General features: G+C 50.5%; 5 protein-coding genes across 5 annotated transcripts; 1 reads left to right on the top strand and 4 right to left on the bottom strand.

The window, feature by feature from the left end:
* Positions 1-1,116: 1,116 nt before the first annotated feature.
* Positions 1,117-6,431, bottom strand: LOC102912230 (HLA class II histocompatibility antigen, DO beta chain). Its single transcript, XM_006997039.4, has 6 exons — positions 6,259-6,431; positions 3,950-4,219; positions 2,952-3,233; positions 1,930-2,040; positions 1,668-1,696; positions 1,117-1,495 (listed from the first exon to the last, which is right to left on the bottom strand). Exons 1-6 carry the CDS (start codon positions 6,347-6,349, stop codon positions 1,460-1,462), a joined length of 819 nt encoding a protein of 272 aa, XP_006997101.1. The 5' UTR covers positions 6,350-6,431; the 3' UTR covers positions 1,117-1,459.
* A 10,165-nt stretch (positions 6,432-16,596) lies between these two features.
* Positions 16,597-29,188, bottom strand: Tap2 (transporter 2, ATP binding cassette subfamily B member). The gene is made up of 12 exons (XM_006997040.4): positions 28,781-29,188; positions 27,627-28,127; positions 27,427-27,541; positions 25,309-25,439; positions 24,878-25,083; positions 21,510-21,707; positions 21,216-21,344; positions 19,386-19,574; positions 19,124-19,297; positions 18,834-18,993; positions 17,748-17,884; positions 16,597-17,009 (listed from the first exon to the last, which is right to left on the bottom strand). Exons 2-12 carry the CDS (start codon positions 28,117-28,119, stop codon positions 16,830-16,832), a joined length of 2,112 nt encoding a protein of 703 aa, XP_006997102.1. The 5' UTR covers positions 28,120-28,127; positions 28,781-29,188; the 3' UTR covers positions 16,597-16,829.
* Positions 29,189-30,520: 1,332 nt separating this feature from the next.
* Psmb8 (proteasome 20S subunit beta 8) lies at positions 30,521-33,318 on the bottom strand. Its single transcript, XM_006997041.4, has 6 exons — positions 33,120-33,318; positions 32,242-32,389; positions 32,004-32,115; positions 31,469-31,598; positions 31,036-31,240; positions 30,521-30,820 (listed from the first exon to the last, which is right to left on the bottom strand). The coding sequence occupies exons 1-6, from the start codon at positions 33,261-33,263 to the stop codon at positions 30,732-30,734; spliced, it is 828 nt and encodes a 275-aa protein (XP_006997103.1). The 5' UTR covers positions 33,264-33,318; the 3' UTR covers positions 30,521-30,731.
* A 1,124-nt stretch (positions 33,319-34,442) lies between these two features.
* Positions 34,443-45,774, bottom strand: Tap1 (transporter 1, ATP binding cassette subfamily B member). The gene is made up of 11 exons (XM_006997042.4): positions 44,861-45,774; positions 44,172-44,286; positions 43,898-44,028; positions 42,666-42,871; positions 41,957-42,154; positions 40,196-40,324; positions 39,531-39,719; positions 38,619-38,792; positions 38,195-38,357; positions 37,539-37,675; positions 34,443-35,121 (listed from the first exon to the last, which is right to left on the bottom strand). Exons 1-11 carry the CDS (start codon positions 45,384-45,386, stop codon positions 34,912-34,914), a joined length of 2,178 nt encoding a protein of 725 aa, XP_006997104.1. The 5' UTR covers positions 45,387-45,774; the 3' UTR covers positions 34,443-34,911.
* Positions 45,775-45,869: 95 nt separating this feature from the next.
* On the top strand, positions 45,870-51,057 carry Psmb9 (proteasome 20S subunit beta 9). Its single transcript, XM_006997043.4, has 6 exons — positions 45,870-46,029; positions 47,637-47,704; positions 48,730-48,861; positions 49,350-49,479; positions 49,853-49,994; positions 50,734-51,057. The coding sequence occupies exons 1-6, from the start codon at positions 45,970-45,972 to the stop codon at positions 50,859-50,861; spliced, it is 660 nt and encodes a 219-aa protein (XP_006997105.1). The 5' UTR covers positions 45,870-45,969; the 3' UTR covers positions 50,862-51,057.
* The last annotated feature ends 17,326 nt before the right edge of the window (positions 51,058-68,383 follow it).

A 68,383-nucleotide genomic window follows, 5' to 3' on the forward strand; every position in this document is an offset into this window, starting at 1 on the left:
ATGAAATCTCAAACAATGAAAAATACTTTTTTTTTCGAGACAGGGTTTCTCTGTGTAGCTTTGCGCCTTTCCTGGAACTCACTTGGTAGCCCAGGCTGGCCTCGAACTCACAAAGATCCCGAGTGCTCTGCCTCCCGAGTGCTGGGATTAAAGGCGTGCGCCACCACTGCCTGGCCGAAAAATACTTTCTTTTAAAACAAAATGGTGGTTTATTGAAGGGAGTGTACTGTTCCACTCACAACTCAAGCAGTTTTTACAGCTGCCTTCCCATCTGCATACAACAGAAACACTTCCAATTTTGTCAAATTGTTAAAAAGACTGTTACTTGGTGTCAAGACTTAGTAAAGCCAGTGAATTTCATTGTGCCACTAAGGTCACTATCAAGTGAAACTAGGTCTTTGCTTTAGAAGCTCACAGCAGTGAACACATCAGCGGCTCTGGTGCAGGCTGCAGTCACTGCAGACACCCACAGTCTTACCGTCATAGACTTTGAACTTCTAGCACAAGTAACAGTGAGTAGAGCCAACAATACACAATAAATAAATGAGGAAAGAATCCTAGAATTGGACTGTCACAATGTAGCAATCCCTGATAAATTAGCAGACCTGGGCAAGTAGCATCAATGGTTATTGTAACATCATGAAAAGATAAATGAGATATAAAATGTGACTCCAGATAAAGACATGGCCTCCTATAGATGCCCAAAGAATCAAACCAGAGTCTGATCCCTGCCTCTGCATCAGGTGATAACTTACAGAAAACATAAAGGGCAAAAGAATGTGTTAGATGGGGCCATGTGTGTGCAGGCAACAAAATCCATGCATGAAAAACTCTTCACCTTAAGTGGCTCAGGCTTCTCACAAATTTAATCCTAACAGAAAAAAAAGTATGAAATAAAACAGCTGGAAGTCTAAGAGACAAGAAAGACAATGGAGTGTGGTACTCAGAGATGTACAGTTGGCTGAAGAGACTGTTAAATAACCACATGTGTATAGTGTGTGCCTGTGGGTGTTTACTGGCCAAGGCTCATGGTGACTTCTGCAGAGACTGCCAATGTCTGTGTCTTGCTGAGTTGGTGATTACAAGGGTTTTGCCTTAAATAAGTTATACATTCACTATGGTTATCTGTGACTATTTTATTTTACAATACAAGGGATTTTTAAAGTGACTGGAAGACTGGAAACTATGGCTGGAAGACAGAAAGACTGGGGTTCCCCACTCACAGGGTTAGGGTCAGACCACAGAGAACAAAACAACGTGGGGCTGGGATGAATTGGGTCCTAAGGGAATTTCTGGGCACCGTTCTGGAAATGGGGACTACTGAAGTAGAGACAGGAGGGAGAAGGAACCATAGGAGAAGATACATGACCACATCGCACAACTCTAGAGCACTGTTCTTTACCCACCCCAGGGCCCCGGACTTCTGACACTTCTTCAGTCTCTGTGGGAGAAGCTTCCATTAGGATCTTACTGGGGATGAGGTGGCTCTTGAGACCTGAAGAAACAAAGAGAGAGTCTCAGAAGGCTTCCCACCCTCCAGTTCCAGAGACTCGGGAGACAACCACCCAGCCAGAGGCACCTCTGCCTCCTTCACTTCATGATGCTCGCTCTGGCCAAAGAACTAGGCAATGATCTGCCAGCCAAAGACAAGGAATGGGAGCGCTTACCTCATCACCTGACCGGGTCTCCACAGATGCTGGAAAGAGAGAATGGGATCCCCAGTCAGATCAAATGACACTTTCCTGGGGGGAGCATGGCCTGCAATGGCAGCACACTCCTCTCTGCTTACTCCTGGACTCCCCTGGCTTTAGAACATCACCATGATGCCTCAGCACAGCCAGGTTCTTCACTCACATCTTTACAGTAAAGGAAGCTGGAGGTGGAGAAGCCGCAGGGCAGATGGGAAGGTTCTCCTCAGAGGTGCATTACCTTTCCGAGCCTTGAGGTGGATAACAACCCCCACCAGGAAGACAATCAGCCCAAGCAGGAACGCTGCGCCTCCACTCAGTATCTTTTTCCACGAATATTCAGACCGAGCCACTGTGGGAAACAAGATTTAAAGTCAATGTAATGTTCATCAATGCTCCCAATACCAGAAAAAACTTCTTTTGTTGTTGTTTTGTTTTGTATTTTGAGACAGGGTTTCTCTATGTAACCCTTGCTGTCCTGGTACTCACTCTGTAGACCAGGCTGGCCTCAAACTCAGAGATCCTCCTGCCTCTGCCTCGTGAGTTCTGGGATTAAGGTGTGTGCCACCACTGCTCAGCTGGACACAACTTCTTAAAACCCCACCCAAGGCCTATACTGTACGCCATCCCAGTACTGCTCAGGGAAGAGCTGTCTAGAGATGGAGTTGCCTCCCATCTGTCACTGATTGTGTGTGTGTGTGTGTGTGTGTGTGTGTGTGTGTGTGTGTGTGTGTGTGTGCGTGCGCGCGCGCGCACGCGCGCGCGCTGTGAAAGGACAGAGGTCGACTTCAGGTGTCAGTCCCCAGGTGCCATCCACCTGTTGTCGCTGTGGTTTGTTCTGCATGGGGTCCCTCACTGGCCTGGAACTCACTAAGCAGGCTAGGCTGAGAAGCCCATGAGCTCCAGCGTCTGCCTGTCTGCACTTCCCTGGCCCTGGGACTAGAAGCAGGCACCAGAGCTCCTGGGGATCAACCTCAGGTCCTCACCTTGTGTGACAAGTACTTTACCAACTGAGCCACTTCTTCAGCCCCGTCCCTGACTTACAGCCCATGACAGTGTCCCTAAAGACTACAGTGCTAAAGGACTCTAGGTCCCAGGGTTAGCAGCCCTCCTTGTCTCTCAGACATCTGAGGATGGATGTCTGCCCTGTTCTCTCCCACCCTGACCCTAAAATTCTCAGATCAGGAGAACTTGTCTTGTAATCAAGATGAACACAGAAGTTGCACAAGCCCCAGACATACAAAAACACTAAATAAAGCTCACCCCACTCCACAGAAATGGGGCTCTGGAGGCTGGGGTGCTCCACAAGGCAGCTGTAAATGTCACCAAGCTCTGGGGTCATTTCCAGCATCACTGTCATCTGAAAGGTCCAGTCTCCGTTCCTCACAAGGCCAGTGGAGATGACCCCAGACCTCTCCTCCTGTCCATTCCGAAACCACCCAACATTTATGTCCCCGGGGTAGAAGCCTGTCACAGAACAGAGCAGCAGGTTGTGTTGCCGCAGCAGCGGGGGCCTCTCTGGATACACTGTCACCTCGGGCGGCACTAACAAGAGAGAGAGAAGAAAGATCACACAAGGGCAGGAGCTTCTGTGGGGACTGTGACACCCTTGATCCACTACCCACACCAGCGGAAGCTGGAAGTGTGGGACACCCACAACCCCCAGACTGAGAAGCATGTGTGGATGCCCACAAGGAGAATTTAGACCGCTAGGTGCCCCCGTAGTCACCCATTGTATTAAAGAGTCACCAGTCCTCCGAGTCCCTGAGAACTCTGGGGTTGTAGAATTAAAGACCACAATGTCCTATGCTGTGAGGACCATAATTCACAGCTGAGGACAGAGCAAAGTCACAGCCCCCCTTGCCTGTGACCCTCTTACCCTGGAGAACAGATTTCCTGTCACAAGAAAGCTGGCAAGATGGCTCAGCAAGTTAGGGTGCCAGCCACCATGCCTGAGGACCTGAGTTCAATCCCTGTGACCACAGGATGGGGAGAGAGCCAATTGCCTCAAGGTGTCCCGACCTCCATGCGTGCACTGTGGCTTGCATGGAACACACACACAAATACATATATAGTGTTCAACTTCAGGTGTCATTCCCCAGATGCCATCCACCTGTTGTCGCTGTGGTTGTTTCTGCATGGGGTCCCTCACTGGCCTGGAACTACTAAGTAGGCTGTTCAATTTATATATATAACATTTACGTGCCTCTCACAGGCCAGGTTCTCATGGAGAACCCCCACTAGGCCCCACCTCCACTCACCGTTTCTCCCCACGGTGAAGGGGGCCCCCAGCCTGTAGTTCTGCCTGCAGACCATGTTCACAGAGGCTCTGCTCCGCTCCAGGAGGTCCCAGCGTTTGTTCCACTGCTCAGCATCAGGCTCCCCCAGCTCAGTCAGCGCCACAAACATCCCCAGGTCACTGTCGAAGTGTAAGTACTCCTCCAGGTTGAAGATGAACCTGACCACGAAGCGCACCTTCTCTGTCCCGTTGGTGAAGTAACAGTCTGCCTTTGCCTGAATCACAAAGTCCTCTGGAAACCACAGAAGGATTAGGAGCCAGCTGCAGCTCCGGGAGAGCCTGTGTCTGGTGCATCAATGCAGCTCCGGGAAAGCCTGTGTCTGGTGCACCAGTGCAGCTCTGGGAAAGCCTGTGTCTGGTGCACCAGTGCAGCTCTGAGAAAGCCTGTGCCTGGTGCACCAGTGCAGCTCCGAGAAAGCCTGTGCCTGGTGCACCAGTGCAGCTCTGAGAAAGCCTGTGTCTGGTGCACCAGTGCAGCTCCGGGAGAGCCTGTGTCTGGTGCACCAGTGCAGCTCTGGGAAAGCCTGTGTCTGGTGCACCAGTGCAGCTCCGGGAAAGCCTGTGTCTGGTGCACCAGTGCAGCTCCGGGAAAGCCTGTGCCCATTACATCAATGCAGGTCCGGGAAAGCCTTGCCTGGTACACCGCACAGAGGGTGCGGATTTGAGAGGAGGCCTTTTGACCACAACATGATGGAAACACAAATGTCAGCAATGCTCAATGGCATTTACTAAAAATGTGAAATCTACAGGGAAAACAATTTTCAGGAGTCAGTCCTCTCCTGTCCAACATGTGGGTCCTGGGGATTGAACTCAGGCTGTCAGGTTTGGCAGCACTGAGCCATCTCGCTGCACATTTTATGTTTCTGAACACTACACTCATGTTGAAGACACACTTGGAATTGTATCCATGGAGAAGAGGGGAGAGAAAGGAGGAGGACAGGAAGAGGAAGGAGGAGGGACAGGAAGAGGAAGGAGGAGGGACAGGAAGAGGAAGAGTCCTTTTAATGATGGCGTGCTGTGACTCAGTTCTGCACGCTTGAGAATGATAGAGCAGGCAGGTCACAGGAGAGCCCCGTGAAACAACTCTAAGCTGTGACTTGAAGGATGATGGCTGTTGTGTCCGAGCTGTGGGTCTGCTCACTCCTGAGCTCAGCAGTCTCCTCCAGGAATGCCCAGCCTCCGCTAAGAATGCCCAGGCCCCTCTGTCTCCTTCACTGAGTTCAGATGACATGCCATCCTCCAGCCCCTCAGCATTTCTCCCTTCTCCATTCCCTCTTACAAGCTAAAGAAGAAAAAATATGTGGATTTTTTATCGTTTAAAAATCTATGCTGAGGCTGGGAGGTGGTAGCGCACGCCTTTAATCCCAGAACTTGGGAGACAGAGGCAAGTTGGTCTCTCTGAGTTTGAGGCCAGCCTGGTCTACAGAGCGAGATCCAGGACAGCCTCTTCTACACAGAGAAACCCTGTCTCAGAAACACATAAACAAGCAAAAAACAAAAACAAAAAACAAAAACAAAAACAAAAAAAACCTCTATGCTGATTTTTTTTATTTATCAAATGGACATGATGAACTCAGAGCATTTTGTTGTTGTTGTTCTCAGAGAGAAATGATGCTCCCTCCCCAAGGCTGTTTCTCTTCTGTATTTGACAAGAACCTGACACTAAAGGGGAATCTTTTCTTAGCATATCACATCCTGTTTTCTGCTCATAACCCCACGTTTTCATGGTCTAACAATGCTCGTGTTTGCATAGCCCATCTCCCCGGCTTAAAAATAAATTGCACACAGTAACCTAAGGCCAAAAATAATCAACATGTTCAACTTGTCTGACTTCTCTTACACCTCAAAACTGCTCGGTGTGATACCGACCACTTAACATGGGGTTTAACAGGTGACAGGAGAGGTTATCTTCAATTCACTAGATAAACAGAAAGTCATAACAGGAGTTATAACGTAACTCTTACTTAGGAGGCTCAGCTGCTCTCCGACTCAGGCTTTCACAGTTCTAGTGTCTGACATTGATGCCTAAGGAACCCGACAAGGAAAAATGTCTCCTTCTTCTTCCTACCTCCCCTGGCGTCTGGGTACAGGAAGTCCTTTCCAGGTAGCTCACTGTGGATGGTGAGGAGGCCATGAGGGCTTCCTGGTCAGTGGGAAGGTGCTGCTCTTTAAGTCAGAGCCACTCTGTTCCAAGACTTTGATCTGGGGGGGAGAGAAACCCCCACACCAATTCCAGCAAACACACCCAGAAACAAATTGCTCTGTTCTTACCTGGGGAGTCTCTGCCTTCAGACATGAAGGAATCCGGCCTCACGAGGTTCACTAGGAGAACCACTACCCAGGGGACCCTCCCAGCACCCATTCTGGAGGGCACACGAGACAGTAAAGAGGTTGATGAGCCTTTTTAGAATGGAGCTGTCTTCCACACAACTGAAAGAAAAAAAAAAGTTCACAAAGAATAGATAACTCTCCAGCTGCCCTGAGATTGGGACCATCTTCAGACTGTTAACCAATCAAGACTGAAGACTTCTGCATCATTTGTTGCTAGGCAGAACACTTTGATACAGTTGCATTATGATTAGCCAAGAACTGGTTGCCTGGAGGGTCAGTATTAGTGGTTTAAGTCAGGAGGGGAAAGTCTGCGGAGTATGAGATTGTTTATTGTGCATCCTTCTGGCCTCATTTAGAGGGGTCCCTGAAATATTCTGACCCAGGGGTCTCCCTTCCTGCAGGGTGGCTGATGTTGGCAGCAGAGGGTGCTGAACAAGGAAGATGTAGACGGCTTCATGGACGTGGTGTAAAGGGAGTCAGTGGCGGGCTCATCACAAAGCAGAAAACAGATTGTACCGTGTCTTTTATGCCAAGCAAGGAGAGGAGGGAGGAGGAGACTGAGACAGAAGGACAGACAGGGAGACAGAATTCTCAAAAGAATAAAACCGTGCAAATATAAGGACAGAATATACGGAAGCATTGGGGGGCCAGGTCAGAAAAATGACAGGATAGGATTTTATAGAACACAGTGGCCGGCAGAACTACTGGTCCATGGGTGCAGTGACAACCTGGGCTACAGAGTGAGCCCCGGTCTCAAAATAATAATAATAATAATAATAATAATAATAATAATAATAATATAACAACAATGATGAAGATGACTGACAAAAATTGATATGGTTATACACTGTGCTGAAAACCGCATGGGGAAAGACGTGTGAATTAATCCACCTCTGCTGCCTCAGTCAGCGTTCTGTTGCTGTGATGGACACCACGGCCAAAGTTACTTGCAGAGCAAAGGGCTTATTTCACCCCACAGCTTACAGTCCATCACTGAGGGAAGTAGGGGCAGGAACGCAGGGAGGAGCCTGGAGGCAGGAGCTGATGCAGAGGCCATGGAGGAACACTGTGTACTGGCTTGCTCCTTATGGCTTACTCAGCCTGCTTTCTTATAGAACCCAGGACCACCAGCTCAGGGATGGCCCCACCCATAGTGGCCTGGCCTTTCCACATCAATCATCAAGTTAAAAAAAAATGTCCTACAGATTTGCCTAGGTCAATCTGATGGGGGCATTTTCTCAATTGAGGTTCCCTCTTCCTAGATGACCCTAGCTGTTTCAAGTTGACAGACATGCTTGGAATGCATGCTTGAGCATGTGCATGCACGCACACGCGCGCGCGCACGAAAGAAAAAGAAAGAAAGAAAGAAAGAAAGAAAGAAAGAAAGAAAGAAAGAAAGAAAGAAAGAAAGAAAGAAAGAAAGAAAGAGAGAGAGAAAGAAAGGAAGACTGGCCAGTATATCCAACAAAGTAATTTAATGGTGTGTCTATTATGCAAGGAATTTTATCCTATTGACATGTTTGTATACATGCATTTAGCACCTAAACAAGGCCTTGTGGACAATGGCAAAAGATTTGTAATAACATCATCCAGCCACCCACTTGTTCTGTATGTCCAGAGGGTGATCTACAATAGCTGAGCTTCTCATTTCAAAATGGAAGAGTTTATTAAATAAATAGCAAGCAAAATAAATCGAATAAATATCCAGTGGAAAAGAGAAATGGCAGATAATAGCAAAACGCCACCCATCGGGTGCTCAGAACACCCAGCAGAGAGGACCGGCATCACCAACTGAGAACAAGCAAAGGGACACACAGAACGGATTCCCAAGAGAAATCAGCTGGGGAAGCACACTGAGGCAGCCCGCTGTGTTCCTGTGGGTGGGGAAAGTCTTGCTGAGCATCCCTTGAGAGAGTTAACATCAGAGAGCAGCGGACATCATCAATCGGAAGTTTACAATCGCCCACCAGAAACTGAGGAAGCTGAGCCAGTCAGCTAGAAGTTGGATCAAGAAAGCCCAGAGTGGAGGGTCCATCCTTTCCCTGTGAGAGCGTCGGATTTCCCAGCCCCACCACAAGCAATCATTTTATTATGTGATAAAAAATAAAAACAGATATGGCTCACCTTCCAGCTGTTCTCAAGGACGCTGTGTCTCTAATGCCCTTAGCTATTTGCTATTTTCTTTCTTCCCTGTGGCAGTTAGGAGGCCAGTCTGACCCAGGGTGGAAATTTTGGAGGGGAAGGGGAAGGGGCCTCCTCGCTCCCAGAGTCCACTTCCAGAGAGGTTAAGCAGCCTGTGAGAATTCACCAACTTAACGTGCGCTGCACCACTGACAGGCGCGTCCGTGAACTAGGGTCTCACACAGCCATTTACTTTCAGAGTAAAAAAGACATTTCAGAAAAGCAGAAGCAGAAATATGTCCACGTACATCACAGCCTTCTGTTGCTGAGATAAACTCCATGGCCAAAAGCAACTCAAGGAGGGAAATGTTATTTGGCTTACAAATCTCCATTACATTTCCATTGCTGCGGGAAGTCAGGGCAGGAACTCAAGGCAGGAACTGAAGCAGAGGCCAGGGAGGAACACTGCTTGTTGGCTTGCTCTGCCCGATTCCTTACATAACCAGGAACCCCCTGCCCAGGGGTAGCACCGCCCACAGTGAGCTGGGCCTCCCACATCAGTCATCAATCAAGAAAATGTGCCACGGGCTTGCTCAAGGCCAGTCTGGTGGGGACATTTTCTCAGTTGAGGTTCCCTCTTCCCAGACGACCCTAGCTGTGTCAAATCAACAAAAACTAACCGAGACAACATACTCGCTTAAATGTAGGTTAAATCTGTCCAGAATGACAAGCCTGAAGCTAAGAACTGGATCTTCTGGCCAGTCGGGTAGTGATGGAGTGAAACGCTCCTCCTTGTCTTTTGAATTTACAACATTAAAACATTGCATGTTTGTGCATTAAAAAAAAAAAAAAGAAGAAGAATAGTGAGACAATTGTTGTTTACAAGTCTTTGAAGACTTATTCCCAAGTCAAAGTCCACCTTGTCCAAGAGTGAGACCCAGTGACAGTTTCTAAACTTATGTTCTTATGTTCAGGGTTCAGATAGTCACACCTGCCACATGAGGTTATCCTGAGAATAAAGTAAGACTATGTATGTCCTCCGTGGGTGCAGTCATAGCATTCAGGAAGCACCCAGGAAAGAGTAAGTTCCTAAGAGTCCCCAAAATGACCTAGTTTTTTCTAGGGCCACCAGATGGCGTCAGACTCACACCAGTCCTGGCCCCTGGCTCACCAGAATAAGGAAGGTCTCCATCCCCCAAACCCTAGCTACTTTATGTTCCCTCCTGGGGATCCATGAAAGCTGTGTGACCTCCAGGAGGTCATCCCACTGGGCAAGGCACTGAGGACTTGAGGCTGGATGCTGTCCCCACAGAGAACAGGACAGACTGGGGAGCTGCCTCGATGTCTCAAAGAAACTGCAAAGCTTTCCTAAGAGTGTCCCCTCTCTGTTTATATTTTCCTTTTGAAAGACTAAACCTTACCTACCTGTCATCCTGTGCCCACCCCCAAAAAAATCAACTCAGAACGGATCAAAGGCTTTGGTGTAAGAGCTGGAAACACAGTTACAAGAGACACTGCAAGAGCCAGGTGTGAGCGGCAGCTGGAAAGGCTCCAGGAGCCTGGGGGAAGTGAGAAGTGAAAAGTGGGATTACATCAGATTGAAAAGCTTCTGAGGAGCAAAAAGAAAAAAAAAAAAAAAACAGGAGAGACAGACAGAACAGAAGAGACAGACAGAATGGGAGAGAACACTTGGCCGGCTGTCTGCCTGACAGGAGACCAATATCCAGAACACGCAACAATGTCGGAACTTCAGACACTAAAAAGCAAATAACCCAACCAGCAAATGATACTTTTCAGATGAACATTTGTTTGTGGTGCTGCCAATCAGTTCCTGGGCCTTCCATGTGCCAGGCTGCTGCTACCCACAACCGCAACCCTGAAAATACACTGTTCAAATGAAAAAGTGCATGAAGCCAATGAACACGTGGGAAAAGCTCATGAAGGAGGGGGGTGAAGGGGTTAACAGAACGCATGGATGTGAAATGGGAAGAGGAAAGGAAAGGATGCTATAAACCTGGATGGAGGAAAGAGAGAGGCCAGTCAACCAAAACTAAGCGTGTTTGAATACGCCACAAGGAAGCCCATGCTTTCAGGGGCTGACTTCAGAGTTTTTGTTTAAGTTCAAAAATGTTAGCCCTTGTGGAAATAACGAACAAAACTGCATTGAGGGCAATCAAGATGGCTCAGGGGTAAAGGCGCTTGCTGCGGTTCTGATGACCTGAGTTCAATCTGCAGGACCCACATGGTGGAAAGACAGAACCAACTCCACAAAACGGTCCTCCGGCCTCCACACACATGCTGTGGTGGGAGCGAACAACCACACACAAATAACAATTAGTAAATAAAATACAGTTTTTTAAAAAGTGTAGCTACACTGAGTCTATCTCACCTCAGTCCAACTACCAAGAAAAAAAAAAGAGGAGGGGCTGGAGAGATGCTCAGCTGTTAACAGCACTTACTGCCCTTACAGAGGACCAGGATTCGGTTTCCAACACCCACGTGGCAGCTCACAGCCATCTGTTACTCCACTTCCGGGGGATCTGATGCCCTCTTCTGGCCTCCATTGGAACCAGACACACATGTGGTACACAGACATACACAAAAATCAAAAAGCTACAGTTTTTTTTTAAGGAAGAAAAAGAAAAATGCAGCCCTTGGGAGGCAGAGGTAGGGGTGACGGGTCACTGTGAGTTCAAGGCCCAGCTACATGGTGAGACCCTGTCTCAAAAAACCAAAAAGAGAACAGGAAAGGAGGTGTTTGTGGCAATGGATTCATATACACTGCTGGGGAACGTGACTTAGTCCAGCCACTGTAAGAATCGGCACAGAGGCTCCTCAAAAGACCAAATTAAAACCACCATACAGCCCAGCTGTACCATGCCTAAGTATACACCTGAAGGAATCAGAGTCAGCATAAAACAGACACCGCACACCCCCACTCAGTGCAACACAACAGGTTGTGAAACAACCTACATTACTATAGGTAGGTTGTGGAACAGCCTGCAAACATATAGGTATGTTATGAAAGAGCCTATATGCCAATAGGTAGTGGAACAGCCTACAAGCTTATCAACTAACAAAGAGAGAGGATGGGGTATACCTACACAACTGAGCTTTAGTCATCCATAAAGAAGAATAAAATCATGGCAGGGGCTGGAAAACGGATAGACCTGGAGATACCACACAGAGAAAAAAAGACTAACATCCTGTATTTTTTCTGTGAGATTTAAAGCAGACATGGAAAAAAGGGGGGCACTCTCAGCGATGTGAATGGGAAAAGGAGGATAAGAGGAGTGTCAAAGGCTAAATGTGATCAAATATGTTATATACATGTATGAAAATGTCATAAGGAGGGCTGGCAAGATGGCTCAGTGGGTAAAGACACTTGCTGCCAAGTCTGGTGACCTGAGATGAATCCCTGGGACCCACATAATGAGAGGAGAGAACCAACCAACTGAAGCAAGTTGTTATTTGTCCTACACACACGGTCATATGCACACACACGAATGTAATAAAAATATTTAAGTTGTGGAATATTCCTTTACACTGTGTGAATATATGTCAGTGTGACTGGCTTAATAAAGAAGCTGACTAGTCAATAGGACAGAGTAAGGTTAGGGGGAGAGCCAAACAGAGAATGCTAGGAAGAAGAAGGGTGGAGTCAGAGGGTCACCAGCCAGACACAGAGGGAGCAGGAGATGAATGTGTCATGCTAATAAAGGTGGCAGAGCATAAATAAGAAATATGGGTTAGTTTAAATGTAAGAGCTACTTAGTAACAAGCCTGAGCTATTGGCCAAGCATTTATAATTAATAATAAGACTCCCTGCATTTGGGAGTGGGCTGGTGGGACAGGAAAACTCAGTCTACAAAAAGCCACAATGAAACCCACCTATGTTGAAATTAGTAACAGTAACTTTTTAGAATAAAACTGGATAAGTGAGAAAGAAACTGAAGGCAACTGGGGGAAGTATGGGGCAGGGAAAGCATGAGGCATGGGTGAAGAAAACTCTAAGTGAACCAGAGTCACTGATACTTGTGATTGGTAGACAGGCCATGCTCGAGGGGTTTGGCCTCTGTGTTTGGGGACTACCTTCTGTATCCCCTGTGTCTGGCTCTCCTGGGACTCCCCTCACCCCCATGTCTGCCCCAGCTGTATAAACAGATGGGCTGAGTGATGCCCGGCCTGTTTCTATATCTATGAAGACTTGACCACTATGCTGTTTTTTTCTTATTCTATTTTAGTGTGTGTGACAGAGAGAGAGAGAGAGAGAGAGAGAGAGAGAGAGAGAGAGAGAGAGAGAGAGAGAGAGCGCTTTTGGCTCAGCTTGTATACAGGAAGGTCAGAGGACAAATTGTGGGAGTCGGTTTTCTTCCATTAAGTGGGCCCAGGGGATTGCGCTCACGTCATCTGGCTTTGCAGAAAACGTTATTACTCAGTCCTGCCACGTTTTTAATGTTTATTTGTTTTATGTACGTGGGCCTGCATGTCTGTCTGTGCACCGTATGAGTGCAGTGCCTACTTAGGCCAGAAGAGGGCATAAGCTCCCCTGGCACTGAAATTACAGGTGACTGTGAGCTGCCATGTGGGTGTGAGGAGTTGAACCTAGATCCTCTGGAAGAGCAGCCAGAGCCCTTAACCACTGAGCCACCTCTCCAGCCCCTGCTGCAGTATTTTTAAGATGCTCTTCCAGGTTTCAAGAATGACAAATGTTGGTGTGGTTGTAGCAAAAAAAAAAAAAAAAAAAATACCAACGACTCCTCACAGAGCATTTTCCGTGAGAGTTTCAGCTTCCCTCAGATCACTAGATGGAGAATTCTTTTCCCCTTATAAGAAAGGGATTTTTGTGGGAAAGGGAAGGGCTCTGGGCAAGGCGTCTCTCACCCCGCTTGGGAGGCGGGTAGGTCTCAGGCTGTTGTTCACTCTCACCCCACTGCTGTGTACAGGCGCGCTGCCAGGCTGGGAGGCAACCAACGGCTGTGCTGGCAGGCTCCGGCTAGCAATGGAAAGTACCTGCTGCTTCCAGGAACGCCTAAGTTTCTGTTTCCTAGAACAGGAGTGTGCCAATCCCGGCACTCCCGGTGCTGGTGAGTGAGACAACATCTAATTCTCAGTGGTGGATCAGCGGCAGGAGTTCATCTCCAACAGACTTGCTATTCATGGTCCGTGAACCTGGGCTCTGCGCCAGATCAAATACACACAGCCCAGTGAGACCCGTGGCTTTCCCTGGAGCTCCTGCCTAGAGGACAGGTGGGCTGGAGAGCTTAAAGGAGGTGAGAACCGGCCACCTGGAAAGGAAATCTCCCAACTGAGCCAGGGAAGCTTTTCCTGGAAACCCCCAGGCAACTTCGGAAGGGCTTGTGGGAAACCAGGAGGGTGGTCAGGGAGCTTGCTGTGTCCTGAGCTGATGGGACCAAAAAGGGAAGTTGGGGCCCCCGTGTGTTGGGCAAAGGCTCTAGGCCCAGAAGCAGGTCATAGAAGTGTCCCCCAGAATGAAAACCTGCCTTCCTGAACAGCGGGGAGGGAAACCCGACAGACACCTCTCTGGAGACGGAATGATCGACGGCTGTGAACGATACCTGTCTTGAGGGGAGAGCATACACTGGGTTTGGATCCAAAGAGCCAGTGGCTTCACTTGGTCTGACTTGGGTTAGAGATCCTGGAGAGGGGATATGATGTAACTGTTCAGAATTCAGACTCTAGGTGTGTGCAACACCAACTCCAACAGCGTGTGACCCGGTGGGGTGGTTGGTTTTAAATGTCCGCTTGCAGCCTGGAGAGGGGCTCAGGGGTTTAAAAACTCATTGCTCTTGCAGAGCACCTGCGTTGGGTTCCCACCCAGCACCCACACGTTGGCTCACAGCCACCTTTACCTCCAAATCAGGGGATCCAATGCCCTTTCTGACCTCCATAGGCACCAGGCACACATGAACACATACAAGCATTGATGGCAGAAATTCATACACAGACAATAAATAAATAAATCTTTTTTTAAAAAAACTATTTTTAATGCCAACTTGACACAACCTAGAATTACCTGCTTTAAATGAGAAACATCACCCATAGACCCAATCTTTGAATGCTTGGTCCCCAGTCAATGATGCTGTCAGGGAAGCAATGCAGCCCTGCTGGAGGAAGTGTGTGGCTGAGGGCGGGAGGCCAGAGTTGCCTCACTTCCGGTCTGCCCTCTGCTTCCTCAGTGGGCAGAGCTGAGATCCCTTGGTTTGCTCCTCTGATGCCTGGTGCCACACCTCCCCCACCATCACAGACGCTGCCTCTGGAGCCACAAGCCGGATTAACTCTCCCTCCTGTAAGTTGCTTCTGGTCATAGTGTTTTGTCACAGCAACAGAAAAGTAGCTGAGACACCCAGGAAGAGAGTCTCAGCAAGGAATTATTCAGATCCAGTTGCCCCATGGGCATGTCTGTTGGGGACAGTCTTGATTGCTGGTGTAGGAGGGCCCAGCCCACCGAGGACAGCACCATTCCCTGGGCAGGTGGCCCTGGTTGATTGAGAAAGCTGGCTGAGAAATAAACCTGCCTGGCCCCTGTCGAGCAGTGGCCGCTCTGGTTCCCGCTGCTCTTCTCTGGCTGTGAAGCGGGTTCCTTGGACAGAGGCCGTGCGGTGTGAAAGAAAGAGCAAGCCTGCCTGCCCCGACAATCCTTGACTCCCTCGCTGGTCAACTGTGACCTGGAGTTGTGAGCCAATAAGCCCTTTCCCCCACAGCTTTTGGTCAGGGTGTTTGTCACAGCAACCAAAATGAAACTAGGCACCTTGGGAAAGTCCTCTATCCTCCTTGAGCCTCAGTTTCCCCACCAATAAGATGGAAATGATAAAGAAACTGGAAGTAGTAATACACAAATCTTATACAGCTCAGAATAAGGATTAAAGATAACACATGGTATTGGGATAATCTTTTTGTACACTGTAGAGGTGTGTCTCTGTTTTACCTCACCAGCCTAAGGCACCTTCTGGTTGGGTTAATAAAGAGCTGAATGGCCAATAGCTAGGCAGGAGAGGATAGGCAGGACTTCTGGCCAGATAGGAATTCTGGGAGAGAATCTGGTGGGAGATTTGCCAGCCAGACTCAGAGGAAAGCAGATTTACAGTACTAAGGTAACAAGAGGTAACAAGCTACGTGGCAAAACACAGATTAATATAAACAGGTTAATTTAAGTTTTAATAACTGTTTGGGTAAAAGCCTAAACTAAGACCAAATTTTCATAATTAATAAGAAGTCTCCATGTTGTTATTCGGGAGCTGGCAGTCCAAAGAAAGACCTGCTACAGCATGGGAACCACCTTGCACAGCCCCTGCTCACACTCAAACTCTACAAGTGCAGCTCTTGCCCACACACTTATGCTACTAACACTGTTAACTCAAGAGCTGTGCCTTGCCCAGGCATCCTCTAGTTTTCCCCAAAATATCAGGTACAGGGCCAGGCATGATGGCGCACACCTTTAATCCCAGCCCTTGAGATGCAGAAGCAGGTAGATCTCTGAATTTGAGGTCAGCCTGGTCTACATAGTGCGTTCCAGGATGGCCAGGGCTACATAGAAACCCTATCAAAAACAGAAGGAAAAGAATTATCCCGGTGGGAATAAGGAAGGAGACAGAAAGGCAGCCTTATGAATGTTCATGAGGAGTTGGGCTGTTTGCGTATCAAAGAACAGACACACACTGAAAAGACAGCTAGCAAAAGGCTAACGATGGTTATATCCTGAGGTAAATCACAGGATGGACAGACTTTGCACTTTGTGAGACATCTCTATGAATGAGTACTTATTCATAGGTACATATCATACTAGTTATTTTTCTTGTCTGTGCAACAAAACGCCTGACAAAAGCAGCTTGAGGCGGTCTACACATTTAAGGGTACAGTCCGTCACGTCAGGGGGGCAGGAGTGGCAGGCCACAGGTTACATGGCGCCCGCCGTCAGGAAGCAGAGAGAGATGACGCTGTGCTCAGCTCATTTTCCCCTTCCATGCAGTCTGGGCCCCCAGCCCATGGGATGGCTCCGCCCACAGTTAGGGCGGGTCTTCCAACCTCAATTAACCTAATCTATAACTCCCTCACAGACACGCCCAGACGTTTGTCCGTGAATCTAGATGCGGCTAAAATGTCAATCAATATTAACCATAATATATACTAAGGAAAAACATTTTATACATATTTATTATATTCAGCAAAAAATAATGTTTCTAGAACCACAAAAAATGCTCACTCCACCCCGTGACCACCCCAACCCCCAACTCTCACCCACTCAAGCCCACCAAAACATACAAAGTTCAAAATGGTCCCAGACTTTATCCTGCCTCCAGCCTCCAGCACAGTCCCTGTGGGTCGGACTCTGGCCTCAGTTCTGAGAAGCGCTCAGTGTCTGGAAGCCTTCACTCCTCCAGCTGCTGCTGTACCAGGTGAGCATAGACATCCTGGTCCTCCCTAAGCTGGTCATGCTCCACCAGCCGCCCCTGCTTGAGCACCAGGACCTGGTCGGCGTTCTGAACTGTGTGCAGCCTGTGGGCAATCACCAGCACCGTCCTGTCCCCCTGCGATCTCCAGGCCTGCAGCTACAGAGGACAGAGGACCCGCCTCAGAAAGGCAAGAATGGGACCCCACAGCTGGGCCACCCCTGTGACTGGGATAAGGAAGGCATGACTGTGCAGGAGCTGCAGAGGGCAGGCGACAGGGTCTGCCCTCCCTGGCTGTACTGACGCCACTGGGAAAGGCAGCGATGGAGGACCAGACACCCCACACCATTCTCCATGCCATCCTGGAGACAGATCTTCATTGCCAACTCAACTTAAGAAAGCCCAGGGCCTGGGCAAGGCACACCTTTGGGCGTGTCTGTGAGGACTGACTCTAGCATCCAGAGAGGACTACTGAGGAGAAAGATCCACCCTGAAAGTGGGTGACACCATCCCATGCCCTGGGTCCTGGGCCACACGAAAAAGAGGGAACGAGGGAGCCAGCTGGGTGCCAGCATTCACACTCTCTGGTTCTCAGTCCCGCAAGATGTAAAGAGTCCAAACGACACCCCCCCAGCTACACCGACCCTGCCGTGATGGCTTGTGTGGTTTCTCAACCCCTGAGCCAAAATAACCTGTCATCTACATTCCTTTTCTCGGGTATTTGGTCCAGCAACAGAAAAGTAACCATTGCAATTCACGAGATTCACAGCCCTGCAAGGTGCAGACATTCTCCCCACCAATGGGACGTCCTGCCACCCCCACCCAGCTCCACACCACCTGACTCCAAACATATCCCTTAATCACACTGTCCCCTGCCTTCCCCATGCTGGTACTCACAGCCTGCTCGCACTGGGCGTCCAGGGCACTGGTAGCCTCGTCCAGGATGAGGACCCGTGGGTTCCGCACAAGGGCCCGGGCGATGGCCAGACGTTGTTTCTGTCCCACAGCTAACTGCCCCCCTCTCTCCCCTATTTCTGAAGAAATCAGAGACATTCCCCTCATGAGGCACAGCAGGTCAGAAAACACCCCTCCCCACTAAGAGCAGGTTCTCTCTCTGGTCCGCTTCTGTTAGCCAATCAGGAGGTAGCAAAGCAGGGCGGGAGGGGAGCGTGCGGGGGAGGGGGGGGCTGCAGAAGAATGAGAAGTGGGAACAGAGGGAGGAGCAACCGGGATACAAACATCACCCCAAAGTAAGTTCCATTATCTGGGGGGTGTGTATATGCATGCGCATGAGCCTCTGTGTGTGTGTGTGTGTGTGTGTGTGTGTGTGTGTGTGTGTATGTGTGTGTGTGCCTGTGTGTGCATGTGAGCCTGTGTATGTGTGTGCATGTGAGCCTGTGTATGTGTGTGTGCATGTGAGCCTGTGTACGTGTGTGTGCATGTGAGCCTGTGTGTTTATGTGTGTGCATGTGAGCCTGTGTGTGTGTGTGTATGTGTGTGTGTGCATGTGAGCCTGTGTGTGTGTGTGTGCATGAGCCTGTGTGTGTGTGTGCATGTGAGCCTGTGTGTGTGTGTGCATGTGAGCCTGTGTATGTGTGTGTGTGCATGTGAGCCTGTGTGTGTGTGTGTGCATGTGAGCCTGTGTGCCTGTGTGTATGTGTGTGCGCGCCTATGCTTGAGCATGAGCCTCTGTGTGGGGTGTGGGGGGGGGGGTGTATGTATGTGGGCTGTTCCTCAGGCAGTGTCTATCTTTTGGAACCAAAGTCTCTCACTGGCTTAGAATGAGACCCCAAGGAACCTCTGAATCCCCAGAACTGGCATTAGTCCCAGTCTGGCTTTCTCCCCCTCACCACCACCATAAATGGATCCCAGAGATCAAACTCAAGTCCTCCCGCTTGCAACCAAGCACTTTATCCAATGGGCTCTCACCCCAGCCCCATTTCCTCCTCCCCCTGCCAGGGTGGGCTCGGGACCTGTAGGTACCTGTGTGTATTCCGTTAGTCATTTCCCCTATGAAGTCGTCTGCACAGGCCGCCCGGGCAGCCGCCATCACTTCAGCATCCTCACAGTCCCTCAGGCCATAGGCAATGTTGTCCTTGACAGAACCGGAGAACAGCACCGGCTCCTGTCCCACCAGAACCACCTAGCCAGAGGGGACAGACAGACGGACGGTTTCCTCGGGATGGACCCAGCCTTTCTTCCCAGGGACTTCCTCATCCACCCTCCACGCTTGATCTTCTCTCCTGCCCCTCCCTCTCTGGTGCCCCTCCCACCTGGCGGTGCAGGTAGTGGTGGTCATACTGGACCAGGGGCTGGCCGTCCAGCAGCAGCTGGCCCCCGGTGGGCTGGTACAGATTCTGCAGCAGGGCAGCCACGGTGCTCTTCCCGGACCCATTGGGTCCCACCAATGCTGTCACCTTCCCAGGATGCAGTGTGAACGTCAGGCCCTGGAAAAGCAGGCAAGAGTTAAGGGCAGCTTCCTAGAGAAGAGATGCACAGGCTGCGGTGCCTGACCACGGGATCTCCCGCAGGCACCTGGAGCACCGGCTTCTCGGGGCGACTGGGGTACGAAAAGGAGACGTCTTGGAATTCCACGTGGCCCTCCAGCCTGGGAGGGGCCAAGGTCCCAGGCTGGGGCAGATTTGGCTTTCGGTCCATGTAGCAGAAAACCTTCTCAGCGGCACGCACATTGCTCAGCATATCCCCATACATGTACACCAAGTTCTGGAAAACAAGAACGGACAGGTCAGCTAATCAAACCCCACCAGAAACCAGGTCCCCAACTCAGCTCCTCACATACTCTGACCACAGCATGACCTCGGCCAGCCTCTCCCCTTTCTTACCCCCCAAAAAGAGCCTCTACCTTTTAATGTGGGGGGGGGCATTGGAGAAGTTGGGAATGGAGGGTGGCTTTGTCTTTGCTCCTTTGAAAGTTTTGGCTACATAGCCCAGGCTGGCCTCAAATGTGACATCTTCCCTCAGGGTTGCAAGTACCACAGGATTACAGACATGTTGCTCCCTTGCCCAGAATAATTTTGGTAGAATTTTAAAGTTGCATTATAAGTCAGTGTTTTCAGTTTGTAACGGAAAAGCTCTGAAGTCCCCAGAGCGGGCAAGCCCCACAGCTTTCGCTCAATGCTCTGCACTCTCTGCCTAGTACCACCTCCCTTGAGACAGGGAACCCTTTCAAAAGGGGTCGTTGTGGCCAACTCACCTTTGAAATTATCAGAGTGCCTGGCACAGCTCTCCACACATAAAGGATGGTTGGTGAAGAAGTAACCAGGAAAATTATGGCCCGGGCCCAGAACAAGGTAACTGATTTTTTAATGTGATCCGATACAAAGAAATAGTCAAGAGCCTTTCCTAGTTAAACTGCAGCACTGGGAAACCCAGCAGTAAATGAGATCAAGTCCCTCGGCTGATGCAGCCAAGTTAAAGCGGGACAGAGCAGCACACTTAACTGCTGTCAGGCATCGCTTATCAGGGGTGGACACCAGCACCAGGAGAACCAGATATGTTGTGTCTCCCAGAGAAAAGAACACAGCCACAACTATAAAAGGGAAATGCCGAGCCTTGAAGTTTCCATATTGATCTACCAGTGGATAAGAAATAGAGTCAGAGGTACACTCTGGAATAATACTACAGAGGTTCGGCCCACAGAACCCGGGCCATAGGAAACACAAGACAGAAATACACATTCCTTCGACAAATAACAAGGTGGGAATTTAAAGTCAGTAGACACAGAGAGGTTGAAAGGACATCAGTCACACTATGTGGACCTGTGGAGACCTGAGCACTGATGTACTGGGTGAATTTAAGAAATTATTGCTATTTTTTTTTTGGTATGATACCTGTAGCCTTTTGGACTACATATTTATAATCTAGAGATGCACACCGGAATATCTACAGGTAAGACTGTGAGATTTTGAATTTGTTTCAAAATAGTATGAAGGGAGTGAGGGCAGACCCAACACAGTGGGCTGTTGGGAGCAGGTTAGGGTTAAGGCGAGATTAAGGATGGGATGGGGTAGGGTTTGGGACTGCAGTCAGAGATAAGGTTGGCCATGGTGGGGTTAAGTTAGGGTCATGGCTATTTGGAGTTGTTTGGATTGGGTTAGGGTCAGCATTAGTTTATAATGGAGTTAAGCTAGGGTTAGGGAGTTTGAGTTAAGGTTAGGGTTATGATCATTGTTAAAGCTGATAATAGTTATCTGAAGGTTCTTTATAATGTCTTCTTTTTTTTAGCATGTTTTAAATTATCTATAAGAACATTAACTAGTTTGTTTGTTGAACAAATAAAGCTCACAGCCCAGAAGTCCAGACAGAAACACAGCACAAAGCATCTGCTGAGGGCATCTCACTCACCCGGACATAGGCCCCCACTTCCTCCTGGTATATCAGGAAGGAGAGCAGGCCTCCCCTGGTGACCTCGCCAGCCAGGATCTGCTGCACACCGCAGTTCAGAATCAGCACCTGCATGCCCAAGGCCATCACCTGGAGGGAAGGAGGGAGAAGTGAGGGAGCCCCGGGTCCAGTGCACTATACCAGAACCTCCGTTGTCTGGCTCCGCATCCCCTCTCCCTCCAGTGTCTGGCTCCGCATCCCTTCTCCCTCGGTTGTCGGGCTCCGCATCCCCTCTCCCTCCGCAGGCCGCCTCACCCTCCGTATGGCTGAATACAAGGCTCTTTCCAGGTCTCGGCGCCACCACAGCTGTCGACATTGCTCCAGGGCCTCCTTGTAGCGGCTGACCTCCTGCTCCTCGGCCCCAAAGCTGCGCACGGTCTGCAGCCCTCCTACTGCCTCGCGCACCACCTGGCTGGCCTTGGCCACCTCATCCTGGATCTCTGTTAACACCGCCTGAGAACAGACAGCCCATAAGCCGGTTAACGAGGCCCGGGGGCTTCTCTCCAGCCCTTGTCCCTGTTCCTTCCAGAAGGAATATTGAAAGGAAGGGGAGGGGAGGGGAGGGGAGGGGAAGGGAGGGGAGGGGAGGGGGAGGTGTGCTGGGGAGATGGCTCAGTGCTTGCCAGGCCCCCATAAGGACCCGAAGCCCCAAGAGACTTCACCTTGCTACTAAGGAACAACACCCGCCTTGGACACACATTCTTGCCGCACACACCCCATTGTGTATCTCACACACACACTCACACACAAAAGGAGAGAGAGATGTGCCTTGCTGAGCTCTCACTGGTAAACACTGTGGAACAGGTGTGCTATTTTGTTTAACTTCCATTTGAAGTAAATCCTTCCCCCTGACGTCAATGAGGAAAGAGACGCAGCAGTTAAGGAAGGTGAAGACCTGGCTGTCGACAGCTCGCTGCTTTTCCAGATGACCAGAGCGCGGTTCCCAGCACCCAAGCCAACTCACCGCTGCCTGTAACTGCAGCTCCAGGGCATCAGGGGCTGTCTTCTGGCCTCTGTGGGCAGCCACACACATGTGCACACACACACACACATGTGCACACACACACACACGCACATACATGTGCACGCACACATGTGCACACACACAAATGGTAAAACAAATCTTTATTTTTAAAAAAAGGTGGAGCTGTAATTAGAAACTAAATTTAAGAGCTGAAATTGTAAAATCTCTTTTTATAAATACTTGGTGTGTGTATGAGTGCCGTGTAGGGGCCTGAGGATGGAAGAGGGATCAGGAAGCTGTTGTGTGGGTGCTGGGAACCAAACCCCAGTCCTCTACAGGAGCAGGGAGCTCTCCGAACCACTAAGCAATCTCTCCAGCCCCAATTAACTCGCTTCCTGACGCTGGACTAGACAGTGAATTCTTAAATGGGACACCAGAGCACAGGCAACAAAGACAAATAGGACCTGTCCACACTGCAGCATGGGACTCTGTCCACACTGCAGCATGGGACCCTGTCCACACTGCAGCATAGGACCCTGTCCACACTGCAGCATGGGACCCTGTCCACAGTGCAGCATGGGACCCTGTCCACACTGCAGCATGGAACCCTGTCCACAATGCAGCATGGGACCCTGTCCACACTGCAGCATGGGACCCTGTCCACACTGCAACATAGGACCCTGTCCACACTGCAGCATGGGACACTGTCCACAGTGCAGCATAGGACCCTGTCCACACTGCAGCATAGGACCCTGTCTACACTGCAGCACGGGACCCTGTCCACACTGCAGCAGAGGACCCTGTCTACAGTGCAGCATGGGACCCTGTCCACACTGCAGCATGGGACCCTGTCCACACTGCAGCAGAGGGCTTTGTCCACACTGCAGCAGAGGACTCTCCACAGTAAAGCATAAGACTTCGTCTGCAGTGAAAGACATCTCAAGAGGCATCTTTGTAAATCAGATAAGAGGCCAAAGTAGCTGCTGTTCTGGGAAGGCAGCTGGTCTAAGCATCCCAACTTCACAGCAGGTCTGTTTTGCCTAGGGCAGGCTGGGCTCAGCAGGGCCTTTGACTCCAGCTGCAAAGTGTGGGTGCCAGTTTAAGGCCTGTGCTCTGTGCTGAGCCATGTCTGACTCACGGTGAGACCGCCAGTCCCTCAAGATCAAGCAGTGACTATTGCAGGACACTGTGACACTGAACACAGCCTGACTGTGTATGTCAAAACACACACCCTCTAACAGCAGCCCCTGAGAATTGCCCTGTGGGCTCAGCTTCCTGCTGTCTCTGCTGGCGCCATACCACAGTGTCTAGTCACCCTCTGCTGCTGCCTTTCCTGTCTTGGTGAATTCTGCCACAGGCCATGCATCACTAGCCTACCCACGCTGTCCCCAGCATGCCAACCAACATCCAGAATATGTGCAGACTGCAGTTTAAAAATACAATTTAAAAAATATAAAGAATCCCTTTCAAAATGCAAATTTTGGCCGGGCAGTGTGGCACCTTTAATCCCTGCACTCGGGAGGCAGAGCCAGGTGGATCTCTGTGAGTTCAAGGCCAGCCTGGTCTACAGAGTGAGTTCCAGGACAGCCAGGAATACACAGAGAAATCCTGTCTCCTAAAACCAAAAACAAACAAGTAAAAACAAAACAACAACAAAACTACAAATTTTTAAAAATGGAAAAAAAAAAAAATGGGCGTAGGAATTTCTTTTCAACAAAGGGCCAAAAAGCAACGAGAGGAACCAGATGGACATCCCTCCAAAAAATGTGTCAAATGTCCCACACGCACGTGAAAACACACGTAACAACATTAGTGGTCAAGAAAATGCAAAGCCAAGCCACAATGAGCCACTGCACCCCAGCCAGCGAAACGGCTTTTGTGCATGTTTAAAAATAAAGTGACAGTACGTTTCGGGGGAAATGTGGAGAATCAGAAGGCTTGTGCTTTGAATTGTGGCCCAAAAGTGAGTAACGTTTTTTTTTTGTTTGTTTGTTTGTTTTTGTTTTTTACATCCTGTGTGCTTTACTACAAGGGAAAGCCCGAGGCAGAACTAAATGCCGACTCAAGACCTCCCTCCCCCGCACTCCATCCAATTATGTATGCTGAGGTCAAAGGGGAAACCTTCTAGGGCCTGGAGAGATGCCTCAGTGGGTGAGAGCACCAGCTGCTCCTCCAGAGAACCGGGGTTCCATGCCCAGTACCCACACTGTTCACAGCTGTCTGTAACTCCAGGCCCTCTTCTGGCCTTCTCAGGCACTGCACAAAGATGTCCATACGTGCAAGCAAAAACACCCATACACATAAAATAAAAACAACGTGTAAACCTCCTAAGATGTTCCTCACACTGATTCTCAAACGTTTGTGGGAAGGGCATACACAGACTTTGAGACTCATGAGAAGACACCATCTTACCAGAAAGATGCCCCCTCACCTCCCTCTCCCCACAGCTCAACACATGCAAGGCTTCTGCTTATAGATCCAGTGGGTCACCAACCTCCTCAACTCGGTGGATGGCTGGACTAGGAAAATGTGGTACTGCTGAGGCTGGAAAGAGCTGTCCATTCTACCTGTCTGTCTCTCATGCTGAGATTTACACGTGGAAGCCTGCACACCTCTACACTTTAGTCTCCTCTCGGGGCACTGTGACATGCACACACACCTGGTGGCGGGGGTTGTACATCTTCTCTGCTGCTATTGCGAGGGGCAGGTCCAGCAGGGAGAGGAAGGTGAGTCTAGGAGACACCCGGAGCATGAAGATGTAGAGCCCCACCACCTTCACCAGGCTCCGCAACAGGATATTGGCATTACGAGGGAGCCAGCAGCTCATCAGGGAGGTGTCAGAGCTCAGCCGTGAGTTCAACTCCCCTGGGGAGGACAGAGAGGATGAGGGGACCGTGGATACAACAGAAACCCAAGAACTCGATCTGGGCCATCTCACTGACTCATCCCACCTCTCACACCCTCTTCCCCCACAGAGACTGGGTTACACCTCTACCCTGCTCTAAAAGATAACTGCCAGGCTCCAGAGGTGTGTGTGTGGGGGGGGTGACAGGAGGGACAGAGGACCCCAGACCCGGATGCCAGGTTCACCTGTCTTGGTCTCCTGGAAAAACCCAAGGTCTTGGCGCAGCAAGGACGAGAAAAGCTGCTCTCGTATCCGCAGGTTAATCCTGGACATGGTGAAGAGGAAGGAGCCTCCGCGGCAGCCTGCAGACAGGGAGCTGGGGGGCGGGGGGGGGGGGGGCAGACAGCAGGAAAGAGAGATGGAGAGAAGGGGGGAGGAAGAGATGGGGAAGTAGACAAGAGGCAAGGGGGGAAAACACATGAATAAGCGAGTAGGAAGGGTAGACACAGGGAGCTAGATGTGAGGTCAAGCTCTTAACCAGCACAAATCCCCGTGGGCTCATGGACTCACACGTGCTTCCTTTGGACACAGCAACAAGTCCCTCCCTCCTGTTTTACCGACCCCCCAGTCGCCAATCTCACCTTCCATCCTTTGGGAAGTCCTCTTGGATCAAGCAAATTTTTATAATAAAAACTTAAAGGAAGAAGTATTTTTAAATGCACAAAAGCAGGTGTTTTACAAAATATGGGTTTCAAATGCAAATTTAGTTCCCATATTGGATAAGCAGACATGAAATGGTGGACTTTGAGTGATCACAGTAAGAATGAAAAGGAGCCACCACTGTGTGTGTGTGTGTGTGTGTGTGTGTGTGTGTGTGTGTGTGTGTCTATTTTGCATGTGGATACACACAAAGATCCAGGTGTACTGCTCTGTGTGTGTGTGTGTGTGTGTGTTTTGCATGTGGATACACACAAAGATCCAGGTGTACTGCTCTGTGTGTGTGTGGTGTGTGTGTGTTCAAAGACTAAAGGATGACATCACGTCTCCCTCAGTTGCCCTCCACCTTATTTTTCTCGAGGCAGGGTCTCTTACTGAACCTGGAGCCCACCATTTCCGATAGATTGGCCAGTCACCATGGCCTTGGAATCTACCTGTCTTCACTCCACACCCTCTCCTGGGGTTAGAGACTCTCCCTGTGCTTACACAGTAAGCACGTGACCCAGTGAGCTGTCTCCCCAGTCCAGGGAGACGGTCTGAAGGCAAGAAACAGCAGAGACATGAGGCTGAGGCCCAGAGTGCGGGTACTGAGTTTTGTGGATGGGGGCAGGAAGGAGGGGCATCTTTAGGGAGGACCAGGAGGGAGTGTGATGCACTGGGGTTCTGAATACGATTACAAGGTAAGAGTGCCCAGCCAGCAGCAGTTCCAGCCCCTGGAACAACTGGGTTTATGAAACGGCTCAGCGTAAATCTGCTTCGGAGAACCACCTGGCACAAAGAATATTTTTAAGAAATCAAAACACACTGTGTGGCCATGCCTGGTGATGACCTAAGTTCCACCCCTGGACCTCACAGAGTGAAGGGACAGAGCTGACTCAGTAAGCTGTCCTCTGACCTCCAGTGCAGATACACTCTTACTCAGGAAGAAGGACGGGGTGGGAGGGTGGGGGAGTGGTTAGTTTAGAACACAACATACCCATGAACGGGCCAAACTTAAGGGTCTAGAGGAGGAAAATTCTCCAAAAGAGCGGAGTAGATTCAAAGACAGAAGGGAGTTTCATAAATGCTAGCTGCAGAAAGAGATCAACTGAACTACAAATGCCAAAAGCTAGGGAGACACCAAAGGGGACCCAGCCTGGGCCGGGAGAGCAGAGAACGACCCATAAGGAGTTCACCCGTGCATGGCTTGGGGGGGGGGGGAGAGAACTTGCCTGAATCTGCACCCCCTCTCTGTACCTGAGCCTCCTCCTCCCAGTCACAGCCCCACCACACAGTCCATTGTAAACTTGAGACTGCGGGGCCCCTGGGTCTGTATAGAGAGGCAAAGGCAGCCAGTGAGGAAGCCACAAGATTGGGGCGGGGGGGGGGGGGGGACACACACACACACTCTCTCCCCTGCGGGAGATTCCGGGGAGACACCTGAGGACACAGGGAACAGTCCCTTTGGACACACGGCTCCTTTTGCTCCAATAAACTCGGAGCACGTTGGAAAATTCAAAGGAGGAGGTAAATGGATGGATGGGAGTCCGTGGTGGGTAAATGTGCATATTTCAGTTGAAGTACTTTGTGCAAAACAAAGTCAGGGTGGAGGGCCCCTGTCCAGGTGTGGGTCTACCAAAGGGGCCTGAAGTCAATCATCCACTCACCTCCCAACAGACAACAGGCACATGAAAAAGATGGCGCTGGCAAAATCATCCGGGTCAAAATCACCTCCCAGGATGTCAATCACACGGCCAGAATAGTGAGGGATCGAGGTCTCTCCTGAAAGAGGCGAGAAGGGTGAGGAGGCTGCGCCCTGCCAAGGCCCTTCTCCCACCGCCCTCTCTCGGTGGCCTCTCCCTCTCACCCAGCACAGCCACCACGAGGAAGAAGAAGGCAACTATGAGGAAAGGCAGGTCCGGCCGGGAGAGCTTCAGCAACCGCCACATCAGGGCTTTGTTGTTCTCCTGGCCCTGTTCCTTCTCCTGGGCTCCTGGAGGTTTCAGCACATCCCACACGGCCCTGCCCAGCATGGCAGCCCCATAGCCAGCCAGCAGCCAGCCCCACGAGGCCGAAGCCACTCTGACTGCTGGGGCACTCGTGGTGCCGCCCACCAGAGCTCTCAGCGAGAAGAACAGGGGGGTGGCCAGGCAGAGCAAGGGCAGAAAGTTCCCCACAGTCCCCCGCACCCCTCCCACTGTTAGCAGCCCCCACAGCCCTCCAAGTCGCAGGGTGCCCTCCAGCCACAGTCCTGGAAGCCCCCGAGGAAGCAGATTTCCCAGAGACCCCTGTAGCAGCGCAAGTAAAGCCACGTCCACCAGCAGCAGAGAGGCCCAGGACCTCAGAGAGGCCAGCTCCATGATGGGCTCTGCAGGGAGAATGGGAGAAATTAGGGCGGTGGGGTTCCCTGGCCACGGGCCTCCTGCCCCGAACCCCCATCAGGCTTCAACTTCTCCTTTTATTCAGCCTCACGGGGAAGGTCTCCTCCTAGTCACACCTCTCCTGGGGTCCATGCCATGCTGCCGGTCTGCACACACACACACACACACACACACACACACACACACACACACACACACACGGAGGGGGGCGGGGGGGGGCTGGTCTGCTGTCACCACGCCTGTCCCTTTGAAGGTTCTTGGTGTTAACCGAGAAGACTCAGTCCCTGGTCACACTCCCTCCACTCCCCGGGTCCTTAGAGCCAGGGAACAGCGTGCAGCAGTGGGACGCAGAGACAGAGGACTTGGGGCAGGCGGCACCGGACAGAAGACAGTGACAGGGGACACCGGGCAAGGGAGCGGACCAAGGACCTTGGGCAAGGGGTGAGGGGCAGGGGACCTGGGACACTGGGTGCGGGGCACAGGACCTGGGGCAGAAGACCTGGGACATTGGGTGGGGCAGGGGCGTGGGGCAGAAAACCTAAGGCAGGACCCGGAGAGGGGAGCGAGATGGGGACACCAAGGGTTTGGGGGTGGACCGCACCCCTGCTAGCACTCCGGCTCTATAGCCACAAGAACTCACCTGCGGACCAGCAGCTCAGGAGCGCTTCTGAAATCTGCTTCTTCCCAAACTGGATCCCCCGGGTGCGCCCGCGACGGTCTCGCAATGAGACCGCCCGGTCCCGCGACTTTCGCTTTCACTTCACTGCCCAGGTCCCGGTGCGGCGCACAGCGGCCAGCAGGCGGCGCCTGCCAATCTGCGGGTGGGGTGAGCACCGCGAGTCCCCAAAGAGCCTCACCCACCCTAGTTGGCCGCTACTAGCAAAAGTCTCGAGGGTCTGAGATGCTTTGTCGTGGGAAAAACCCTGCATTTCCCCGGTTGCTCTCCCGCACTCCGGACCTATTTTGAGAAGCGCTCATGTGGCTAGGAACGTAGTTCAGAGAAAGAAAACACTTGCCTGAGCTCTAGGTTCATTCTCCGGAAGAGGAGGAGGAGGAGGGGGAGGAGGAGAAGGAGGAGGAGGAGGAGGAGGGAAAGAGAGTGGAGGAGGGAGTGATTTTAGATGCCCTCCCAGTCACCCAAACAATTAACAATGGACCACACAGGAGTCCCACTTTGGAAGGGGGGGGGGGTAAGAAGGAGAGAGAGGAGACGAGGGGCTTAGTTTTTTTGTTTTTTTTTTTTCCAGACAAGCCCAGAAACAGAGGTCTTGGGGTAAAACATGGGGCCTTCATAGAAGGCCTAGCCCTTATCACCAGGCTGAAGGTTTCCTTTTGAACCCAGACTCTGTCCCCAGACTTCCTTCTCAGTGTCAGACCTGCGGTGAGGGCCCTGGGTCAGTGCCAGGGCCTACTGATGTGAGGGAGAGGCTGGTATAGGCCAATGCTGTCCAACAGCGACAGTTTCTACCCAGCCTCCTCCCCCAGAGCCCAGTTTATCGGAGAAATCCCCTCTGGGCTCAAGGGTAGGGCCTTTCCCTAGCATGGCGAGTCCCTGGGTTCCGTCCTGAGCTATGAAAACAAAGTATCTTTGCTGCACATCACAGCCTCCCTCTACCAAAGCACCATGCTCAGAAATGACTCCGTGTGCTGAAACTACCTCTAAAGAAAAAGTTAAAAAAAAAAAATCCCCTTTGAAATGTTGGTGTCACTACCCACGAATCACTTGAAGTTTAAGTGTGGGGTGGGGGTTGGGGGTGAAAGCATTGAAGCCGGTCCTGCTACATGGCTGCCTTATCTGCTCCGGGTCTTAGGGCACCCCCAGTGAAGGAAGCTCCTGCCTCTGCTCTGGCTTCTCCTCTGGCCCATGACCTCACTCTTGAGGACTCCTGTGCTTCCACAGACCCAGGTATTCACTTTTTCCTCTGCGTTCCCCAATCCAGGGAATCCTGCTCATCTCTCTTCACTGCGCTCTCACCTGGCAGCCAGAGGTGACATCATGAAATTGAACCCAACAGCATCTTTACACTTCAATATCCAATGTCAAAAAGGTGCTACTGAAGCCATTCAGTGTTTACAATCATCACAAAGTCCAGTCACCCCAAAACATCTACCAGGGGCCACACTAGAGTCCCCAGAGCATGATACTCCAGGAAGGGCTGTGGGCCAAATGAAATTAAACGTGAGTGTCCAAAGAGAAGGCTCATGGATCCTCCTGGGAAGGGAGTGCTGGAGGATGTCCAGGAAGAGCCTGGTGATGCTCAGCTACTTAGAGAGAAGGTGGTGCCCCCTTCTCAGTAGAAGCCCGCTTGATTTCCTGTTTGCTCCCTGACCCTCCCTCCAAAGGACCCCACAGCCTGATTCCATTCAGCCACAGCACAGAGACATGTATAACCGTTTTCTTTTATTGTACTTAGAAGGTGTCCAGGAATGGAGTGCTCAGTGAGACAAGGGTGAACCTGGCCATCTCCATGGCCTCAGAGCTTTCTGTCTCCGGTGCAGGTTGGACCCTCCTTTCTCCTGGGACTGAAGTTGGCCCAGGTCCCCGAGTCCATCAGGCTTGCCAGGAGCCACCTGCCCAGCAGCCACCGCCATCACTGGTTGGCCTCCCGGTACTTGTGCATCAGGTCACTGACATCGGAACTTTCCACTTTCACCCAGCCGTCTTCCTTCATGTGGTACACTGTGAGCGGTTGAGAAAAGACCATGGCCTCAACCCTCTCTTCAGTAAGTCAGGGGTGTGGCATGGGCGGCAGCAGCGACTTGCAGGGGCCTTTGCACCCATCCCCACCCCCACACAAGCTGAAAACCTTTTCCTCCCCACTCCATCACCCCTGAGTCTCCCCAGTTTAAAAATTCCCTTCTCCCAGGTGTCTGGGGGAAGCACTGGTCTCTTACTATTAACAACGCCTCCAGAATAGCAATCTCTGTGGGTGGCATGAACGATAGCCCTGCGGCCAAGGTCATAGGCCTCTTCAGGACTGAGATCCTGCCGGTAGCCACTGTCCATCACCCCATAGGCATAGGTGTTCCCGCTGCCAGTGGAGAACATCTGTCCTGAGAGCCGAGTCCCATTTTCATCTACATAGTAGAGTCCTGGTCCCTAGAAGATGGGAGACCATCCTGAGTTACATTTGGAAATAGCTTGTCGGTAATAGAAAGACTCAAGTGTGATTGGTGACTGTGTGAGCACATACCGGCATGGAATCATTTGAGTTAAGACAGCGCACTGTGGCCAGCATCAACACCTGAGCCAAGCATGGGGGAGGGTAGTGTCCAGTGTGTAAGGGACAGCTCACGGGGGTGGGGAGCATAGGGACAGGCCACCCACCTTCTTGTCCCAGCCGCAGATCATGCTGCCCATGGAGAGGCCCATGCCCCGGTACTGCAGCATCATGTTGGAGAGCAGCTTGGAGGCCGCAGACACGGAGATGCGTTCCCCATTCCGCAGGTAGTACAGCCTAGGCGAGGAGGAAGGAGGCCTCAGGGGTGGCAGGCGAGAGTCGGTTTTCTCCCACAGAATGAGGTTAAGAAAGGATGTAGAGATGGGTGTTGGGAGGGTATGAGCTGGTGCGCGCGATGTAGGAACGAGGGAAAGATTTGGATTTTAAAATATGTGAACCACGTTTTGAAAAGCCTGTTAAAGGACCCCCCCATCCTAACGTGATGGTGTCCGTGTTAAATAACTGACAGATTACCTGGTGTCTAAGCAGGGGCACAGACTAAGGTTCGGGAGATTTTTAATCACACAAAGGCTATTTTGTTTCTTTTGTAAAAATCCCTTATCAGCACTAGGATAGATCACCGGGAATAAGTGACCTGGGAGAGTCTAGGATTGAACAAATGAGATGAGGAAATCTGCCCACCTGCATTCCTTAGCCAGCAGCCGCTCCCAGTACTGACAGTCGGCAGCACAGCCAGACATGGTGCCGAGCAGGTAAGGGTTAATCTCGATCACCTTGTTCACTCTTAGGGTGCCTAGAAGAGTTTTGAGGTCAAAGGGTGAGCCCACAGGCCTCCCTGCTCACTCCACTCTACAGCTGCCCTACCCTAACCGGTGGGCAGGCCTCAGGCGCTGGCCACGGCGCGCGCATGCGTACTCACTAATGTAAGTCCCCGCAGAGGCCCGGGAGTCCACCGCCACGATGACTCCATGCTGGAACTTGAAGGCTAACGTGGTGGTGCCGTGGGCCATCTCAATCTGAACATTCCTTTCCTGGTCGCCGCCAAAGGACCTCAGGAATTCAGAAGGCTGAGAGAAAAAGGGGGCACAGAGCACCTCAGTAACAAGAGGCTCCCGGGCAGGGTTTCGGAGAGTAGTGGGTGAGGAGGGGTCTCCGAATTCTGTAACCCCCAATAGCCAGACTCTAGATGGAGAAGGAAGGCGGGAGGCATGGCCACCAACCTTTCTGTTTTCCAGCACCAGGGAGCAAAGGTCATGGTAACTGACTTCAAGGTGTTTCCCCGTCCATGGCTCCCTCGGTTCTCCCAAAGCACATTTTACTCATGTATTCTCATTTTACAGTAGAAAGGCTGGAGTCCTAGACTGCCTGACGTGTTCTAGGATGGTGCTGAGACCAGGTTAGCCACCCCAGTTCACGGGTCTTCCGAGACCAAGTGTGTTCCTCTAGCAGTGGTGACTGAGGCATAGTGATTTGTGCAGTGTCTTGGGATGGGCACCCCTCACTCTCGCGCTCTGTCTCTGTCTCTCTCTGTCTCTGTCTCCCCCCCACCCCCCACCCCACCCCCACCCCCACCCCCGCTTCCCTCCCTCCTCCCTCTTCCCTCCCTCCTTCCTTCCCCCTCTCCCTCCCTTCCTCTCTCCCAAGCCATCAACTCCACGTGGATGCTTTAGGGCTGGCCTGGATGCTGCTCTCCTGGGCAGTCCCTCCAGGCTTCCTCACCTCCGCAGACCCCGGCAGACCCCTCCCTCCTTCCTCCACCTCCCCCTTGCATCTCTCAAGGGTCCCTGCAATCCTCACCTGCATTCCCCGGGGAAGTGCGAGCTCCGGAGCTCGCGCAGAGAAACTGTAGTGTCCCGGGTCCGAGGGATACCCACTTTCTGCACCCAGGGCAGCCCACTCGGGCCGCTGCCCCCGAGCTCCGCACAGATCCAGTAACGCCATGACCGTTCAGCCCCGGAGATCTGCCGCCGACTCTCCGAAAGGAAGTGAAAGCGAAAGCCACGGCACCGAGGGGAGGGAACAGGAACCCCCCCGCCCCCCCTGCCCCCCGCCCCCCATCCCCTGCCCTTTCCGTGAAGAACCCAATCAATGGGTGTCTGAACTAAGAATGTCACACTGAGGAGAGTTTCCCTGCTGCCAGGTCGGTGAAACCAGACAGAGAATGGGCCGGGTTGGAAGAGGTGCGCCTTCAGAGGCCGCCTAGCAGTGGGGTACCCGAGCGCCCACAGGCGGGCATCCTCTGGGAACAGCGGACGACTGGGTAGGGTCCTGACATCTAGAGGTGCTCCAGGAAAGCTGGAGCCTGAGAGGAGCATTGAGCAACTTCACTTAGGCGTGCGTCCTGAGGACCCGGGCAGGATTCAAATAAGCGTCATTTTATAGAAACTGGAAAATACGATAAACGGGCGCATAGCGACGACCAGAAGGGGGAATGGGGAAAGACACCCTAGCGCGTGGGGAAGGGCCATTCAGGATGAGGGCACAGTTCGGGTCTTTCCATGTGGTCCCTCCTAGGGCCCTTCACGGTTCAACAATCTCACCACCCTGAGGCCACCCACGAAAACGCGCGCTTCTGCCCTGGGCTGCTCGCCCAGATCCCGGCTGAGCGCTCCTTCCTCCTACTCTTCTAAACCCCGCCTCTCTTTGCAACCTGTGCGGACCTCATCTGCCCAGCAACTGCTGGCGTCACATTCACCCGGCTCTCCCTGAATGGAAAATAATCCTATCCGCTTCTTTGAGATTATCCCGGAGTATGCCACTGAGGAGCAGAGTGAGCGGTTCATAAAGGATCAAAGTGGATGCGAGGTGGCCTGGTGTGGCATCCCGGCTTCCCCAGCCGCTGCCGTGCTTCCTCCTGCCTCAGCGAAGAAGAATTGGGCTCAGAGATGCAGTTGCTGATGCCTTGGGCTTCGGGGGTGGGAGGGGACGCCTCCCCGTCCTGCTCAGCACAGAGAGTCAGTCGATGGGTAGGTAGGAGAAGAGAAGCACAGGAAATAAAGGATGATAAGACCCAGCAGTAAAACAGAGGATCTGAAGAGCAAGACCCCGCGCTGTGTGGGGAAGGGCGCTGGCTAACTCGGTGGGCCGTTTGTGGATGCTGAGAAACAGGAGAAGCCACAGTACAAAACACCAATTTTATTATAAATATCAAGAGCCCACGGGTTATCCATAGGCCAGCCTATGCCTTTGGTTAATTACAAGCTGCTCGTCTTTCCTCTCGTACATTTTGGGCGTTTCTTCTCATAGGTTCCAACACCACATAAACCAAGTTTGTTGGTGCATGCTGTGATACCAGATAGCACCAGGAGAGTGGAGGCCGGAGAATCAGGAGTTCAAGGTCTTAGACGCAAGTTTAAGGTCAGCCTGAGGGGCCTGAAACCCAGTCTAACTAAGGGGCAGAGGTGGGGGTAACATTCATGGTTAATTCTGGCCATCTCCTACGTGTTACATTTTATCTTGTACCAAAAGCCTTGGCGCCTCAACCCCCTGGTCAATGGGTGTGGTGCTGTCTTTGCTCCCAGGTTCTCCGCCACACAGAGCAGAGGGCAACGGAGGAGGGCAATGTGTAGTGGGCAGCTCCGGAAGCCTGTCAGTCCGAAGGAGCCGCAAGGGCCTCCACCATGGCCCGGTAGCACCCTCCACTCTTCTCCATGAGCTGCAGGTGGGTGCCCTGCTCGCAGACAGAGCCTTCTTTGAGAAAGAGGATGTGATGAGCCTGCTCCGCCAGGCTGAGCTGCTGCGTGATAAGCAGCACTGTTGGAGGAGCCCGCCCCGGGCTCTCATACAGGAGCCGCTGGACCTGCAGAAACACAGACCTTACAGGGCAGGGGCCTCTGGGCTTCCAGGGCTGGGACACTGTCACCTGCCAACACCCCCCAAGGATGCTGATGGTCCTGGTCCGAGTGCTTCTCTCCAAACCCTTGTTCTGTTGAGGCCCCTTCGCAAGAGGCGACCCAGATGCACAAAAGCACAACATGGAGAGAATTGAGCAGTTGCTCATCCCCCATAATAGTCTACCCATGAGCTGGGAAATGTTAATTTATTTTTAATTTCTTCTTCTCTCATATATCACATCCCAACTGGTTTCTCCTCCCTCCTCTCCTCCCAGTCCCTCCTCTCCACCTCCCCGCTCCTCCATCCACTCCTCCTCTGTTTCCCTTCAGAAAAGGGCTGGCCTTCCAGAGATAGCAACCAAACATGGCATATCAAGTTGCAATAAGACTAGGGTTGCCTCGTTCAGTCTTAACATGTGGGAATTTTTTTTATATCCAAGAGTATATATTAATTTATGCTTTGAGAATTTCATCCATGTATACGATGAAATATAATCAAACCACCTCCCATTTCCCTCCTCTCCACCCCCCAGGACCCACCCCACACATCCCCTTCCCTACTACATACATCTTTTTAATAACCCCTAATAAACTGAGGACTTTTATATTATTTAAAGAAATTTAACTTCAGAGCTGGAGAGATGTTGCAGAATATTCCTCTACACTGTGTGAAGATGTGTCACTGTGATTGGTTTTAATAAAGAGTTGAATGGCCCTTTCCTAGGCAGGAAGAGGTTAGGTGGGACTTCTGGGGACAGACAGGACTTGCAGAGGAAGACAGCAGAGTCGCCTGTGAGATGGAGAGGAAGCAGGGTGGGCAGCACAGAGTAAAGGTAACCAAGCCACGTAGAAGAATGTAGATTAAAAGATATGGGTTAATTTAAGTTATAAGAGCTAGTTAGAAACAAGCCTAAGCTAAGGCCGAGCTTTCATAATTAAAAATAAGTCTCCAAGTCTTTTTTTGCGAGCTGGTGGCCCAAAAAATAATCCGTCTACAGAGAGACGACTCAGCAGTTAAGGCACTGGCTGCTCTCCCAAAGGACCCGGGGTTGAGTCCCAGCACCCACATGGTGGCTCACAGCCATCCATAACTCTAGTTTCAGGGGATCCAACACCCTCTTCTGACTTTCGAGGGCATTAGGCACTCATGTAATGCACATATATTCACGCAAAATGCTCAGTACATAAAATAAATAAATGCTCATACACATAAAATAAATAAATCTAAAAAAATTAAAGAAAAATTTAACTTAGTAACAAAGAACATGAGAATTCAGGTAGGTGACTTGGATTTGGATCCACTGCTCAATAAATGTGTGACTTTTAGAAGGTTGATCAACCTCTCTTAGTCTCTATTTTGCCATCCACAGAATAAGCAGAGCCAAGGACTCCCAATGAACATGGATGACTGAGTTCAAAGGGTGGGATGGCTCTGGTGCACAAGGCAAGCCCAACCCACGTCGGCACTGTTGGGGCAGAGGCCCTTCTCACTGGTTCTGAGTATCCTGGAGAAAAGCTAACGGGAACTGAGAATTCCAAAGACAGGTTTGAACAGTTACGTGATGGCGTGACTAACAGGATGAGCAACAGAAGCAAGATCCCACGGGACGGGGACCTTAGGAAGATGGTGCAGCAGGGTAACCCCGCCCTCTGCAGGTAGCAGCAGGAAGACTGCCATGGCTCTGTGCTATGGATTATTTTAACTGGGCAAAGGTGTGTTACATTTGTTTATGCTGCGGAATGTTACTTTAACTGTGTAAAGGTGTGTTACATTTGTTTATGCTGTGGAATGTTACTTTAACTGTGTAAAGGTGTGTTACATTTGTTTATGCCGCATTTGTTTAATGATGTAAGGATGTGTGTTTAATTATGTAAAGATGTGTTACATCTGTTTCACCTTGCCTGTCTAAGGCACCTGACTGGTCTAATAAAAAGCTGAACAGCCAATAGCTAGACAGAGGAGGGATAGGCGGGGCTGGTGGGCAGAAAGAATACATAGGAGGAGGAATCTAGGCTTGAAAAAAGATTGAGAGAGAAGGAGGAGAGAACGAGGGAAAAAGAGAGGGAGATGCCTGGGCCAGGCAAATAGACACCGAAGAAGCAGGAAAAGTAAGACATAGAGCAAGAAAAGGTAAAAAGCCTGAGGCAAAAGGAAGGTAAAGAGAAACCAGTTAATTTAAGCTAAAAGAACTAGCCAGAAACGAGCCTAAGCTAGGCTGAGCATTCAGAACTAATAAGTCTCAGTGTCAGGGTGCTGGGTGGCAGCCACGAAAAGAAAGCCTGCTACTCCTCTGAGGCCAGGATGGTCTTCAAACTGAGTTCCAGGCCAGCCAAGACTATAGCCAGACGGTCTCAGAAAGACAGGTGAAGTTTAGAGCCTTACCCGTAGCTGGTTACTGGCATCCAGGGCACTGGTGGCGTCATCCAAGATGAGCAGGCGTGGCTTCCGGATCAAGGCTCGGGCCAGGGCCACTGCCTGTCGCTGACCCCCTGACAGCTGGTTCCCAGTCTCACCCACCTCTGCAGACAAGAGACCAGCTGAGATGTAGATAGGTGTGTACACACACAAGCACACACTTGTATACACACGCACACACACATGCAGACACTCTCTCACACATACATACATTCACATAAACATCCACATTCACACATAGAGACACATTCATACAGAGAGAGACACAGTCACACACAGATTCTCTCTCACACAAATACACATTCACACACACATATGCACAGACACATTCACACATAAATGCACACTCACACAAACACATACACTCTCACACACAATTTCTCTCTCTCTCTCTCTCTCTCTCTCTCTCTCTCACACACACACACACACACACACACACACACACACACACACACACTCACGACCAACAGAGGCAGCTGGAAGGGAGGCCCTGGGAAGGTGGATAGAGTTCTGAGGATGTGAATCACAGAAACAAGACTTTCAACTACATATTGAAGACCAAAGGGAGGAGGAATTGAGTAATAAAGCAGGGTTATCGGAGTCTGGAGGTGAGATGGAGATACCTGTGTCATAGCCCTGAGGGAGTCTGGAGATGAAATCGTGGGCTCCAGACTTCATGGCCACAGCTGTGATTTCCTCCATGGTTGGATTCTGGGTCAGGCCATAGGCAATATTTTCTCGAAAACTTCTTCCAAATAGCAGTGGCTCTTGTCCCACTGCGGCCACCTAAGGTGAAATTCGAAGAGCCATAGACAGGAAACACAGGAGTGTCACTGTCTAGGGACTGCAGACTCACAGGCAAGTGCACACCTTCAGTCATGTGTCCTACAGACTCACAAGCAAGTGCACACCTTCAATCATGTGTCCTGCACACGGCCCCCACTCTGCCCATGACTGCCTGCATCCCCAACCTTCGGCAAGAGTTTTCACTGAGAATATTCTCCTGGCTTGATCTCCTCCCCTCCTCCACACTTCCTCCTTGCTCACCTGAGTGTGCAGGTAGTGGTGGTCATACTGGACCAGGGGCTGGCCGTCCAGCAGCAGCTGGCCCCCGGTGGGCTGGTACAGATTCTGCAGCAGGGCAGCCACGGTGCTCTTCCCGGACCCATTGGGTCCCACCAACGCTGTCACCTTCCCAGGTTGCAGTGTGAACGTCAGGCCCTGGAGGCCAGAGAAGCACATGGTGAAAAACTCCTCTGGCCTAGAGCTGGTCACTGTACTCGGTGTACAACATGGCACATTACCCAAAAGGAAAAATGGGAGAATACGCAGCCGTCCCTGGCCTCTGTGCGCATGGACTTCTGGGATGACACCACCAAAGGGGAGAGAGGGGCCAGGGCAAAGGAATGGGCAAGAAGCGTCACTGGGGAGTTAAAACTGGAGGGTGGAGGCTGAGCATTACCCCCAGGAAGCAGACATCATAGCTGCATCACAAATGGCAACTGGAGTCACATGTTGCCCTGCCAACTCCTTTGTTATAGGAGCTTTCTCTTAATTTTTTTTAGATTTATTTATTTAATTTTACGTGCATGACTATTTTTCCAGTATGAATGCACGCATGCCGTGTTCATGCCTTATGCCCACAGAAGTCAAAAGAGGGTGTAGGATCCCCCTGGAACTGGAGCAGGTGGTTGTGAGCCACCATTTGCATGCTGGGAATTGAGCTGGGGTCCTCGACAAGGACAGCACATGCTCTCAACCACAGAGCCATCACTCCAGCCCAGAAGCCTTCTCCTTGAAGCCTCTTCTCCATACCACTGGAAAACCAAGCCCATGCTTGGGTTGGGGTGATGTATAAACACATGGTTCTCATTGGCGCCTTTGAGGGTTAGGGAGGACCTGGGCCGTTAGTAAGAGGAGAGAAGAGGCGAAGGTGGGATTCAGGATTGGTGGCAGTACCTGAAGCACCTGGACATCGGGATGGTTTGGATAAGCAAAGGAGACGTTTTGGAACTCAACAAGACCTTCCATGTTTAAGGGTGCCAACGAGCCACTGAGTGAAGAGCAAGGAGTCCGGTCCAGGTATTCAAATATTTTCTCTGAAGAGCCCACGGCCTTAAGCATCCAGGGATAGGAGGAGAGCAGACCCTGCAGAGTAGAGTGGAGGGTGGGTGGGAGCTGGACGGACCTTGACGGCAGGTGGGAGGGCTAACCCGCTTGATAGCATTCTGTGCTGGGAAGAGGCAGAGAATCGCAAAGACAGCCACATACAGCCATGGGCAGGCAGAGACCTCCAATGGGCAGGCAGAGACCTCCAATGGGCAGGCAGAGACAGCCAAAGACCTCCAATGGGCAGGCAGAGACAGCCAATGGCAGGCAGAGACAACCAATGGCAGGCAGAGACAGCCAATGGCAGGCAGAGACAGCCAAAGACCGCCAATGGCAGGCAGAGACAGCCAATGGCAGGCAGAGACCTCCAATGGGCAGGCAGAGACAGCCAATGGCAGGCAGAGACCTCCAATGGGCAGGCAGAGACAGCCAATGTCAGGTAGAGACAGCCAATGGGCAGGCACAGACAGCCGAGGCACTGCAGGGAGGGGAAAGGGGAAATGGGAGGGACTCACCTGAACAGCGTGGGTGAACTGCAGCTGGTACAGAACAAAGGAGACAAGGTTCCCGCTGCTAACAGCCCCTCCGGTCACCAGCTGCCCACCGATGTACAGGATTCCCACCTTCAGCAGCATTCCCGAGATCTACGGGGAAACCATGCGATAAAACGGACTGGAAAGGTCACAAGTGTGTTCTCCGAGAAATGAGAGACAGGGAGAAAGGAGGGGTTAAGGGTCAGATTTGAACACAGCTCAGGGAGTCCTCCAGGTCCTCATCACCATCGTCTCCTTGATTAAGGAACATTTGACTCTTTTAAAAAGACTCATTTTTACAATTTTAAGTTATATGTCTGTGTATGTCTCTGTGGGTATGTGCACATGAGTGTAGGTGCCCACAGAAGCCAGAAGAGGGCATCAGAACCCCAGGAGCAACAGTTTCAGGCAGCAACAGTTTCAGGCAGTTGTGAGCTGCCCTACATAAGTGCTGGTCATCTGGAAAAGCGGTCTGTGCTCTTTTTTGTATTTTGTTTTGTTTTGTTTTTTGAGACAGGATTTCTCTGTGTAGCCCTGGCTGTCCTGGAACTCTCTCTGTAGACCAGGCTGGCCTTGAACTCACAGAGATCTGCCTGCCTCTGTCTGCCTCTGTCCTCCAAGTGCTGGGACTAAAGGCGTGCAGTGCACTATTTATTTATTTATTTATTTATTTATTTATTTATTTATTTACTTACTTACTTATTTATCTATTTTTGGTTTTTCAAGACAGGGTTTCTCTGTGTAGTTTTGGTGCCTGTCCCGGATCTTGCTCTGTAGCCCAGGCTGGCTTCGAACTCACAGAGATCCGCCTGCCTCTGCCTCCCGAGTGCTGAGATTAAAGGCTTGCGCTCTAAACAGCTGAGTCATCATCAGCTTGTTCTAACATCAAGAGCCTCTGTGAATGAGCTTATTATTCCTTTCTTGTTGCTGTTTTGGTTTTTTAATTTACTTTTTTAAAAACTACGTTTATTTACTTGTTTATATGTGAGTGGACGTTAGGGTGCACCTTGTGGAGGTCAAAGGACAACTTATCTCCTTCCATCGTGTGGGTTCCAGAGATAGAACTCAGGTCATCCGGTTTGGCAGCAGGCATCTTTACCTCCTGAGCCATCTCACGGCCCTCACTCCCCACATCATGGCCCATGATGTCTGGGAACTCACAGCAATCCTCCTGCTTCTGCCTGAGTACTGGGATTATAGGTGTGAATCAACACATCAGTTTTTATTCCCATTTTTCTAACCAGGGAAACAGCCTCAGAAAAAGGTAACGTGTGTGGTCACGGAGCTGACTGATGGCAGGATCAGTAATGTGTGTGGTCACGGAGCTGACTGATGGCAGGATCGAGCCTGGAACTGCTGGTTACTGCTTTTAGTTGTCATTGTAACAGATGCCCCTGGCCACTGGCCTCTGGCACGTCTCGTGGCTCCCACTAGCTCACACACGCAGTGCCAGCATGAGGCACACACAGCACAGGAATGTGTGGCTTTCTGAGTGGCAAAGGGAAGACCTGGAGCCGGGAGAGTGGTGTCTCTCACACACAAGTCGAGTGGACTCCATGTGTCTCTGTGGAAGGACGCTTCCCAGCACCACAAAACATGGAGGGAATTAAGGACAGAGAGTAGAGTGATCGAAGACCCGGAGCCAATCACCTCCCACTGGAGGAGGAACAGAAGTAGGGTTGGGAAATGGTAAAATCAAGACATGTTGGGACAAAGAAGTGACATTCGTCTCCAGGTACTCACACTTATGGTCCAGAGTTCGGCCACATAGGCCAAGGCCTCCTTCTTGTTCAGAGTCTTCATCTCCTCCAGTTTCTGCCGAAACTTCTGGGCCTCTCCCTCCTCGTTGGCAAAGCTCCGCACGGTAGGCATCGCGGACAGGGCCTCGATGGCCACCTGCGTGGACTCCGCTAGAGACTCCTGTACCTTCACTTGCAGTGACTGTGGGAGACACGGAGCAGAGACTTCACACAGGGCGTGCAAATGAGAAGGAACGCCAATACCTCGGTTACCTACATGGAGATTAACGTCAGCAGCCAGAGGGACAGATCGAGGAGAAAGGTCTACAGCCATGCTTCTAGGTTTTTGTAAGATTTATTTTCAACTTTATGTATGTGTGTGCATTATGTATGTATAAGTATCCGTGGAGACCAGAAGAGAGCATCAGACTACAGACCACTGTGAACTGCCTGGTGTGGATGCTGAGAACCAAACTCAGATCCTCTGGAAGAGCAGCCAGCATCCTTCACCCTGAGCTGCCTCTCCAACCTGGATCCAATTCATAAGGACAGATTGTGGCCAGAGTTAGAGAGAAGGCAGAGAACAGGCTGCAGATGCAGGGCAGTGTGGAGCCAGAGGCAACAGGGGCTCGGGATGATGGAGAAGCAGAGGGAAGTCGCACTGAAAGCAATCTAGGAGAAACAGCGTGGGAGCTGAGGACCTGAGCACATACCTGGTACACTTTCCCCAGCTTCTGAGGCAGAAGGAAAAGCAGGGGCAGGGCGAGCAGGGTGACCACAGTGAGGTGCAGTGACCCCCAAAGCATGACCGCCAGGAGACACAGGCCTCGCCCCAGGTACCACATCAGCAGGTTCAGCTTGTCACTGATAGATTCACACACCTTGGATGTGTCCTCAGTTACCCGAGATGTGATGGAACCTGCCACATTGAGGACGTGAGAGACAGTGAGAGACAGTGGTTCACAGAGACAAGAGGAGATAACAGACAACAGGACACCAGGGTGGCCATGTCAGCATCCTGAGGAGGCTGCAGCCAGCAGGGGCAGGAGCTTGGGTAGCTGTGGGAACTTCAGTGCAGGGAAAGAGAAAGGAAAGCTCTGGTGGACCTGCGTGGGCCTATAAAGAAGCTGATGGAGCTGGGTATGGGTGTGGTGGCAGACACCTTTAATCTCAACACTCTAGGGCGGGGGGTGGGGGGGTGGGGGTGGGGAGGCAGTCAAGGTCAGCCTGGTCTACTAGTTAGTGAATTCCAGGCCAGTCAAGGCTACACCCTATCTTGAGAAAGAGGGGGGAAAAAAAAACAAAACAGTTGATGGAATGTGAATATCTAGTTCCCCGAAAGCTTTCGGCTTCTAAAGACCATGCATATGCTGTGTGCGTCCTGCCGTTGGTCAAGTAGATGTAGAGAGAAAGAGCTGCTGCCAAGAAAGCAGTCCAGGGGTCCACTGGGAAAGGGAGACCCTGGGGTCGAACCCCAGTGTCTGCCTTTGCGGGTCTCCTCCTTTTAAAATGAGGTGTTGGACATCGCAGCCTCCGGCTTTCCAGGGTTTGAGACTGTGGTTTCTACGGGGAGTCTCTGCAGAGACTATTTCTCTTTGAGTAAAGAGGACAATGCTTTGCTCCATTTTAGATACATCATGAATAAGGAGGCTTGAGAAGTCGCTCAGCTGGTAGGATTTTTGCCTAACATACAAGCCCTGGATTTTAAGACAGGATGGTGTAGCCTAGGCTGGCCTCAGATTGGCTATGTGGATGAATGGCTTTGAACTTCAACCTCTATCTCCTGCCTCCTCTCCCAAGTGTTGGGATTGCCACACCCCCTTTATATGGTGCTGAGGATTGACCTAGGCATGCGTATGTACATGTTTATAAAGGAGGGGCAGCTGAGAGTGTGTGTGGATATACACAGATTATGTTATACAAATGAAAAAGTTCCATGAGATACCTGCTGGGTTCTGCAGGAAAAACCCTGTCTCCTGGCGAAGGACAGCCCGAAACACCTCTCCATGGGCACGGCAGTGCATGTGGCCTATGGTGATGTTGTAGATACCGTCACCAGCAAACTCCAGCACCGTACTAGAGTGTCGGAGAGATGGAAGGAGGGTCAGGTGTGTTCCTCCCTGGGACAGAGTCCCAGATCCCTGCAGAAGTAAGCTCAAACAACAGTCCCAGCATCCAGTCCCCTCTGCTCCGGGGATCCCCGCTCCCATCCTCCACACCTGGCTATAGTGAGAATGGACATGAGCCATATGTTGCGAGAAAAATTAGGAGCTGCCTTATCCTGAAGAATCCAGTCAGTGATTCGGCCGGTGAAGAAAGGAATGGCCATTTCCCCTGGGGAGAGAGAGGAGCTATCTCAGTCACATGCGTTCCAAGCACACCCCTTAGGATCTCCTCCTGCCCTTCTCCCTTCACCACTGTCCAGAAAGCAGGAGCAGAGCTCCCCGACAGAGGCCTGTTCGACTACATCAAACTTTTCCAGGACTAATCAAGAAAGATGGCAGTTAGCAGGGCTTGAGACACACGCCTTTAATCCCAGCCCTGGGAGGCAGAGGCAGGCAGATCTCTCTGGATTTGAGGCCAGCCTGGGCTACATTGTGAGATCAGAACAGCAGAACTACATAGAAAGACTGTCTCAAAGGGGAAAAAGAAAAGAAAGAAAGAAAAAGAAAGATGACGGTATAGAGAGAAACCCTCACACTGGACCGTGATGTGATGAGCTTCTGCTCCCAGGAAGACCCTGTCCCCAGCAGAGCTCCCTCTCGGGCCAGGGTCCTTCCCTTTCGGCCTAGGTTGCCTCCTTAGGCTCTGACACTTCCCGGGAACACTGTATCTTCCTCCCTGCCTGTTGCCCTGGATTCCTGCTCTGTCCCCTGTGGCCTGCTGTTTCCCCCTGAGCCCCTCTTACCAACACAGGAGAGGATCAAGAGAACCAGAACCAGATGGAGGCGCCGCTTTTCGGAACCCAGGAAGCCTAGCAGCCGACGCACCATGTCTCCAGCGCCCCCGCGGCCGCTGGGCGCCCAAAGGCTCCCCAGCTTGTGCCACAGGGCGGCTGCGGGCAATGCTGCCACATAACTGAGAACGAACGCGTCGAGGCGACTGCCCCAGTGCAGTACTCCAGCGCTGTCACCCTCCCGGTGTGCTCCCCAGGAGGCCAGCTCGCGGAACGAGGCAAGTCCCGGCTGGGCCAACCCCAGCGCCGCTGCCAGCGGCTGCAATGCAGCCATCCATCCATGGGCTCCCGTGGTGACCCCGAGGACCCCGCGGACTCCCAGCCCCAGGATGGCCCAGCGACTGAGGCCCACAGCCCAGACCCGGAGCAGCGGCACCTCCGGAACCAGCTGGGAGAAGATCCCCGGGAGCCCGGGCCGCAGCAGCAGCCAGTCGGCCAACAGCAGCAGCGCGGCCGCCACCCAGGCGAGCGCAGCCATCGAGCGCGCTGTCCAGGGTCTGGTCCCAGCCTGGGACTCTCGGCGTCCGCGCTGCACAGGAGTCTCCACGGGAGGGAAGAAGGGAGGGCCGGCGGCGTGCGCGGAAAGTCCCGGACGCCGGCTGGAGCTGGTGGCGCTGACCAGAAGTGCAGGCTTTTAGAGGAAGGAGAAACCGAAAGCCGCCGCCTAATCACTAGACACGCCCCCCTTCTGGGACCCGCCTGCCCAGGCTGGCCTGCTCCGGCAGTTCTGGAAGCTGCCGCTGAAGTCAGATCTGAATTTCTGGCTAGTGGCCCTGGCACCCCATGTCCTTCTCCATCAATCCCATTCTCCTCGCCTTTCCCAGACTTCTTCCCATGCTTGCAAGAATTTTCCCTCCCCAAGCCCCACCCCAGCTTCAGGGCGGGGCCCTCAGTCGTCACTTGTCTCCGGGCAGATCTGCGCTGCTCAGGTTGGCGAAGGGCGCCAAGTGCCTGGTAGAAGTGCCCGCCCCTCGCAGGGTGATGGGGCGGGGCCGCCGGCTGCAAGCTGGGAGCGCCCGGCGAGCGCGGCGGATTGGAAAGCCGAGCTCCGCTCTGTCAGGATGCTGCGGGCAGGAGAACCTACCGCCGGCTTGTTCCGGACAGGAGAAGTCCACACCGGGGTAATGGGCTTGGGGGGTGAAAGTCAGCGGGTGGGGTGACCAGGGAACCCGAAAGCTCTGGGAAGTGAGCCAGGAGACTGAGACTTAGGAAGCTCGTGTCGCCCAGCGCTTGCGCTCCACAGTGAACGTAGGGTATCCCTGCTCCGAAGTGTGGTGTCCGGGGGTCTGTGGAGGGCCCCGCAGGCGAAGCTAGTGGGAAGGTGCGTACTTTGGCTCGAGCTGGAATCATCTAAGGGAAGTTGCTACAAAGCGCTTTCGCTTTCACTCTGGTCTGCGCAGTGGGGGCCAAATCAAGTGAGGGGCTTGAGGACCCTGCAAAGAGGTGCTGAGAAAGTGTCCCGGGTGAAGCACCTGGGTGAAGGTAACACCAAGGCTCCATTGAGAAGGACCTACATACACATCAGAGAGATCTTTGCGTAACCTGGGCTCTGATTACCTCCACCCTGAGCGAGGACAAGCTCCCTGGCGCCGGGGTTGGGGGAAGGGGGTGATGATCGGTGGTCCTCCTTGGTCCAGGTGCTGCCCTGTCCCCCCACCCCTACCCCGTGTTCGCCCCCACCCCCGCATTCCCATGCTCGCAGGAGAACTTTGCCCCGGCCTAGGAGCCGGGGAGGAGATGGAAGCTGGTGTCTGCTCTCTGAAAGCCACCAACCCCACTCCTAGCGTGGTTTTGGGAGAGCAGCTGCTAAAATCGAGTGGCCATTTCTAGGTTTTTATTTGTGATCAGTACGTCAGAAAGCACATTCAGGTGCCGGGTCCCTGGAGATCAGAGTGAGGTGTGGAATGGCCAGAAAGGTTGGGAAAATCTCCCCTCAATGCCATGGAGCAGTGGGAAGAAGTCAAATTAATCAAGGGTTCAGAGTGAGAGCTGCGTGAGCTTGGAAAACTCATTCTCCTGCGTCGGTTTTCTCAGTGCAACCGAGCGAGGGTCTCTAAGGTGCCTTTTAGCTCAAAGGGTGTGAGGGAAGTGGACGTGTCCTCTTCCTCCTTCACTTTTCCTTAATCCTCTTCTTGACCTGGAAAAAACTCGGCTCTCCAGCAGCCCCTTTCCTGGCTGCAGAGAAAGTCCCTTAAAGGAGACTTTCTGCTTTCTCTTAGCGATCCTTGCAGCTTCGCCCAGTCAGCTCCTGGCCGTGTCAACCGCTGGCCTCTCCTGTGTCCCTTGTTCAGTAACCGTAAGAACCCACTCCTTTAAGTGAGGGTGCAGGGGAGAGATCCCGGACCAAGACTTGTGTCACAGTAATTCACCTGTGCCATGTGCACTGGACAAGCAGTGGAGACAGTCCTCTTGCTGGCGGCCTCCTCCTGTCCTGCTCTCCCTCTCAGAGGGGGAACCGGTCCTTGCTTCTCTGTCTTCAGGGTAGGTGGGTTACACTCAGGGAAGCTGGGGCCTGGGGAGGTGGCTCTCTGTGCCGTACCACAGACACGCTGTGACCGTTCCCTGCAGCTGGATACAACAGCACAGACCACAGAGGGAAGGAAGCTCAGGCCCGAAGGACTATGTGACCTTGAGTCAGTCACCTCCTGCCACCGCCATTTCATCTTCCTTACGATGAAGGGTCGAGGCGCTTCTTGCTCTGACATTTCATCTCTGTGTCTCTCTGCAGACAACCATCATGGCGGTGGAGTTTGATGGGGGTGTCGTGGTGGGTTCTGATTCCCGGGTGTCAGCAGGGTGAGTCTCACTAACGCGCTAGGTGTTGGGAAGGAGGCTGGAGGCTCCATGTTCACCTTTTGCTTACCAACTTCTGGACAGTATGGTAACCATCCAGGAAATGGAGCTGAACTTCCCAGGAAGCTATCATAGTGCAATGTGTGGGCAAGGACCTGCAGGTCTGAATGTTTTGTAGCTTGATGGACATAAATCGTGCCTCATAGGGACATGGGGTAGATTGTAGTGGGCCTCTGCCATCTGCACTTAGGATAAAAAATAGTTTTGTCAAGCACGTGTCTCACTCTTATGCTACAGTTTGAACTGGATTTGCTTGGTCTCCCCTCCTGGCCAGTTTCCTCACACATAAGCGAGACTGTGGGAGGACATCACTGCTGTTTATGCCAGGGTCTGTAGAAATACCAGAGCCTTCAAGGTGGTCAATAGCCAAGAAATGCCAATAAGAGGCACATTTTTCTCCCTTTTTCACTTTTTTTTTTTTTTTTTTGAGAAAGGGTTTTTAGCCCTGGCTGTCCTGGGACTCACTCTCTAGACCAGGCTGACCTCGAACTCAGAAATTCCTCTGCCTCCTGAGTGCTGGGATAGACGTGCACCGCTACCACCACCTGGCTCAGAGGCACATTTTTCTTAATTAGGTGTTCTTTTTGCTGTTTTACCATAAAATACAAGTCTTTAAAAGTCTAGATTGGCGGGCGGGGGTGTGGGGGGGGTGTAGAGTCTCCTGTAGCCCAGGTTGGCCTCAAACTTGCTATGTAGTCAAACTGGCCTTGAACTCCTGATCCTCCTGCCTCACCTCCTGGGTGCCGCCGTGCCCGCCTTGTGCCTGGATGGCTTAGTGCCTGCCAGGCAGGGACTATGCCACCTGGGCCGTATCCCCAGCCCAGCCCGCCTAACCGTGGTTAGCGCGGTGAGTCACTTAGCCGAGACAATGCCTTTCTGCTTTTTCTGCCTCAACCCAAGCATTGTGAGCGTGGAGCGTCGCTGTTCTTTTGTCAGACCAGCTTGAATGTTTGGCTCCCTCCCGACAGAGAAGCCGTGGTGAACCGGGTGTTTGACAAGCTGTTGCCTCTGCACCAGCGCATCTACTGTGCCCTCTCTGGCTCCGCTGCTGATGCCCAAGCCATAGCCGACATGGCCGCCTACCAGCTGGAGCTGCACGGGTACAAAGCGCCCGGGGTCCTCACTCCCCTCCCAGCAAAACTCCCCAGCTCCGTGGGGACGAGTGTCCTGCTTCTGCAGAGAGGAAATCACAGTAGTGACTCGGTCTCCCCCCGTGGAGGCTTGGGAAGTGCACGTCACTGCCCTGATATAGGAAATCGGGAAGAAGATGACAATTTGGCCCACTCCTAATATCAAGCAGTTGCCATATGAGAAATCAAGGTCATTGGGGCGGAAGTAAGGCTTATCTGCTTTTACCCGTGAGGGCAGGGCCCTTAGAGTCCAAGGAGGGAGTTGGAAGGTGGAGCTGAGAAGAGGAGGGTGAGCAGCTGAAGGCCTCTGACTGGTCATGTCTCCCTGGACACATGGGAGAGAAGCGCAGTCTGCTGAAGCTGCAGGTTCAAGTGTGACTTGGCAGAGAGGGTGACCGTGGTGCCAAGGGTGGGACTTGGAACACTGTACTGACCCTTACTCCCAATGTCCTCTTCAGGTTGGAACTGGAGGAGCCGCCCCTTGTTCTGGCTGCCGCAAATGTGGTAAGGAATATCACCTACAAGTACCGTGAGGACTTGTCGGCGCATCTCATGGTAGCTGGCTGGGACCGACGTGAGGGGGGCCAGGTAAGTGCCCCTTCCTGGTCTCGGGGGTTCCCCACTCCTCTCTTCAGAGACATGAAGGTCACTTGTCATTCTGCCAACATGGTCCACAGGCAGTTCCTCTAAAAGCATACTACAGGTGTGGTGACACAGGCCTTCAGTGCCAGCACTCGGGAGGCAGGGGCACGAGACCTCAGTGAGTTTGAAGAACCTGATGTAGAGATCCAGACCAGCCAGGGCTACATAGTGAGACCGTGTTTCAAAACATACATACATAAAACAAAGCAAATGCATACCACAGGCCCAGTTGGGGGGTCCCAGGTCTTCATGCTCGCTGTCTCAGTGGAAGAGCCTGTGGGGTGATCCTTGACTCTGACCTGCGGGAACCTCTCTCCAGGTGTATGGAACCATGGGAGGAATGCTGATCCGACAGCCCTTTGCCATCGGTGGCTCCGGCAGTACCTACATTTACGGTTATGTGGACGCAGCATATAAAGCAGGCATGACCCCTGAGGAGTGCAGGCGCTTCACCACCAACGGTAACTGGCCGGGTGAGAGGTGACTGGGGAGGGCGTGTGGACATGGGAAGAGAGTTGACTGTGAAGAATCAGAAAAGGAATACACGGGTGACCATCCCATGTCCGGGCTTTTAAAAAATATTTACTTTAATTATGTAAATGTACATGAGTGTGTCTGTGTGTGGGTTTGTGCATGTGTATGTGGAGACAGAAGAGGATCCCCTGGAGCTGGAGTTATAGGCGGTTGTGAGTCGCCTGATGTGAGTGCTGGGAACCAAACTCACCTGGGTCCTCGGTAAGAACAGTGGGCGGGGCTCTTAACCACTGAGCCATCTCTCCAACCCCACCCTGCAAACCTGGGAACCATTTTAGAGTGAAAGGGAACAAGACGAATGTTAAAAGAGACGGAGCTCTGGAGCAGCTCTTGGGACTGCTTTGCGCAAACCAAGTAAGGGTACAAGATCACCATGGGAACCAGCAGGGTGCTAGGCCCGCGCTGCCCCTGCTCCAAGCCAGCTCACAGGAATGACGGCTCACGGGTCAAGGATTTGGACAGTGCTTGATCTGTAGGTCACCTGAAGTAGAACGCGGTGGGGACATTTACAGTAGGGACGCGGGCAGATGCTGCTGACCGGACATTTCTGCAGGTGCCTCTGTCCGATGGGCTTTGGGGGACATGTGCACACGGGTGGAAGGGAAGGGGAAGCGTGTTGAAGCTCAGCCATTTTCTGCTCCTCTCTCCAACGCGGACCCCCTGCAGCCATCGCTCTGGCCATGAACCGTGACGGCTCCAGTGGGGGTGTCATCTACCTGGTCACCATTACAGCTGCTGGCGTGGACCATCGAGTAATCCTGGGAGATGAGCTGCCAAAATTCTACGATGAGTGACTCGTCCCCAGACTTCCCTGTCATGGAACGGACGTGGTGTCGTGGATGGACAGTGAAATGGGCATCAGAAAGAAACAGGGTGGGGAGCGGAGCTTCCTCCCCGACCCAGATAGCAGAGAGTCCTTTTCATTCCTTTTTAAAAATAAACTTTATTACTAAAAAAACTTGCAAATAAACATAAATACAACATATAAATAAATAAACTGTAAATAGATTTTAAAAAAAATACCCAACACTAAAATTAACCCAATCCAAAGCCTTCACAACCCAATGAACTTCTATACCGTTAGAACTGGGAGTCAAAATGGAAACTGGGAAGCCTCACATTAAATTTCACACCTCATCATTCTTTACTCCAAAGCACAACATCTTCCCCCGAGAAAGGGAGCAGAGGACACTAGGAGAAGAGACCTCACAGAGGCGAGGTTACTGTGTCCTGAATTTTTTAATTCTTAAAGATTTATTTACTTTTACTATAGGTGTATTTTTTTTTTCCTGCATGAACGTGTGCGGGTCCCCACAGAGGCCAGAAGAAGGGAAACTCTAGAACTGGAGTCTGCTTGTGAGCCACCATGTGGGTCCTCCGAAAGAACAGCCAGGCCTTAACCACTGAGCCACCTCTCCAGCCCCTGGGTGGTTTTTTAAATATTGTAGACCAGGTGCTGAAGAGGTGGCACAGTCAATAAAGGGCTGCCTGTGCACAAAAACATGGGGCCGGATTCCCAGCACCCACGCAGTAGCCAGGCACAGGGGCGCCTCCCTGGAACCTCAGCGCTGGGGAGGCAGAAACAGACCCACATAACTCAATGGCCGAGCAAATCAATGAGCTCCAGGTCCAGTGAGAGACCCTGTGGCAAAAAGTGAGGTGAACAGTGACTGAGGAAGTCACCTGCTGTTGACTTCCTCTGCCCTCCACATGCACACAAGATAAACAATTGTTAAAAATATTGCAAATCATAAAAGTCCTCACATGACCACTGGTGTAGCTCAGAGGTAAAGCTTAAAAAAGGAAGATGAGGGGCTGGGGATTTAGCTCAGTGGTAGAGCGCTTGCCTAGCAAGCACAAGGCCCTGGGTTTGATCCTCAGCTCTGAAAAAAAAAAAAAAAAAAAGACAAAAAAGGAAGATGAGATTTCACTCTCAGGCTCACAGGTGAGGGGACAGAACCCTTGTCCTTTGGCAAGCAGCTATCACAGGTGCCTCAGTAACCAAGTTAAACACAGCTCCTGGTTCCTGGTTCCCATCTTTGTGTGTCCCAAGGCAGGGCCAACCGGCCCCTCATCCTCCTGTGGTCAAATGAAGCCTCGGTGACCCTGAGATGGTTTGCGTCTCCAGTACACACTGTTATTTTGCTAATGAACAACTAAATGAGCAAGCATATTAAACTGAACCGTGAGTAACGTTGGAGGCTGAGCACACAGATTCAAGGTACTCTGAATGGTCCCGTGCCTCTGGAAGGGGGTGCTTGTGGTGGGGTGTCTAAAATCACAACGCCTGGAGGTGCTTCTAGCCTTGCTGTTTAATTTATTTTGAAATTGAAATGTTAGTTTAAGAGCCTCTCTCCCATGATGGCCACCAAGAACTCTGGGTAGGTAGGTAGGAGTCACAAAGCAGGAACTGAAAGCGGCCAGCGATGGGAGAACTCCCAGTTTGCCCTGAAAATCAGCCGCAGGGCACAGCTGCTCAGCTGCTGCCAGGAAGGAGTCTCTCTGATGAGAGAAACTGAGAAGGGACCGCGGGCAGGACAGCGTGGGGACTCCGCAAGCTCGGTTAGCCTTGACCCCTCAAGCCTGTGACATGCCTGAACCAGCACCACACAGACCCCCAGAAACAAACCGAAATTCAAACCTGTTCAAACTGGAACGCTTTGTTTTGCTTCTATCGATCAAATAACCGTATCATTACACCCTTCATTCCAAGAAACATCTACAGAGGCAGGCGGTTTAAAAAGCAGCTGTACAAAGGGGGGGGTAAGGGTAAGAAAATAAAGAAAGCCAAGGCTAAAACAAATACACAGCTGGGCGGTGGTGGCACACACCTTTAGTCCCAGCACTCGGAAGACAGAAGTGGGCAGATCTCTGAGTTCAAGGCCAGCCTGATCTACAGAGTGAGTTTCAAGACAGCTAGAGCTGTTACACAGAAAAACTCCGTCTCTAAACACAAACAAACAAACAAACAAATACACAACATAAATGTCAAGAAATAACACAGCCAGCCAGATGACTCAGTGGGCCAAGGTGCTCGTCACCAATTCTAATGACTCACGGTCTGTTCCCTGGACCCACACAGTCAAAGGAGAATTGCCGGCTCCTTGAAGTTGTCCTCTGAGCTCAGGGCACATACGCATCCTGCAAAATAAATAAAAACAGTATGGAACTGGCTTACAACAGTTGGCAGATCCGTGTAAAATACTGGAGAATATTGAAAGGCAGTTGTTAACCACTGGCAACCTGATGTTATCTACAGTGGAAATGTCTATCCTGTGGACATCAGAAACACTACAAGTTGGGATCCTTTGAGTTCTCAAAGGGCTAATTTAACACAGTCTATCAACTGGCAACAGTTGGCTCTGAGCCACAAGGCAGTGGAAACAAAGAAAGAAAACCAGGCAGAAGACTAACAAAATTCTGCCTTTACATCTTCTTCCCAAATACCAAACGCTACATTCAACTTTGGAAGCCACACAGGACGGGAACTGAGGGGTTTGCACTGGTGTTAAAGCAATATCTGGTCAATTTCAGAGAGCCAGAGTCCTGCCAACTGTGTCCTGTAACAACCCTGCAAGAGAATTAGAACACTGCAACAAAAGGACACTTAGAATCCTCATGCTTTGGAAACTAACAAATATTGGTAACGGAGACTTAAGACAAAATCACAAATGAACTAACTCATTGGGAACTGTCTGGTAAAAATGTTACTTATCAAAACTGTTACATTGACCAATCCCAGCACCAGAGGGGCAGAGCAGACAGATCTCTGTGAGTTCAAGGCAGACCAGGAATAGACAGTGAGATCCTGTCTCCAAAACAAAAAAAGTTCCATGTCCAGGAGAGCACAGGCTGTCTATAGGAAATGAAGCCACATCTACAAGAAAGAGGTGACTGAATGGGCAGTGTGATCTAAATGCATCGGATACTTGTCCTAGTCAGGGTGACTGTTGCTGTGAGGAAACACCATGACCAAAGCAACCTGGGGAGGAAAGGGTTTATCTGGCTGACACCTCCACATCACTGTTCATCATCCAAAGAGGTCAGGACACAAGCAGGAACATGTTGGCAAGAGCTGATTCTGATGCTGTGGAGGAGTGCTGCTTACTGGCTTGCTCCCCATGACTTGCTCAGTCTGCTTTCTTATAGAACCCAGGACCATAAGCCCAGGGATAGCACCACCCACAATGGGTCAGGACTTCCCCTATCAATCACTAATTAAGGAAATTACTACAGGCTTGTCTACAGTCTGACCCTATGGAGTCTTTTTCTTAAGTCAACCTCTCAAGATGACTTCAGCTTGTTGGCACAAAACTATCTAGCACAATAAATATATGAAAATGTCCTTATGAGACACAGTGTTATGTACAAAAAAAACCACATGTCAAATTTTGTAGGATGCAGCTAAATCTGTACTTTGAAAGAATTGTATCCCTTCAAATACCCTCAAGATGGCTCAGACCAAGCCTGATCATAAGTTTGATTCCTGGATTCTACACTAGAAAGAGAGGACTGACTCCAACTCTACACATGTGCTGTATCACACACAGTGCATGTGAGCACATGCACTAGCACATGCGTGCGTGCGCGCGCGCGCACGCGCGCACACACACACACACACACACACCATCATCATCAATGCAAATAAAATAATTTTAAGAGAAAAATGTATTTTTATTATAACAAGATAAATTAGAAATAAATGACCTAAAAATTCTCAAAAACCTGAGAAATATCTGGAGCTGGTGATGCACACCTTTAATCCCAGCACCTAGAAGCAGAGGCAAGCAGATCTCTATTAGTTTAAGGCTAGCTTAGTCTGCATAGTGAGTTCCAGGCTAGCCAAAGCTACATAGTCAAACCTTGTCTCAAAAAAACAAAGCAAATACCTGTGAAAGGTGCTGGTCAGATGGCTTTGCAGGTAAAGTACTTCTTGCTCTTTCAGAGGACTCTGGTTTGGTCCCAGCACCCACATGGTGGCTCACAACCATCTGTGACTCCAGTTCCAGGGCATCTGGCACCCTTTTTGACCTCCTGAGGCATTGCACACACATGGTAAACATATATAAACAGGCAAAGCACTCATCCACATACTGTTCTCATCAAGGGCTGGAGTTCAGTTCCCAGGACCACACTAGGCAGCTCACGGCTGCTTGTAATGCCAGACCTTTACTGGATCTGCTGTCTTTACATGATGAAGTAGATCTAGTGAGGGATCTCATCTGCTTTAGACCTTTGTGCACAGAAGTTGCTGTTCCATTGACAAACGAGGGGTCCAAGGACTCCTCCCTTTTCCATGATTTTGACCAGACTCCTATTGTTTCTGCCACAGCCCTTAGCTGTAGCCTTCATGGCTTCTAGGCTTCTTGATAGACTTTATTGCTGCCAAGATTTCAAAGAAACCTTTGAAAAGACTTTTCCCCTACGATCTTGCATAAGTCCATGAGTTACAGAATGTTTTATTCCAGTGGGAACTGGTCAAGATTTTAAAAAAAAAAAAAAAAAACACCTTCCAAATGACCGTGCAGAACAAACCACCTCAGGACGAGGCTGAGACAGTGGAAGAGGAGGAGCTATGCCTTAGCCAAACACATTTATATGTTAGCCCAGCAGCTTTAGTTTAGAATACAAGGAACTGGTGGGTGGGTGGGGCAAGAAATGGTGTGTGGGGTGTATACAGTGGGGAGACAGAATGGACCCAGTTTAGGAGGAGCACAGACAGCTAGCCTGATAAACCTGCAGCTTCCCTGTTCTGGGTAGTACGCATAGGCATGCATGCTAGCTACTTCCCACTGAGCCAACTTGGAGTTGGTGATTGGTGATGCACGACCATCAGAGTGTTGGGGGCCAATGAGAAAGAGACAACACAGCTAAGAGAGTCTCCAGCTGCCAATGGGAAATCGGGAAGGGGTATATAGGTTCACCCCATATCTGCAATAAACAAGCCCGCTGCTTGCTTCTCACCTGACTCCCAGTGTCTGTGTCATTGACTCTGTGCCTTCATGCCCCCTCCCCCAAGGGGTGTCTAGACAGAGTGACCCGTAACAACCCAGAGCACTAGTTCATTCTATAATGCTCTCTTTTTGCACCCTTCCCAGGGCTCACTTGGAGGACACTCCCCACATATCATTTTTTAAAAACCAAAGATGTATTTTTATTTTACATGTGTGAGTGTTTGCATGTATGCACAACACATACATGCAGTGCCTCAGGAGACCAGAAGAGGGTGCCGGCTTTACCCAAACATTTTCAACTTCAAATGTTGCTGTGGAATAATCCTTCTGCACACTGTGAAAATGTATTGCTCTCATTGTTAATAAAATGCTGACTGGTCGACAGCTAGGTGTGATTTGGGAGCAGAGAGATTGCCAGGAGGAAGATGGGTGGGGTCTCAGGGGTCACGAGCCGGGTGCAGAGGGAACAGGAGATGAGCGCGCCCTACTGAGAAAAGGTACAGCCATGTGGCAGAAGGCAGATAAGAAATATGGGGTATTTAAAATGTAAGAGTCAGCCTGAGTTGTTGGCTGAGCATTTATAATTAGTAATAAGTCTCTAAATGGTTATTTGGGAGTAGTTGCTGAGACACAAACTCTGCCTACAAAACATTGAATGCTTCTGTCTTAATTCTTTTTCCTGTTGCTGTGATAAGACAACCTGACAAAGACAATCTGAGGGAGAAAGATTCACTTGGCTCATAGGTCATGGTCTCATCATGATGAGGAAGTCAGTTTTACTCAGCTGCTCACAGGATGACCACCCTCAGAAAGACTCAGCTGCTCATGTGATGTCCACAGTCAGAAAGACTCGGCTGCTCACATGATGACCACCCTCAGAAAGACTTGGCTGCTCACGTGATGTCCACGGTCAGAAAGACTCAGTTGCCCATATGATGTCCATGGTCAGAAAGAAGAGAACATTGAATTCTGTGCTTGGCTCATTTCTCCTTAATTTTAAGATTTATTTTATTTTAAATTATGTGTATATTTGTATCTGCATGTGAGTGTAGATGGCTACAAAAGCCAGAAGGAGGTTTTTATACACTCCAGGATCCCATCCCAGGGAATGGTGCCACCCACAGTAGACAGATATTCCCGGTTTAATTAATCTACTCAAAATAACCCCCCAAGCATGCCTAGAGGCCTGTCTCCCAGATAATGCTAGTTCTCATCAAGATGACTATTGAGATTAACCCTCACACCTTCACATCAACATCTAAGCAATTGCCTAAATAAGTGAACATCAGAACCTGGACAAATTGACCCCAGGTTAGCTATCACATGACTGCTGAAACTTCAAGATGAACATGACTTAGGCAAAGGAAGAAATGAACTGAGTGTTACCAGCTAAAGCTGGATCATCGCTTGGGTGTTAGGCTTTACATCCAAGACAGAAATCATGCCAATGTTGAGTAATCAGGCTGAAATTTTTGTCCCAACCTTTGGCTGCTTCTGACCACCCTGGGAAGCATACAGAGAACATGGAACAAGAGGGAAGTTTTTCATTTGAACTCAAGACATGAATGAAAGGTGTCTACCATCATCCTTTATTGAAAGACTTATTTTTATTTGTGTTTCTGGTGTTCCCAGAAGAGGGTGCTGGGTCTCCTGGAGCTAGATTAACAAGCAGTTGCAAGCCACCCAGTGTGGGTGCTCAGAGCCAAACCTGGGTCCTCTGGAGAAGCAGTATGCACCCTTAACTGCTGGGCCACCTCTGCAGCCCTCTTTACGGACATCCTCCAGGATAACTGCTGATAATTGTCCTAAAACCCAGCACAGACTCAGAGGAGGGCAAGTCTTCCATCTGCTGCTGAGGGCTGTGGCGCTGTAGAGCTGTTGACTGATACAGTGGCTCTGACAGCCATGAGTCCCCAAGCCCCTCAGTGGCCTCACTGGCAGAAAGAGACCCATGGGATGGCAGTAAGAGGTGGCCGGATCGTAAGCATTATACCTAATCAATGGGCGAATCCATTGATGGACTCACAATTTCATCATTATTGGAAAGCAGGAGGTGGGTCTTATCAGAGAGAGTAGGTCACAGGGTCATGCTTGGAGGGGTTCATTGTGCCCCCGCACCCTTCCCATCTGTCTCTTCCTCCTGGACGCTGTGATGAGAGCAGTTTCGCCCCACCATACCTTCCACACCATGATGTCCTCCCTCATCTCAAGCCAAGAGCCATGGTCAGACTTAAGCTAGAGCCTCTCAAACTGTGAGCCGAAATAGACCTATCTTCCCTCTGTTTATCTCAGACATTCCCCACAGCAGCAGAAATCCACCTTGGTGTTAGTTGTTGCTATGTAACCATGATGTCCAAACAGCATCTTAATACGGCATGCATTTACCACTGGGCACTTTGGGGACATTCTAGTGCAGACTGTGTGCTAGATAAGGTGGTATCCATTTTAACTCCCAGAATGAGGTGACAATATGATGGTCATGCAGGAAACGTGTCCCGGTTCTTAAAAATACACGTGATAAAGTATTTAAGGGTGAAATGTCAGACTTCTCACCTCACAGGTTGCTCTCAAATGGTTTCACAAAAGAGTTGTTCAACGATAAATGAATAAATAAAATGTTGTTTATTCAACAGTGTGGAGGCGATGGAAGTTACAGACACCAGAGAAATGACACCAAGTGAAGCAGCCACATAAAACATTCACATGAGGGCCAGGCGGTGATGATACACACCTTTAGTCCCAGCACCAGAGGCAAGCTGATTTCTGAGTTTGGGGCCAGCCTGGTCTACAGAGTAAGATCCAGGAAAGCCAGGGGTACACAGACAAACCCTGTCTCAAAAAAACAAAAGAAGGAAAGAAAGGAAGGAAGAAAGAGAGAGAGAGAGAGAGAGAGAGAGAGAGAGAGAGAGAGAGAGAGAGAGAGAAACTCACACTGTAATTTCTCACTCTCTGGGTTAGTGAACCACCCCAAACTTGGCAGTTAGAACAAAAGCAGCCGTTTTATCCTACGTGGTGAGCTGTGGTTGCCTGGGTCCTCAGGGCCACTGTCATAACCCACAAAGCCACGAAGAAAAGCTTCCATTCACAGCCGCCACCTCAAGGTGCCTGGGGTATGGACACTGATGGATTACATTAACTCAGATTTGGAGATGTCAAGGTGCTGTGGAATTCCCCTGCTTCATAAGTCCCACCTTCTTAAAAATGAGAAACACAAAACTCCCCCACCACCACACACATACACACCTTTTTGAAGTCAGGGCACAAATGCAGGAACTGAGTCCTGTCATCAGATCCAGGCACTTGACACTTCAACTCAAAAGAGCAGCATAAGGAAGCGAAATCCACCCTGTTACTCATTTCACTGGCAAAGGGCATCGGGAAGGAGAAGCAGCAGCTGGCTTTGGGGAAGCAGAAGAGTAACGGGAGTTTCTGGGGAAGAAGTGGCCAAGCAGGTAGGTTAGGCATCTGGCCAGTGGAGCCAGTTCCTCTCCAGGGGACAAACAGCAACTGGGGTGGGGGTGGGCGAGGAGCAGTGTGGGGGGGGATGCTGTGTGGTCCAGAATATTTCCCTTTACCTAAACAAGAGGAGCCTCCCATATGTTGCTCCACATTTCCTGTTGAAAAGCCAAATCCAGCCAGACCGGGGGATACACACCTGCAAATCAAGCAGGCAAAAGCAAAGGCAAGAAGGGTAGACATGTGAGGCCAGCCTGGGCTACATAGAGATTTCCTGTCTCAAATAAACAGAGATGGGGCATGGAAAAGAGGTGGAAGAGGAGGAGAAAAGGGAAAGAAGGAAGGGAGGGAGGGAGCAAGGAAGAATGGAGAATTAAGGAGGACACCGCAACAGTTAAGAGAGCACATAGAGGACCAGAGTTCAGTTCCCAGCACCCATGTTATGAAGCTCACAGTAGCCTGAAACTCCAGCTCCAGGGGATCTGATGCCCCCTCCTGGCCTCCGTGGTCACTGCATTCACATGCACATACACAGAAGCACACCTACAAAGAAAAATAAAATTGAGTCTCTAAAAACCTATTTCCTAAAAGCATTTCAATTCAGCTTCATACATTGTGGTGGTTTGAGTGAGAACAGCCCCATAAGCTCATATATTTGAATGCTTTGTCTCCAGTTAGAGAAACTATTTGGGAAGGATTTGGGGGTGTGGCCTTGAAGGAGGTATGTTACTGGGGGTGGGCTTTGAGATTTCAAAAGCCCCAGCCATCCCAGTTAGCTCTCCCTGCCCCACCTCTGCCTCCTGCTTGTGGATCAGATGTGAGCTCTCAGCTACTGCTCCAGTGCCATGCCAGTCTGCCTGCCGCCATGATCCCTGCCAGGACTCCTCACCCTCTGAATCTGTAAGCTCCCAATAAATTCTTTCTTCTGTAAGCTGCCTTGGCCGTGGTGCTTTGTCACAGTGATTGAAAAGTAAGATGTGCACTCATCGTTTCCTTTATCTGGCTTGTTTTAAGATTCAGACGAAGTGAGGCACAGTGACACACACCACACCTGTAAACTTAGCATTTGGGAGAACAAAGCAGGGAGATTTTGAGTTCAAGACCAGCCTGGGTGCCAGGCAGGGTAGCGCACACTTTTAATCCCAGCACTCGGGAGGCAGAGGCAAGCAGATCTCTGTGAGATCAAGGCCAGCCTGGGCTACAGATCAAGTTCCAGAACAGCCAGGGCTTCATAGAAAGAAAGAAAGAAAAAAAAAAGGAGTCTGAGCTACGAAAATCTAATAAAAGAAAATGTTCAGATGAATTTTTAAAGGACTTTTAAAATTTGCATGTATGAGTATTTCAGTGTTTCGCCTGCGTGTATATGCACCGTGTGTGTGTGTGCGCGTGTGTGTGCGCGTGTGTGTATGTGTGTGTATGTGTGTATGTGTGTGTGTATGTGTGTGTGTGTTCATGGAGGCCAGAAGAAGGTTTGGATCCCTGGAACTGGAGTTACAAACAATTGTGAGGGGCTGTGTGAGTGCTGGGGACCGAATCTGGGTCCTCTGCAGAAGCAGCCATCATCTCCAGCTCTGCTGGAGAATTTTTAAGTCCTCTGTTACAGCCTGACAGGTGGCAATGTCCCCTTAGTTGGGTAAATTTCTTCTAGTAATTCCATTCTCTACAAATACTGAGGGTAAGGAATGCCTCGTGGGAGCCTGAAGAGTGTCCTTCTCTGTCATTTTCTCAAGGGTCCCAGTTTTTTCTGGGTGACCCACAGCAGAAGCCTCCAGGTTCTAAGAGAGCAGAAAGTGTCCATCTGTGACCAGAGTAGAGAAGCCACCCACATGCAACAATTTCACCAAGACCTGCCTTTCATCACTCTGAAGTAAGAATGGATCTTAGATGTGATAGCTTCGGACAGCTTCCACATCTTCTGTTCAGTTCACGGAGCACACATTTGAATTTCTACTGATTAATAAGGCTTTTTCCCCCTTTGAGACAGGGTTTGTTTCTCTGTATAGCCCTGACTGTCCTGGAACTCACTCTATAGACCAGGCTGGCCTCGAACTCACAGAGATCCACTTGCTTCTGCCTCCTGCGTGCTGGGGCTAAAGGCGTGCACCACCACCACCCAGCAACAAGGCTTTTTAAATCTAGAAATTAAGTCTTCCTGAAATGTGCTTATTAACAATCAGATACAAAATAGGAACAAGAGTATAGGCTAACCTGTCCTAAAAACGTACGCAGTCACTAAAACATCAGTAATATTTCACCCAGAGAAGCATTACCAAGTGTATGGAGGTCCACAAAGGTTTCTCAGTGAGAGCTGAGCTTGCTTTACCCAGAAGAGCTGCGTTAGAGGATTGCTTGACCATGTGCATGGTTACTAAGTGACTAGAAAGGGTCTGCACTTGGCTGTGCTTGGGGGTGGGGTGGGGTGGGGTCTTTTGCTCCACCCCTTGGCATTCCTATAAATAGCCCTTTAGAAGCGACAGAAGGGGCCAGTGGATTAGGATCCAGACCCTCCCGAAGCTATCCTGTGTTTCTGTTTCTCTCCCCTCTATCCTTCCATCTAAATCTCTTATCCCTCACTCCTCAAGAGTAGCCTGAATGTAAGAGCCGGTCGCCCAGCTGCGCTCCCACACAAGTGTCCTAGCTTGAGTTCTGTTGCCGTGATAAACACCGTAATCAAAAGCAAATTGGAGAGAAAAGAGTCAATATGGCTTACACACCTGTTCATAGTTCGCAGTTGATCACTGAGGGAAGGCGGGGCGGGAACTGAAGCAGAGGCCCTGGAGGAGCGCTGCTTGTTACCCATGGTTCACTCGGCTTGCCTTTCCAGACGACCCAGGCCCACCTGCCCGGGGTGGCACCGCCCAGAGTGGGCTGCCCCCAGCCACATCAATCATCAGTCAAGGAAATGTCCCACAGGTCGATCTGATGGAGACATTTTCTCAATTGAGGGTCCTATTCCCAGATGACCCTAGCTGTGGCAAGTTAGCAAAATACTAATCTACACACCAAGCAAGACTGGACTCCGTTCTTACTTTAGTTTTTCAGTTTTCCCACGCCGTAAATTTGATAACAGGATTGCTCTTTTTGTTTGTTTTGTTTTGTTTTTTTTCGAGACAGGGTTTCTCTGTGTAGCTTTGCGCCTTTCCTGGAACTCTTTTGGTAGCCCGGGATTGCTTTTTTAATGAGCACCAAGAATGTCAAGAACCTAATTTGCTCAGTCTGAGCAGTGAAAGAGTAGGCCTCTGGCGCCACCTAGTGGACAAATGGGTATTGGCTACCTGATGAGAAAATTTACAGGTTTGGGAGTGTGGCGAGATAACTTGATGCTTTTATTATCCCGAATCCAAGGTATGAAGTTGAAAATGGCTACAGCTATAGGAATTTTCAAAGGAAACTAGTCTCTTTTCTAAGTGTTCAGGATGTGAACATTAGGCATTGTTAGAACTTTTGCACCTCACTGCAAGGGGTGGAGCCACCCTAAACGCCCTAATCAGATGGGGAATGAAAATGTGGTATGTACACAAGATGGAATATCATTTATCCGTAAAACAATGAAATGATCAAATTTTCAGGAAAATACCTGGTTCTGGAAAGTACATTAAGCAATGTCACCCAAACCCAAAGGGGGAAAAGCTCATCTTCTCCATCATATGCAGATTCCAGCCGATCACATGTACATGCATGTGTGCCAACAGGTGTGAGTGTGGGCACCATACAACAAGATAGAGCAAGAAGGGTGACGTCAGGTAAGGAGGAAAAATGGAATGCAGAACGAAGTCATGAGAGAGAATAGAAAGATTTTTCCCCCTACTTTCAACTGCTGTGTGTGTGTGTGTGTGTGTGTGTGTGTGTGTGTGTGTGTGTTGGATAAATACATAAAAACTAGCTTTGGCTTTAGTAGATTTTTGTTATGGATAATTGCATAAAATGCAATTTACAGTGAAAGTGTAAACCCTGGGCAAAGCCCTATGGTTTACAATCAGCATAGACATTCTGTGTGGATGCTCCCGTGGCTTCAGATGTTCTGTGTGGTACTCACGTGGCTTCAGCCTTCTAACTGTGTGGTACTCATGTGGCTTCAGCAGTTCTGTGTGGTACTCACGTGGCTTTAGCTGTTCTAACTACGTGGATGCTCACGTGGCTTCAGTCATTCTAACTGCGTGGTGCTCACGTGGCGTCAGCCATTCTAACTGTATAGATACCGAGATGGATGGCTTGGGAGTGGGCAAGTGTCTGAGTGGTTTCCTTAACCCAGCTGTGTTATCTTTTGATTTGTGAGTTAAAATCAAATGAAAATAAAACGATTTTATTTTTTTAAAAAAATGAGAGAAAATGTTTGCTATCTCAAATTCTAGATTTCATGCTCCCCTTGGACTCCTAGCTCTCTGCCTTCGGCCCCTCAAGTGCTGGGATTGCAGGGTACACCTGCAATCTAGAGCCAAGAGAGTGCGGGTGTGAACAGCCTTCCAGATATGAGCCTGCAGTGAACTACTCAGCCAGGCATCCCCAGCCCCTCACACACACACACGCATTCACCTAAAGGATAGTTTCACCTGTGTGTTGACATCCCTGTGTCACCAAAATTCTAATTTACCAAGTGTTCATTGCAGTCACAGAATTCCTTGAGTTTTTCAGCATATATTTTGTCAACAAAAAAAAATCCCTCTTACTTCAAAGGGAATAAGAGATTGTGTTTTTCTGAGCCAAATGTAAGTAGATGGCCATGGCCCAGGAACACTGACTCAGTTTGCCCCCATGACAGGAAGGCAGTTACACGAACATTTTACAGTCACAGAACAAAGGGAAGTCGCAAATCAAGCCTCTGCCAAATACATTAGTGGAAACAGCAGGTCAGGCAGTTTACAGAAGCGGGAAGTCTCTGCTGTAGATTTCAGGTATGATTCTACTTGGGGTTGGTGGAAAACAGCAGTTTGCAGAGTTAATATATTTTAAAAAAAATCTCCCCGAGTTGAAAGGACACGTGGTGTTTGGCTTTAACTGTTAACTTGACACACATGATAAGCTGGGAAGAGACTCCAAATAAAGGATTCCACACTGGGTTGGCCTGTGAGCATGTTGGGGGGGGTTGTCTTAAGTTAACTGATGTGGGGAGACCCAGCCCACTGTGGGCAGCTTCATTCCCTAGGCAGGCGTCCTGACGTGTCTAAGAGCAGAGAGGATGAACAGCGTAAGCAGGCAAGCAAGCATACATTCATCTCTCTGCTCTTGACTGTGGGTGGGAAGTGACCAGCTGTTTCCAATGGCTGCCTTGACGTCCCACAATGATGGGTGTCACCTGGGATTGTAAGCGGCGACAACCCCTTCCTCCCCTGTCACTCTATTGTCGGGATGTTTTCTCTCAGCAACAGAAATGAAAAGAGGGCCAGGCAATGGTGGCGCATGCCTTTAATCCCAGCACTCGGGAGGTAGAGCCAGGCAGATCTCTGTGAGTTCGAGGCCAGCCTGGTCTACAAAGTGAGTTCCAGGAAAGGCTCCAAAGCTACACAGAGAAACCCTGTCTCAAAAAACAAAAAAAAAAAGAAAGAAAGAAAGAAAGAAATGAAAAGAGGATGATGTCACATCAGCTACAGAGATGGACTACAATTGGCCCTAAGGCGAAAGATAGTGCAAGGTAAGTGTACAAAATAAGATAGTCTGACTCTGTAGATCTCCAGCTCCACGGCTCTCCACAATCAGGAAGTTCCAATCCATCAACCAACCTTACAGAATCTTCGACACAGTATGATTTTTTTTTTCCCCCTGGGAATATTCAAGAACCATTGTCTCGTATCGACTGAGTCTGGGCCGCAGAGGTGCCAGATCTACAGCACAGCATCAGCATCCCACGAGGGAGAATTTAAATTGTTGTTTAAAAGTCATTAACACGTTGTGGCCTGCAGGGGTCAGCAAAGACTGACTGGGAAACGTGGCTGGCCGGAGCAATGTGGTTTTCATTCAGGGTTCTGCCTTGTGTCTCTTTTCCCTCAGTGAGCCTCTCTGTCTGTCTGTCTGTCTCTCTCTCTCTCTCTCTCTCTCTCTCTCTCTCTCTCTCTCTCTCTCTCTCTCTCTCTCTCTCTCTTTCACTTGCTCGCTCACTTGCTATTAACATGAGCCCCGCCGGGCGGTGGTGGCGCACGCCTTTAATCCCAGCACTCGGGAGGCAGAGCCAGGTGGATCTCTGTGAGTTCGAGGCCAGCCTGGGCTACCAAGTGAGTCCCAGGAAAGGCACAAAGCTACACAGAGAAACCCTGTCTCGAAAAACCAAAAAAAAAAAAAAAAAAAAGAGAAAAAAAAAACATGAGCCCCAAGCAAATGCAACCCTGGATATTTCTTGATGAATTTTGTCCATGTCACTAGCCAGTTCAAGGAGTCTGGATTTGGATCTCACTGTGGGGAACGCACAAACACAAGCCAGGGAAGGGAGTTAGAATTCGTACTTACCAGCATCTGGCCACAGTGCCAGGAAGGCACGTCTTTCCAGTCTGAAAAAGATGGAGCTGAGCAGGCAGAAAAGCAGTCTTGGGGGTCGGGGGTTGGGGGGTGAGGATGTGGCTCACTTAGCAGACTGCTTTCCTTTCATGCAGGAAGCTCTGGGTTTGATCTCCAGATGTGGTGGGGGGGGTGGGTCAGGAGCTCAGGGTCATCCTTGCTACCTAGAGACTTCAAGGGTAGCCTGGGCTTTATGAGACCAGGAGGTGGGAATCAAGGTAACTAAGTGGTTAAGGGTTTCCTTATGTAGCCCAGGCTGTCCTGGAACTTACTCTATAGACCAGGCTGACCACAAACTCACAGAGATCCTCCTGCCTCTGCCTCCACAGTGCTGGGACTAAAAGCGTACACCACCACTCCCCGCTTTAGGTTACAGCCTTTCATGGCTACCTCTAGTCTCCGTGGTTTTTAGAGCCACCTCGACTTTTTGATGTGGCCCCTTTTCAACATTTTGTTAGTGTAGTTTTGCTAACACATGCATGCTGTGGCGTGTGAGTGAAGGCCAGGGGACAACTTGTGGATCGCTTCTCTTCTTCACCCTGAGGGTCCTGGGGATGGAACTCGGGCCATCAGGCTTGGGGTCAAACGCCTTTGCCCACTGCCATCTTTCTGGCCTTATGAACTGTTTTTAAAAGCATATTTTGGCCTTGTACATACACCTGAGGAAGGTCTCTTCTGGGTCCACTGATAGCAATTTTGGTGAACCCACCAGGATGGCTTCTGCCATTAGAGAGTGGTTTTATATAATTTAGATTAAAAAGACTCGGCCCAGAATTCTAGGGCTTCACCGACGACAGTCAATAGAGCTTAAGTTGCTCCAAGGAAAACAGATGTCTGGACGAGTCCTAGAGTTTTGGAGCTTTTAGCTTCATTGATAGAGTGTACATTATCTTAAAGTCATTAATATCAATATGAACAAAGTGATCCAATTGGCTGGACATACTTAATCATTTTTCTTAATAGGAATTATTGATTTGGGTTCTAGGAGTTTAGATCAAGTTACCCTCCCCGGGGATTCCCTTGGGTAGCTTTAAAATAGGGCTCTGCCTAAAATCAGGAAACGTTTTAAGCCAAATTATTCTAGACAATAAGAGAGGCCTCTGGGGAGGCCGTGAGAATTTGAATATTTTCAAGCATGAAGACTTGCTTTGAATAAAGCAGGAGGTTTGGGTCAGTAACAATCACCACAGAGCTGTGGTTAGCAGCAGGACATAACACTACAGGTCTCACGATCAGCATCCTTACCACATAAGAAAATAAACCACGGGGGATGATTGCTTTTTAAAAGCTTTTTAACATTAAAAAATTAAGATAGATATGAGCCAGACGTGGTGGCGCACACCTTTAATCCCTGCGCTAGGGAGGTAGAGGCAGGTGGATCTGAGTTTGAGGCCAGCCTGGTCTACAGAGCAGCAAACAGTGTTTCCCCACCAAGTATTTTTCCCTTCCTCGACTCTCTGTTCCCACAGTCTCTATGCCGGCGGGCAGGATTTGCTTTCACATTGGAGCTACGTGCTGTCTGTGGAAGTAGCTCCCCGGGGCCTCACCTCTGTTTCTTAGATTTATTCTATCCATTTACATGATGGGGCTCAAGACACTGGGCTATCACGCCTCAAGTGTGTCTTCACAGCTGAGTCAAATGAGGTTCCCTCTAACCCAGCGCCGGGCTAACACGGTAGGGGACCTTAGTGTCTCTATGACGAGGTGCTCAGAGAATTCCTACGCTGAAAGGAAGCATGGCTGTAACCCACCCACAAGGGAAGACGCAGGACATGCAGAGTTAGATGGTGGTGATGGCAGGAGAAAGGGACTACAGCCAACAGGTGTTCTGAGAACAAGAGAGGGCGTCCAGAAATCCAGCTCAGAATAAACCAATGAACCACTGACCAAAGCAAAGGGAGGTCCAGGCTCCGGAAGGAATTCACCAACTTCCACCTGAAGAGATGGCACAGGGCCCAACTCATATCTACTGCCAACTTCTCTCGTGAGACAGGTTCCCACTAAAACAAAATGAAAAAGCAGGGAATAGCCGGGCGTTGGTGGCGCACGCCTTTAATCCCAGCACTTGGGAGGCAGAGCCAGGCGGATCTCTGTGAGTTCGAGGCCAGCCTGGGCTACCAAGTGAGCTCCAGGAAAGGCGCAAAGCTACACAGAGAAACCCTGTCTCGAAAAACCAAAAAAAAAAAAAAAAAAAAAAAAAAAAAAAAAAAAAAAAGAAAAAGCAGGGAATCACGGCCCCGGGGTGGAGAGACAGGAGAACAGGGAGTTCTAGGTTGTCCTTGGCTAGAATAAATAAGCGGTTCAAGGTCAGCTTGGGCTACATGAGACCCTCCCTCAAAAAAATAAAGTAAGGGGGCTGGAGAGATGGCTCAGTGGCTAAGAGCACTGTCTGCTCTTCCAGAGGACCCAAGTTCGGTTCC

Source organism: Peromyscus maniculatus, chromosome 21 (assembly GCF_049852395.1).
Source record: "Peromyscus maniculatus bairdii isolate BWxNUB_F1_BW_parent chromosome 21, HU_Pman_BW_mat_3.1, whole genome shotgun sequence".
Classification (NCBI taxonomy): Eukaryota; Metazoa; Chordata; class Mammalia; order Rodentia; family Cricetidae; genus Peromyscus; species Peromyscus maniculatus.

Bases quoted from the DNA above. Each gene is read 5' to 3' on its own strand.
- Psmb9 (XM_006997043.4), top strand. From the start codon at position 45,970: ATGCTGCGGGCAGGAGAACCTACCGCCGGCTTGTTCCGGACAGGAGAA. The intron at 46,030-47,636 runs GTAATGGGCTTG...GTCTCTCTGCAG, and splicing joins CAGGAGAAGTCCACACCGGG to ACAACCATCATGGCGGTGGA. The intron at 48,862-49,349 runs GTACAAAGCGCC...TGTCCTCTTCAG, and splicing joins TACCAGCTGGAGCTGCACGG to GTTGGAACTGGAGGAGCCGC.
- Tap1 (XM_006997042.4), bottom strand. From the start codon at position 45,386: ATGGCTGCGCTCGCCTGGGTGGCGGCCGCGCTGCTGCTGTTGGCCGAC. The intron at 39,720-40,195 runs GTGAGTCCCTCC...TCTACTCTGCAG, and splicing joins AGTTCACCCACGCTGTTCAG to GGTCTGCTCTCCTCCTATCC. The intron at 38,793-39,530 runs GTACTGCCACCA...TCTGGCCTCCAG, and splicing joins CCGATGTCCAGGTGCTTCAG to GGCCTGACGTTCACACTGCA.
- LOC102912230 (XM_006997039.4), bottom strand. From the start codon at position 6,349: ATGGGTGCTGGGAGGGTCCCCTGGGTAGTGGTTCTCCTAGTGAACCTC. The intron at 4,220-6,258 runs GTAAGAACAGAG...TGTGGTTTCCAG, and splicing joins TGAAGGCAGAGACTCCCCAG to AGGACTTTGTGATTCAGGCA. The intron at 1,496-1,667 runs GTAAGCGCTCCC...TTGTTTCTTCAG, and splicing joins AGACCCGGTCAGGTGATGAG to GTCTCAAGAGCCACCTCATC.
- Psmb8 (XM_006997041.4), bottom strand. From the start codon at position 33,263: ATGGCGTTACTGGATCTGTGCGGAGCTCGGGGGCAGCGGCCCGAGTGG. The intron at 32,390-33,119 runs GTGAGGATTGCA...TTTTTCTCTCAG, and splicing joins CACTTCCCCGGGGAATGCAG to CCTTCTGAATTCCTGAGGTC. The intron at 32,116-32,241 runs GTGAGTACGCAT...AAACTCTTCTAG, and splicing joins CTCTGCGGGGACTTACATTA to GCACCCTAAGAGTGAACAAG.
- Tap2 (XM_006997040.4), bottom strand. From the start codon at position 28,119: ATGGAGCTGGCCTCTCTGAGGTCCTGGGCCTCTCTGCTGCTGGTGGAC. The intron at 19,575-21,215 runs GTGAGTGAGATG...CTTGTTTTCCAG, and splicing joins AAGTGGGGGCCTATGTCCGG to AACTTGGTGTACATGTATGG. The intron at 19,298-19,385 runs GTGCCTGCGGGA...CTGCTTTTCCAG, and splicing joins CCGAGAAGCCGGTGCTCCAG to GGCCTGACGTTCACACTGCA.